Source organism: Papio anubis, chromosome 1, assembly GCF_008728515.1.
Source record: "Papio anubis isolate 15944 chromosome 1, Panubis1.0, whole genome shotgun sequence".
Lineage (NCBI taxonomy): Eukaryota > Metazoa > Chordata > Mammalia > Primates > Cercopithecidae > Papio > Papio anubis.
Window position 1 is genome coordinate 67,262,770 of NC_044976.1, and position 72,089 is coordinate 67,334,858.

Consider the following 72,089-nt stretch of genomic DNA (forward strand, 5'->3'; position numbering starts at 1 on the left):
GTGTGTGTGCCCACTAAGTTCTCTTGGGTTCATACGGCCACAGGATGGGGGCGTGGCCAGCCAGAGTGGTCTTGGAAAATGCAACATTTGGGCATGAATACAGGAGTTCCTGTTCTCACTTAGGTCTGTGGGCACAAGCCTGAGGGTGGAGACCTAGCCAAGGACTCTGCCCTTCTCTACCCAGCACTTTCCTGACCCCTCTCTCATATCATTTCCCGTCTCTGAAGAGGTACGTCTAACTGCCATTAGAGTATGGATGACGACTGGTCTTAGCTACTTTCTGCTGACACGGAGGGGTTGTTCTGGGGAAAATGACAGTCAGATTCCTCCCAGAGGTCTATCTAAGGGTTCCTGGCAAAGGTTGGGGCATTGTCCGAGGCTCTGGTTGCCTACCTGTTTGGAGTTCGATGGCCTCTGAGTGAGAGAGAAAAAAATAAGTTTTATAAGTTAAGTATGTACGGATTAAACATGTGTATTATACAAGGAAAGAATTTAGTGCCAAAGATCACAGAGATTAATAAGTGAAATATACTAACAACAACATTTTACCTCGAGCTGTTTCGCCCTGATGAAAGAAATTAAACCTTGTATGGGAGTGGTTAAAGTGTCAAAGAGAGATAACTGTTCTTGCCATATCTTTAGCAGTTAACTGATGTACCCTGGGAATTCTGGGGTTTGTGGGTCATTAACACTTCTGTCTCTTTCTTGTGCCTCTCCTTCTCCATTGTAAAAGACTCAGGTGACCACTTTCAGGAGGTCCTCTAATGTACTGTCTGGCCCCAGAGCCCGTTTCTGCAACTTCCTTCTGATATCAGGGGCTGCCTGAGTAATAAGTTTATCCTTTAAGATTAGCTGTCCTTTTACTGACTCAGGAGATAGCTGGGTATGCTTTACCAAGGCCTGTCTTAGCCTTTCCAGGAAGTCAGTAGAATTTTCATCAAATCCCTGGTCAATCGTGGACAAGTTAGTATAACTGAGAGACTTGGTCCTAGTTCTGTGTAAGCATTACATATACACACCTCAAAGTGTCTCCGCTTCCAGTCTTCCATCTTGTCATTGGGATCCCATTTAGGGTCATTCACTGGTACTGCTTCTCTTCCAGTTGGATAATATTTGCCCCCTTCCCTAAAACTACATATGATGCAAAGCTTATCCCCAAATCTCTCTGCTGCTTACAGAACGGCCTGCTTTTAAGTGTCTGCCAGGGTCTGATTCAAAAGTAACATACCATCTCTCCAGGAGAGTTCAAATATTTGGGTGAAATTCTGGAAAGCCTCTATATAACTATCAGGGTCATCTGAAAACTTACAAAGATCCCTCTTAATTTGCCTTAAGTTTTGTAGGGAGACGGAAACTTGGACCTTACTAGTCCCAAATTCGCTGGGCATCTGTTGCATGGGCAAGGGTGAGACCGGGGCTTGTTTAGGGTGAAGATTTCTATAGCGGGCAAGTGAGAGGCTGAGGCTGAATAGGGAGGTCGGGGTAGACCCAGAGAAGCAGGGCTGGAGGGAGCTGGTTCCTCTGCCAGTGGTGCCTTTGGGACTCTTATCTTCAATTCCCTGGGCTTGCCCCTTGCAGTCTTCCCTGAGATGGCAAACAAGAGGGCTGGATCAATTCTACACTGTCAGCAAAGGTCTGGATTGCCTTGCAAGGTTTAGAAAGCCTGCACATATGGGATCTAAGGCCATCTGTCCTCATGTTTACAGAAAAGTTCCAACTACTGGATGGTATTGAAATGAATGGCTCCTTCCTGAGACCAAGCCAGTTCTTGCTGTAAATCATAATTTGGGCAAACCTTTGTGCAGAGGGTTATGAGGTGTTTTTCCTCCAGATTCTGAGGGTCAAAGCAGTCCCGATGGTTCAGGATAAACTCCTGAGGAGTACAAACTGGGGGTGGTGAACAGAGCTCGTTGCTCATTCTGAAAGACAGGGAATAAAAGCATCCCCTCACTTCCCTTCCTTCTTTCAGTGAAAACTCAGAGTGTGATGGCGAGAGAACATGAGCGTCCTCCTTTTCCCTGCCATCCTTTTATCCCTGAGTCTTGGCGACCTTGGCAGGTGCTGGCCATAGGTACCAATGCAGTATATATCCATGAAGCAGGAAACCCTAGAGAATAGGAATTAACTGCTCTGACCTATGTCTCCATTTTCCCTGCTTTGACAATCTTTGAGTTCCATGGGCCTGCTTATGCCATGGACCATGGCCTCCTTCTGCGGGGTGGGGGTTCAGTCAGCAGGAATTGGTCCTGTTCTTTTTACATTGTGCCTATTGCCTGGCTTCGGATCCCTCAGACCTGATTTTCCTTTCTAGGGACTTAGCCTGAAGCTTGGAATCGAGCTTGGGATTGAAAAAGTATTTCAGGGGCCGGGCGCCGTGGCTCAAGCCTGTAATCCCAGCACTTTGGGAGGCCGAGACGAGCGAATCACGAGGTCAGGAGATCGAGACCATCCTGGCTAACACGGTGAAACCCCGTCTCTACTAAAAAATACAAAAACTAGCCGGGCGAGGTGGCGGGCGCCTGTAGTCCCAGCTACTCAGGAGCCTGAGGCAGGAGAATGGCGTAAACCCGGGAGGCGGAGCTTGCAGTGGCCACTGCACTCCAGCCTGGACGACAGAGCCAGACTCCGTCTCAAAAAAAAAAAAAAAAAAGAAAAGAAAAGAAAAAGTATTTCAGGGCCTGTTTGTATCTGAGTATCTCAAATGAGCCCTGCTGAATTTGCAGCTATCAGCCAGCAGGGGTTTTCCGTTAGCTTTCCTATCAGAATCAGATTGCTGGGGATGGGGAGCCCTCTCACTTAGAAAAGAATAAATAGAAAAACAAAGGGGCAAAAAGAGGAGGTCCTCGGAGAAGAACCCCTTGCTTAGTGCAAGTGGATCTCTTTAATCTTTGCATCCTTCCCTCCGCTCAGACCAGGTTTAATTCCTTGGCCAGTGCAGAAAAGTTTTGTTGGCACGGTGGGCAAGAAGCACCCACCTTTCAGGCTTGTGGGGTCCCGGTCGTAAACTACAGTTTTCTTTCCCATCCCTTGTGGCTGTTTGGCATGGCTTTTGCAAGCTATGGGCATGCCCAGATGCCTGAGCTGGGAGGGGAGAGCGTAAGGGAAGGTACCCTGAACCATGTGTCTCCAGCTGTCAGTGTGTAGGTGGAGATGGTACTTCTAAGAACAATTGCTCTGATTGCACCTTTGGTGGCTGAGCCAAACGCTCATTTTACTTAGTAACATTGCGCAGCCTATAGCAAAACTCTTAATGTTATAAAGGAAGAGATAAGAGCCATTTGAAACCATGAGAGAGACAGAAAAGATATGAAGTCTGGGGATTTTGACCAGCCCACTTAGGGTGGTTAAGCCTTTGTAAACGGAAACAGAGTTTTTTTTTTTTGTAACCTGCAGGAAAGAGAGGAAGGTGGCAGGGCTTTGGAAAAGAAGCCGATCCTACAGTTTTGCATTTGCAGTCATTTTCCTGTATCCCAGGCTAGGCCCCAGTTGAAACGGGAGGAGTTCCCTTATCCCTCTTGAAGGGCATGCAACAGGAGTATGGCTCACTTCTTGGGTGCCCCACTGCTTAACCCCCTAGGGGCAGTATGCAGATGGGCAGGTTGTGGAAAACGTTTTTGGGTTCCAATCTCACAGCAGCATTTGGAGTTGAGTGTTTACAGCTCCTGAAGCCCCAGTGTGCGTATGTTACTGAAAGACAGGACTAGCTAAATTTCCTAGGCCGACTAAGAATTCCTAAGCCCAGCTGGGGAAGGTGACGGCATCCATCTTTAAACACAGGGCTTGTAACTCAGCTCACACTCAACCAATTAGGTAGTAAAGAGGACTCACTAAAATACAAATTAGGCTAAAAGAAGGAGGTAAAGAAATAGTCAAATCATCTATCATCTGAGAGCACGGGGGGAGGGACAATGACTGGGATATAAACCCCAGGCATTCAAGCCGGGAGTGGCAACCCCCCTTTGGGGGACAGCTGCCTCTGGGTTCCCTTCCATTGTATGGGAGCTCTATTTTCACTCTATTAAATCTTGTAACTGCACACTCTTCTGGTCCATGTTTGTTACAGCTGGAGCTGAGCTTTTGCTCACCGTCTACCACTGCTGTTCGCCACTGTCGCAGACCTGCCACTAACTTCCACCCCTCTGGATCCTGCAGGGTGTCTGCTGCACTCCTGATCCAGTGAGGTGCCCACTGCTGCTCCCAGTTGGGCTAAAGGCTCACCATTGTTCCTGCAGGGCTAAGTGCCCGGGTTCATCCTAATAGAGCAGAACACTAGTCTCTGGGTTCCATGGTTCTCTTCTGTTACCCATGGCTTGTAATAGAGCTGTAACACTCACCACATGGCCCAAGGTTTCATTACTTGGAATCCGTGAGGCCAAGAACCCCAGGTCAGAGAACAAAAGGCTTGCTGCCATCTTGGGAGCAGCTGCCACCATGTTGGGAGCAGCCCACCACCATCTTGGGAGCTCTAAGAACAAAGACCCACACGTAACCTTACAGTGTGCTCTTTCAGTTTTGCCATCTGCAGGCAGTTTGTGCTAATCAGCTCAATTAGACCCTCTGCCTTATTGCAAGGGCAGGGGGCTTTCTGTATCCTGAGTTATTGCCCTAGTGTACCAGAAAAATTGGATCATGCCTGGGCTTGGAGGGTAGGCGCAAGGTTTTATTGAGTGGTGGAAGTTGCTCTCAGTGAGGTGGATGGGGAGCCAGAAGGGGGATGGAGTGGGAAGGTAGTCTTCTTCTGGAGTTGGGCCGCCCAGTATCCAGACTCTCCTCTGATTGCCCTCAACTGAATTCCACATTGTTCCACTGTCGATGGCCTGCCTGCATCTGCTGGTGTCTGCTCTTCTGCTCCTCTCGACATCTAGTCACTTGTGTGTGTGCCTGCTAAGTTCTCTTGGGTTTATCTATGGGCACAGGATGGGGGAATGTAGCAGGCCAGAGTGGTCTTGAAACATACAATATTTGTTCAAAAACTGGAGTGCCTGTTCTCACCCAAGTCCATGAGCACAACCCCAAGGGTGGAGCCCTTGCCAGGGACCCCACCCTTCTCTACCCTTCCCATATCATCAAGGTCAGGATATTCATTTATTCTGTATTTATTTATTCATTAATTCATCCACTCAGCAAATATTAGATATTAAATATACTGGAAACAAAATTAAATTTATTACTGAGCACCACTGTATAACAGGTACTGTTCTAAATATTATAGATTCATTAGTGAGTCAAAAACAAACATGAGGGTCTTTAAGCACTCTTTGAAGACCATCACTCACTTTCATTTATGTCCCCCCAAAATTCTTACATAGATCGATTAGAGGTAGAAAAAAGGATGTTCACCCCAGGTTATTTGTGTCTGCAGAGAGTTGGAGGAACTGCAGAGGATTACAGAGAAATACAGAGGCTTACAACATGGAGAATGGAGAGGTAAAATACAATAGATGAACATTATGACGAACTATGCAAGCGTTATAAACAGCAGATTGGCACACAGAGTAATGTAGGTGGATCACAAAGGCATAGTGCTGAGTGAAAAGAACAAGCTATTTAATAAAATAACTTTTATGTGAAAATTTTTTTTGAGATGGAGTCTCGCTCTGTTGCCCAGGCTTGAGTGCAGTGGTACAATCTTGGCTCACTGCAACCTCCACCTCCTGGGTTCAAGCAATTTTCTTGTCTCAGTCTCCCAAGTAGTTGGAATTACAGGTGTGCATCACCGTGCCTGGCTAATTTTTGTATTTGTAGTAGAGACGAGGTTTCACCATGTTGACCAGGCTGGTCTTGAACTCCTGTGTTCAGGTGATCCTCCTGCCTTGGCCTCCCAAAGTGCTGGGATTGCAGGTGTGAACACTGCGCCTGACCCTTTTATGTGAATTTAAAATATGTGAGGACAAAACACCAATATTTTCTTGAAAAGAATACTTTTTAAAAGATAGACAAATACATTAGAATGCTGCCTTGGTGGGAAGGACATGAAATGGAGAATGAGAAAAAGGCAATGAAATGAAGCAGTGAGTGTGTAAATGAGCAAGTGAAACCTAAAAGGGCAGTGTTCAGTGGACCGATGATGCTAACATTTTATGTTTAACTTAATCAATGACCCAAGTTTTCTCATATCCAGGGTGAGTAGGACTTTTTGAGCAGATTTTTGTGTGTTACAATTTTTAGAATCTGTGGCATCTTAGATCATTTCTTCTGAGTGCATCTAATTCCGTCTCCAGTTTTTCTGATATCCAAATATGTTTTCCTGTAACCATGTGTGGAACAATATAAGCATACCTTGGAGATATTGAGAGTTTGGTTCTAGAGCACTGCAATAAAGTGAATATCACAATGAAGCAATTCAGGTCAATTTTTTGGTTTCCCAGTACATGTAAAAGTTATATTTACACCATATGGTATTCAGTTAAGTGTACAATGAGATTATGTATAAAAAACAAATGTACATATTTGAATTAAAAATACTTCATTGCTGAAAAAAAATGCTAACAATCATCAGAGCCTTCAGTGAGTTGTAACCATTTTACTGGTAGAGGGTCTTGCCTCCATGTTGATGGCTGCTACCTGATTAGGGTGGTGGTAGGTAAAGGCTGGGGTGGCTGTGACAATTTTTTAAAGACAACAATGAGGTTTGCTGCACTGATTGACTCTTCCTTTCACTAAAGGTTTCTCTGTAGCACATAATGCTGTTTGACAGTGTTTTAGCCACAGTACAACTTCTTTCAACATTGGAGTCAATTCTCTCAAATTCTGCTACTGCTTTATCCACTAGTTTATGTAATATTTTAATCCTTTCTTATCATTTCAACAATGTTCACAGCATCTTCAACATGAGTACATTCCCCCTCAAAAAACCACTTTCCTTACTTATGAATAAGAAGCGAATCTATTTGTTCAAGTTTCATCATGAGAGTGCAGCATTTCAGTCATATCTTCAGGCTCTGTTTCTAATTCTAGTTTTCCTTGCTATGTCCGATATATCTGCAGTCAGTTCCTCCACTGTAGTCTTGACTTCCCCAATTCATAAGGGTTGGAATCAGTTGGTTGCAAATTCCCCTTAATATTGATTTTTCTTTTTTTGAGATGGGGTCTCATTCTGTTGCTCAGGCTGGAGTACAGTTGCATGATCTTGACTCATTGCAACCTCCACCTCCCAAGCTCAAACAATTTTTCCACCTGAGACTCCCAAGGAGCTGGGACTACAGATGTGCATCACCACACTTGGCTAATTTTTTATATTTTTGGTAGAGACAGGGTTTCACTATTTTTCCCAGGCTGGTCTTGAACTCCTGAGCTCAAGCGATTCACCTGCCTCGGCCTTATAAAGTGCTGGGATTACAGGCATGAGCCACCATGCCTGGCCTAAAATTGATATTTTGACCTCCACCCATGAATCACAAATATTTTTAATGGCATCTAGAGTGGTGAATTTTTTTTTCAGAAGATTTTCAATGTACTTTGCCCTGATCCATTAGGTGAATAATTACCTATGACAGCTATAGCTTTAAGAAATGTATTTCTGAAATAATAAGACTTAAAAGTCAACATTACTCCTTGATTCATGGACTGCAGAATGGATGTTGTGTTAGCAGGCATGGAAATAACATTCATCTCCTTGTACATCTTCATCAGAGGTCTTGGGTGACAAGGCATATGTCAATGAGCGGTCATATTTGGAAAGGAATCCTTTATTCTGAGCAGTAGGTCTCAACAGTGGGCTTAAAATATCCAGTAAATCATGTTTCAAGCAGATGTGCTGTCATCCAAGCTTTGTTGTTTCATTTCTAAAACACAGGCAGGGAGTATGTGACATAACTCTCAAGGATCCTACCATTTTGGGAATGGTGAATGAACACTGGCCTCAACTTAAAGTCACCAGCTGAGTTCTCCCCTAACAAGAGGATCAGCCTGTACTTTGAAGGTCTGAATCTTGGCAATAGTTTCTCTTCTTTAGCTCTGAGAGTCCTAGGTGGCATCTTTTTCCAATAGAAGGCTGTTTTGTCTGCATTGAAAATTTGTAATTTGGTTTAGCCAGCTTCATCAATGTTCTTAGCTAGATCTTCTTGATAACTGCTGCAGTTTCTCTATTAGCACTTACTGCATCATCTTGCAGTTTTACATTACAGAGATATCCTTTTTCCTCAAACCTCATCAACTAACCTCTGTTAGCTTCCAATTTTTCTTCTGTCACTTCCTCACTTCTCTCAGCCTTCACAGAATTGAAGAGTTAGGGCCTTTCTCTGGATTGTGCTTTGGCTTAAAGGAATGTTGTTGCTAGTTTGATCTATTCAGACCACTCAAACTTTCTCCACATGAAAGTAATAAGACTGTTTTGTTTTCTTGTCATTGTTTGTTCACTGAAGCAGTACTTTTAATTTCCTTCAGGAACTTTCCCTTTGCATTTATAATTTGGCTTAATGTTTGGTGCAAGAGGCCTAGCTTTTGACCTATTTCAGTTCATCATGCCTTCCTCACTTAATCACTTCTAGCTCTTGATTTTAAGTGAGAGATGTAAGACTCTTTCTTTCACTTAAGAGGCCATCGTAGAGTTATTAATTGGCCTAATTTTAATATTGTTGTGTCTCGGGCAATAATGAGGCCTGAAGAGAGACAAAAAACTGCTGGTGGCAGGAGCAGGCAGAACACATGCAACATTTATTGATTAAGTTTGCTGTCTTTTATGGGTGTTGTTTAGGGTGTCCCAAAACAATTACAATAGTAACATCAAAAGTCACTGATAAAAGATCACCACAGCAGATGTAATAATTAAAAAGTTTGAAGTATTGTGAGAACTACCACAACATGACACAGAGACACAATGTGAGCACATACTGTTAGCAAAATAATGCCAATCATGTTGCTTCACACTGAGTTGCCACAAACCTTCAATTTGTAAACAAATCCAATATCTGTGAAGCTCAATAAAATGAGTCATGCCTAGGCTGGATGTGGTGGCTCATGCCTGTAATCCCAGCACTTTGGGAGGCCGAGGAAGGCAGATAACTTGAGGTCAGGATTTTGAGACCACCCTGGCCAACATGGTGAAACCCCATTTCTACTAAAAATATAAAAATTAGCAGGGCATGATGGCACGCACTTGTAATACCAACTACTCAGGAGACTGAGGAAAGATAATCACTTGAACCTGGAAGGTAAATGTTGCAGTGAGCCAAGATCACACCACCGTACTCCAGCTTGGGTGACAGAGAAAGACTCCATCTCCAAAAACAAAACAAAACAAAACAAAAAAAAAGTTATGCCTATATATGTGTATTTGTGTGTGTATGTGTTTGTACACATAAACATTTCTCTATTTTCTTTTATTCAGCTCTTTTGATTAGAAATCCCATGGAGAAAAGCAGGAAATTACCAGGAGGAAAGAATTCACCTTTGATTTCTTCTTCTTTTTTTTCTATAAACAATGATGATACCTATTATTTATTCACTATTTACTATGTGACAATGTGCTAAGCAATTTTATACCCATCACTGCATTAAAGTCTTCAAACTTTTCTACACAAAGCTACCATTGTACCAATTTTATGGATGGAAAGACTAAGAGCAAGATTAAGACTGAGTTTATGTAAGTTAACATTTACTATAACATAGGTCAGCGGGGATTCTGACCCTGGTTGTACATAAAAGTCATTTGGGAAACTTGAAAAAAATGCCATGTCAGCACCTCAAGATACTTTAATTTAAATAACCTACTTATTGCACATACTGGCATTTTCTTTTTCTTTTTTCTTCATTTTTTTTTTCTTTAAGTTCTAGGGTACATGTGCAGAACATGTAGTTTTGCTACACAGGTATACATGTGCCATGGTGGTCGTGCCATGATGGTTTGCTGTACCTGTCAACCCATCACCTACATTAGGTATTTCTCCTAATGTTATCCCTCCCCTAACCTCCCACCACCCGACCCACCCCAGTGTGTGATGTCCCCTTCCCTATGTCTATGTGTTCTCATTGTTCCACTGCTCAAGGAAATAAGAGAGGACACAAACAAATGCAAAAACATTCCATGCTCATGGATAGGAAGAATCAATATTGTGAAAATGGTCATACTGCCCAAAGTAAATTATAGATTCAATGCTATCCCCATCAACTTACCACTGACTTTCTTCACATAATTGGGAAAAACTACTTTAAACTTCATATGGAACCCAAAAAGAGCTCTCATAGCCAAGACAATCCTGGGCAAGAAGAACAAAGCTGGAGGCATCATGCTACCTGACTTCAAACTATACCACAAGGCTACAGTAACCAAAACAGCAGGGTACTGGTACCAAAACATATAAATAGACCAATGGAACAGAACAGAGGCCTCAGAAATAACACCACATATCTACAACCATCTGATCTTTGACATATCTGACACAAACAAGCAATGGGGAAAAGATTCCCTACTTAATAAATGGTGTTGGGAAAACTGGCTAGCCATATGCAGAAAACTGAAACTGGACCCCTTCCTTACGTCTTATACAAAAATCAACTCAAGATGGATTATAGACTTAAATGTAAGATGGATTATAGACTTAAACGTAACACCTAGGACTGTAAAATTCCTAGAAGAAAACCTGGGAAATACCATTCAGGACATAAGCATGGGCAAAGACTTCATGTCTAAAACACCAAAAGCAATGGCAACAAAAGCCAAAATTGACAAATGGGATCTAATTAAACTAAAGAGCTTCTGCACAGCAAAATAAACTATTATTAGAGTGAACAGGCAACCTACAGAATGGGAGAAAATTTTTGCAATCTACCCATCTGACAAAGGGCTAATATCCAGAATCTACAAAGAACTTAAATAAATTTACAAGAAAAAAGCAAACAATCCCATCAAAAAGTGGGCAAAGGATCTGAACAGACACTTCTCACAAGAAGACATTTATGCAGCCAACAGACATATGTAAAAATGCTCATCATCACTGGTTATTAGAGAAATAAAAATCAAAGCCACAATGAGATACCATCTCACACCAGTTAGAATGGTGATCATTAAAAAGTCAGGAAACAACAGATGCTGGAGAAGATGTGGAGAAATAGGGACACTGTTACACTGTTGATGGGAATGTAAATTAGTTCAACTATTGTGGAAGACAGTGTGGTGATTCTTGAAGGATCTAGAACTAGAAATATCATTTGACCCAGCAATTTCCTTACTGGGTATACACCCAAAGGATTATAAATCACCTTTGATTTCTAGCTGTTGGCAAAATAATACCAGTCACCTTGCTTCACACTGAGTTGCCACAAATCAGGAAGGAATCTAGTTTTTGTGAGTCCAGTTGCTTCTGTAAAGTGAGGGATTCTTGTATGAAAATAAAATCACAAAATTATAAACACATAATTATGATAAATTATAAATTTTTTAAAGCTAACAAACACCACACTATAAAAAACAACCCAGACAATTAACATTTTTAATTAATTAATGCCCTGACATAGCTTTTTAATACCTATTTATCTAAATTTTAAGGCTGTAAATTTTTTTATCTTTTTTTTATGTGCAGTTATGTTTAATACTTTCTGTAGATTAACAATGTCATTCTGAATTTTCTCTGGCATTGTTAATCTAGGTTTGTTTCTTGTTGACAGAATAGAATAATTTTTTTTCAGTTTCAAGGCTCAATTTTTGGTAGTATTCATCTGTAATTTTCTTTTTGGTTCTACTCAGATGCATTTCTGGCTCAGCAACAAGCCTACAAAGAACTCCTGTCACTCGCTCTCTCTACGTCCAGCAGAGAATAGAGAGATCTTTGCTTGCCTCAGCACCACCTACCACTCTCATACTATTCCACCATCATGATCCCGGGAATCAGAAGGACCAGTTTGCCATAATCTAGATGGTAGTGGCCCCATGATGATGCACAGCAGCATGTTATTGTTTTGTTGAGATCTAAGATAGGGTTGGGATGGCTGTTGAGGTACACTGGGGGCAGGCTATTGATGGAACTAGACATAGATAGAAGTAGTGATGGAAGCCTGTCAGCCCACCTACAGTATCAACACTGCCACCAGGAGCAAGTCTCCTGTTTTTCTGTTTATTTCTACTGCCTTGGAGAATAACACATGGAGAAATGGAAGATGCATATCTAAGTTGTAGGTTCTCACACTTATGCTTCATCTGCTTCATGGTAGATCTGTCTCTGTATAAACCTTTTTTGGATGGTTCTTTTTCAGGTATTGTTTCTTTTGCCTTGAAGTCTTTCCTCCCTTTAAGGCACATTCCTGCTTATAGTTGTATACACAGCTAAACTGTTAAATCATCTCTGGATACCTCTGCCAGAGTTAAGCATGACACCCTGCAGTATTTTACTCATTTTTAATCAAAATATTCACCATGGCATATTGTAATTTGTGTCACTGTATGTCTATCTCTTTTACTATATTGAGATGTTATTAAGGTTGGGAGCTATCTCTATTAATTTTATATCTTTTGCTTCTACTACAAGTTTTGTCACATGGTAAGATTTTAACAAATAATCATTAAATGAATAATTAAAAGTTTTACCTCTAAGTACCACCATCTCTAAAGGGTTTCTTTAACTCCTTTTTAAAGAATTATTATAGTGTTTTGTAGTATCAAATTCTTAACAAACTGTGCAGCAGAAATTAGTGTATACTTTTTATTGTATTCACTATATTATTAGCATATTATAGAAAAAAGTCTAGTCCTTGATTTTTGTTCTCAGAATCTAACACAGCACCTGCCATGGTTGGATAAAGGAATGATTTACTTTGTTAAGATAGAAAAAGCTAACATTTATTGAGTATGCATTGGGTACTAGGCACTGTTCTAGGTGCTTTACATGAAATATTACACTTAATTCTTACAGTAACCTTGTAAGCAGGGATGTTATCCTTCCTTTCAAAATAAAAATACTGGGGCTTAGTAAAGCTTAGTAAAATGCACGAGTCTCGTTGTCAGCAAGTAGAAAAAACAGAATACAACCACTAGCCGGCTGAATCCAGAAACCCTGATTCTAATCAATTCACTACACTGCCTTTCAAGAAATCAATATTCAGTGGTTTGGGTCACTACATGACTCACTTTTACTGCTGCCAGTGATGGTTACATATGCCTTGTAACTTTATGTAAGTCACATACAGTAAAATATCTGTCAACTGGAAAGCTCAGAGCATCTAGTTAATTGAATTTTTAAATTAAAATTTAGTAACCATTACCTTGCCTTAATAAGTAGAGAAAACATAACATAATTGAATGCTTATTTTCAAATTTAGAATCACTCAGGTTCTCAAGGACAGAATTTTGTATCTTAGTAATTTCAAGTATACCTCATTTTATTGTACTTCATTATATTGTGCATTGCAGATATGTTTTATAAATTGAGAGACTGTGGCAACTCATCAAGGAACAAGTATATTGGCATCATTTTTCCAATGGCCTGTGCTCACTTTGTGTCTCTGTTATATTTTGGTAACTCTCACAATATTTCAAACTTTGTAATATTTGGTTATTAAAAATAAGCTGTTATGATCTGTGATTAGTGATCTTTGATGTTATTAGTGTAATGTTTTGGGACACCCTGGACTGCACCCATAAAAGATGGCAAACTTAATCAACAAAGGTAGTGTGTGTTTTGACTGCTCTGCTGACTGTTCTTCATCTCTTTCCGTCTCCTCAGGCCTCCTTATTCTCTGAGAAACAACAGTATTGAAATTGGGCCAATTAATAATGTTACAATGGTCTGTAAGTGTTTAAGTGAAAGGAAGTTTCCCACATGTCTCATGTTTAATAAAAAATCAGGAATGATTAAACTTAGTGAGAAAGACATGTCTAAAAATCACATAGACCAAAAACTTGGTTTCTTGTGTCAAACAACCAAGTTATGAATGCAAAGGGAAAGTTCTTGAAGGAAATTAAAAGTGCTAATTCAGTGAACACATAAATGATAAGAAAGCAAAATAGCCTTATTGCCAATATGGAGGAAGTTTGAGTGGTATGAATAGAAAATCACACCAGCCACAACATTCCCTTAAGCCAAAGCCTATATCAGAGAAGGGTGCTCTTTAATTCTATGAAGGCCTGAGAGAGGTGAGGATGTGATAAGAAACTTTGGAAGCCAGCAAAAGTTGGTTCATGAGGTTTAAGGAAATGATACAGCTTTGTAATGTAAAAGTGCAAGGTGAAGCAGCAAGTGCTGATGGAGAAGCTGCAGCAACTTATCAAGAAGATCTAGCCAAGAACTTTGATAAAACTGGTTTAACTAAACAATGGATTTTCAATGCAGACAAAACAGCCTTCTATTGGAAGCAGATGCCACTGAGCACTTGCATAGTTAGAGAAGAGAAATCAATGCCTGGCTTCAAAGCTTCAAAGTACAGGCTGACCCCTCTTGCTAGGGGTGAATTCAGCTGGTGACTTTAAGTTAAATCCAACACCCATTTACCATTCTCAAAATCCTAGAGTCCTTAATAATTACGTTAAATCTTCTCTACCTGTGCTGTATAGATAGAAAAACAAAGTTTGGATGACAGCACATCTGTTTGATGCAGGGTTCACTGAATATTGTAAGCCCACTGTTGAGACCTACTGCTCAGAAATAAAGGATTCCTTTCCAAATTTTACTGCTCACTGACAATGGCACTGATCACCCAAGAGCTCTGATAAAGATGTACAGGACATGATGTCATTTTCATGCCTGCTAACATAACATCCACTCTGCAGGACATGGATCAGGAGTAATTTTGATTTTCAAGTTTTATGATTTCAGAAGTACATTTCTTAAAGCTATAGCTGTCATAGGTGGTGACGCTAATTGATCTGGGTAAAGTAGATTTAAAATCTTCTGGAAAAAATTCACCATTCTAGATGCCATTAAAAACATTCATGATTCATGGGAGAAGGTCAAAATATCAACATTAGCAGGAGTTTGTAAGAAGTTGACTGTAAATCTCATAAATGACTTTGAAGAGATAAATACTTCAGTAGAGGAATTACCTGTAAATGTGGTAGAAATAGCAAGAGAACTATAATGAGAAGTGGAGCCTGAAGATGTAAGTGAATTGCTTCAATTGCATGATAAAAATTGAATGGATCAGGAATCACTTTTTTTGGATTATCAAAGAAAATAGTTTTTTTGAGATAGAATCCACTCTTGGTGAAAATGATATGGACATTGTTAGAATGACAACAAAGTATTTGGAGTAATACATAAAACTAATTAATAAAACAGCAGCGGGGTTTGAGAAGATGGACTCCAATTTTTAAGAAATTATACTGTGGCTAAAATGTTGTCAAACAGCATAACATGCTACAGAGAAAACTTTTATGAAAGGAAGAGTCAATAGTTGTAGAAAAAATTTTGTTGTTTAATTTTAAGAAATTATGACAGCCTCCCCAACCTTCAGCAAACACTACCCTGATCAGTCCAGTAGACATCAACACTGAGGTAAGACCGAGCATCAGCTAAAGATTACAGCTTGCTGAAGGCTCTGATGATTGTTAGCATTTTTTGGCAATAAAGTGATTTTAAATTAAGGTGTGTACATTGTTGTTTAGACATAGTGCTATTGCATACTCAATGGACAATGGCATAGTGTAAACACAACTTTAACATGCCCTGGGAAACTAAAAACTATACTGAATTCTTTTTATTGCAATATTTGCTTTATTTTGGTGGTTTGGAACCACACTTGCATATCACTGTGCTATGCCTGTGTTTTTAAAGAAGATAATTTTGGAATCAGTAGATTAGATGAATAGAAGTAAAAGGGAATATTCAGAGAAGTAGTTTCCATATATCAGGAAAATGGCAAAGATCTGGACAGAGACAATTACAGAGAGGATGAGAAAAAGAGTCAGAATGTACAGGCCTTCCTAAGGGACATCTGAAGATAGTAGATGACTAGTTTCTTTCTGGGACTGTACAATGAGGAGGGTTGACATTTTCTTTATGCTTGGGCAGTTGAAAACTTGTGGCATTGTGGAGACAGAATGATCACCCATAAGAATGGGTTTTATGAGAAAAATCATGAGCTCAGTAGGTTGAAAGAAATATAGATTTAGAGCCTTGGTGAGATATCGGGGGTGTAGATAAATATGTAGGTGTTATCAACATATGGATGGTAGTTGCAGCCTTGCAAAAGGAGAAGATATATAAGAAGAATGAAGAACAAAGAGAGGAAATTCTAAAAAAAAAAAAAAAAAAGAAGAGAACAATTAAGGGGGAAAGTAAATAAAGCCAACAAGTAAGTAAGGAAAAGTTGCCATAGAAGTTGAAACCAGAAATATTGTGGCACCTGAAGACTAAGTGGGGAGAGAGTTTCAAGTAGTGGATGGTTAATCTGAAAGGTTTTAAACAAGGATCGAATATAATCAATTTTGCTTTTAGAAACTGACCTAATGAAAAAAAATACAACTTAAAGAAAAGGAGATGGACTCTATCATATGCTAGGAGAAAGGAATTGACCTCCACCAAGCTATAGAATTGAGGATATGATGAAAAAAAGAGACAGAGAGGAAGTCACTTGGCTGGAAACTGATGGTGGCTAGAAATAAAGATTGGAGAAGGCAAGAGTCAAAGCTGATTTTTTTGTTTCTGCTTGGTGAATGGTTTTCTGTTTACTGAGATGGGTAATGGCAGAGAAGCCGGTTTGGGGAAACTTGGGAAGAGATAATGAGGTTTCATTCAAATTCATTGAATGTGACATACATGTCTTAAGACACTCAGGTGGCAACGTCCTGACAAAGACTCAGGAGGGAGTTTTGAGCTGGAGTTATAGCTGAGAGTGGGAAGAACACAGGTTCTAGGTAAACCATGAGAGAAACTGGAGATTGTTTATTAAGAGCACATGAATGCTTGAGAAGAGTGCTTAAGATAGAAAACTGACAGCTGTGTGAAAGAAGCAGAGCCAATGGGTAACTCTGAATAAAAATTTTCCTAAACATTTTTGTAAAAGGCAAACAGCAGGGTCACAGTGAAGCCATCTGGCTTGGAATGTGTGGTGCTTATTAGTAATATATAAACTGAGGTAAAGAGAAGAAAGAATGTGGGCTTAAAAGTGTTCCAAAGTTGAATTCAAATCCTGGATCTTTTCGTTGTATGTTGTGGAACTTAGGGAAATTTACTTAATCTTGTTGACTTACAGTTTCCTTATGTGTAAGGTTATCATAAAAAGTTCTAATAAGGCACAGATCTGCACATTGTAGGTGCTCAGTGAGGCTAACTTCCTCCATCTCTCACTTTCTAATACTTCTCTGGCTTTCTTTTTTCTCTCTTTCTTCCCTGTTGTGCTTTCTTTCTTTCTTTCTTTCTTTTAAATTATACTGTAAGTTCTAGGGTACATGTGCACAATGTGCAGGTTTCTTACATATGTATACATGTGCCATGTTGGTGTGCTGCACCCACTAACTTGTCATTTACATTAGGTATTTCTCTTAATGCCATCCCTCCCCTCTCCCCTCACCCCATAACAGGCCCAGGTATGTGATGTTCCCCGCTCTGTGTCAAAGTGTTCTCATTGTTCAGTTCCCACCTATGAGAGAGAACATGCAGTGTTTGGTTTTCTGTCCTTGTGATAGTTTGCTCAAAATGATGGTTTCCAGCTTCATCCATGTACCTACAAAGGACATGAACTCATCCTTTTTTATGGCTGCATAGTATTCCATGGTGTGTATGTGCCACATTTCCCTTCCTTCCTTCTTTCCTTCCTTCCTTCCTTCCTTCCTTCCTTCCTTCCTTCCTTCCTTCCTTCCTTCCTTCCTTCCTTCCTTTCTTCCCTCCCTCCCTCCCTTCCTCCTTCCTTCCTTCCTTCCTTCCTTCATTCCTTCCCTTCCTTCCCTTTCTTCCTTCCCTCCCTCCCTTCCTTCCTTCCTTCCTTCTTTTTTTTTTTTTTTTTTTTTTTGAGACAGAGTCTTGCTCAGTCACCCAGGCTGGAGTGCAGTGGCATGATCTCAGCTCACTGCAACTTCCGCCTCCCGAGTTGACGCCATTCTCCTGTCTCAGCCTCCCAAGTAGCTGGGACTACAGGTGCCCGCCACTACGCCCGGCTAATTTATTATTATTTTTTTTTTGTATTTTTAGTAGAGACAGGGTTTCACCGTGTTAGCCAGGATGGTCTCGATCTCCTGACCTCATGATCTGCCCATCTTGGCCTCCCAAAGTGCTGGGATTACAGGCATGAACCACCACGCCCGGCCATGCCACATTTTCTTAATCCAGTCTATCATTGATGGTCATTTGGGTTGGTTCCAAGAAGAAAACCTAGGCAATACCATTCAGGACATAGATATGGGCAAGGACTTCATGACTAAAACACCAAAAGCAATGGCAACAGAAGCTGAAATAGACAAATGGGATCTAATTAAACTAAAGAGCTTCTGTGCAGGAAAAGAAACTACCATCAGAGTGAACAGGCAACCTACAGAATGGGAGAAAATTTTTGCAATCTAGCCATCTGACAAAGGGCTAATATCTAGAATCTACAAAAAAACCCTGTTGTGTTTTCAGTCATTTGCAATGAACACTGCTTTAGCTTATAATCTCAAATTGAAACACACTTTTTCTGTTGTTAAGGAATTATACCTTAGGATTGCAACCATAAATTAAAATAACTGTTTGGATACTCACATTAGCAGCACACATTTGAGAACATCGATTGAATAGGCTCTGATGCTAAGATGGGTCACCTAAAACACAAGAGAATAATGAGAGAGCGAGAGAGAGAGAGAAAGGAGAGAGAGAGAGAAGAAAGGGAGAGAAAAATGTTGAAACAGGCTAATACGGTTTGGCTGTGTCCACATAACAAAGACTGTTTTTACATTTTCAGAAAATAAATCTTCTGTTTCTTGCCAGAGGAAGGAAGAAGTAGTTACCTGACTGTATGGATTGTATGGAGAGAGAGAGAGAGAGAGAGAGAGAGAAGAAAGGGAGAGAAAAATGTTGAAACAGGCTAATATGGTTTGGCTGTGTCCCCATCCAAATATCATCTGGAATTCCCATGTGTTATGGGAGGGACCAGGTGGGGGGTGATTGAATCATGGGGACAAGTCTTTCTTATACGGTTCTTGTGATAGTGAATAAGTTTCATGAGACCTGATGGTTTTAAGAAGAGGAGTTCCCCTGCACAAGTTCTCTCTTTTTCCTGCCGCCATTCACATAAGATGTGACTTGCTCTTCCTCGTCTTCCACCCTGATTGTGAGACTTCCCCAGCCACATGAACCTGTAAGTCCAATTAAACCTCTTTCTTTTGCAAACTGCCCAGTCTCAGTTATGTTTTTATGAGCAGCATGAAAACAGACTAACACACAAGCTAAATAAGTTGTTTTTTAATTTCTGAATAAGGACAATTTTTAAATGCTGTGAATACTATGTCCATGGACATATTATAGAATCATTGAAAAAACTAGTAAGGATCTTAGAGATTATGGAATCTGATATTTCTCATTTTGCTTTCTTTTGCAGCAGGACCTTCTTCTGGCAGATAAAACCTTATGCAAATTTTTTTATTATAATAATAATAATAATTATACTTTAAGTTCTAGGGTACATGTGCATCACGTGCAGGTTTGTTACATATGTATACTTGTGCCATGTTGGCATCCTGCACCCATCAACTCGTCAGCACCCATCAACTCGTCATTTACATCAGATATAACTCCCAATGCAATCCCTCCCCCCTCCCCCCTCCCCATGATAGGCCCCGGTGTATGATGTTCCCCTTCCCGAGTCCAAGTGTTCTCATTGTTCAGTTCCCACCTACGAGTGAGAACATGTGGTGTTTGGTTTTCTGTTCTTGCGATAGTTTGCTGAGAATGATGGTTTCCAGCTCCATCCATGTCCCTACAAAGGACACAAACTCATCCTTTTTTATGGCTGCATAGTATTCCATGGTGTATATGTGCCACATTTTCTTAATCCAATCTGTCACTGATGGACATTTGGGTTGATTCCAAGTCTTTGCTATTGTGAATAGTGCCGCAATAAACATACGTGTGCATGTGTCTTTATAGCAGCATGATTTATAATCCTTTGGGTATATACCCAGTAATGGGATGGCTGGGTCATATGGTACTTCTAGTTCTAGATCCTTGAGGAATCGCGTTATGCAGATTTTTAACAGAATTTCTCATATTGATGCAGAGATGAGCCTTACTTTCTCAGCCTCCTTCAGTCCTCTACTTTGGATGATCACTGAGGTACCATAGTGAAACCCTAGGGCTCTGAAGCATGAAGCATGAAGTAAAATCATGCTTTTAGTCCAACTGCCTTATTTAAGGAAGGGGAAACTGAATCATATGAAGGTAAGTAGCTTGCACTAGATCCTGGCAGAGCAGTCTTCACTTTCCCCCGGGGCTTTTGTTGGAGTGGCCTTTTAAAGCCTGCATTTTGAGCAAATCACCACCTTACCACTTTATTTTTGCAACCAGTGTTCCACAAAAATAAGAAAATATTCATAATGGAACTGCAGCCCCTCCATCCACAGCAGAGTCCCAGGAGGATGACAATCACATGGGAAAAATACATAAAAGTTCCATTCAGGGGATTAACTAGCCACCTGCCAAGTTCAATTAAGTAGGAGTGGTAGCTGGCAAGGGAGGTGGGCCTGAATGAGTAGATTCCTTGAGGGCAGGCAAGAAGCAGAAGTCTCTCATGTGAAAATGTAGCACAGAATCCAACTGGGACTAAACTGTGTGTCTGGGAGCCAGGACTTCATGGGCACACATTCATTTCTGGTGCTTAGATGAGGAGACCTCTGTTGTTGGGCTTTCCAAAAGCCATCTGTGTGTGTATGTGGGTGGGTGAGTGGCAAGGGAATAAGAGGTCTGAGCTCTGCATGGTCAGGAAGCACCAAAGAGACATCGGGGGCTTTGAGGATGAGGTTTGCTGGTTTTAGGAGGAAGGAAATGATGTCATAACTAATCTTTTCTGGGTTAAAATCTCAGATTTTATCCCAGTGGAATATTCAACTGATTTAAAGTAATTTTCTGAGCATCTACTATGTCCAAAAAGTTGTATGGTGAGCTTCGGATGATCAAAATAAGTTATTTTATTTAAGAATTAGATACAGTGAGAGAAGTAAGCATGCAAGTAAAAACAGAAGTAGTGGCTTATTCATTTGTTCTTCATTGTCTCATATGGTGCTTAGCTCAGTGTATTTACTTACTGAATGCATTTATAGCCCATCTACATCTGAAAAAGATTTGAAGCAGTCACAAAACACTTTTCAAAGGTATATTAATAGAAAGAGAAATCAGGAGCAGAACAGAAAGAGTAATATAATTTTGGACTGCAAAAGAGGATTGCATTAAATTGGTTTCAGATCATGAGTCTACCACTCATTACCTGTGTGAGCACTTGAAAGTTATTTAAACCTTCTGTCCTTCAGTCTCTTCAGCTATAAAGTGGTGATAATGTCTACCTTATGGATTGTTGCGAGGATTAAATGACAACACATCTATGTTGTGATCAATAAGGTTTAATTATTTTGCTTTGCTTTCTGGGAAATTTCCTCTATATTTCCTTCCTCCTGTTTTATGAAGTTCTAAATTGCTATTGAATCTTGATGTTTCTGCTTAACTTCCAAGGACGATTTTGGGTATTATAAGTGTTCCTTTTTTGTGTGTAATGTACTTCATTAATGCAATTATGATTTTTCTGAATATAGTAAGGGTCTTTCATTCATAATTCATTTTAGTTTTCTTCTACCTTCATAGACTCTGATTTTTCCAGGATTTTACAATCAATTTTTTTGTGGTTATTATCAGTGAAATTACAGCATGGACTTTCAAACACATTTGACTGTACAGTAAAAAGTATTTTTTATTTCTGTACTCACTACCCATCTCACTCATACACACACACACACGAAAAGAGAGGGCAGGAGAGAGAGAAATACACATTTGCACATCACTGGGGATTAGAACTTCATGTAACAGTATTTCCCTTACTATATGAACTATCAGACATCTGATCATCCATGACTAAAAATCCTAATTGAAGGCTCTAAGTGTGCTGATAGGCATTATTGACTGTGAGTTTCACTAAATTGACCTGGCTTGGTCATGCAGTTGATGATACATCAATATTAATATTCTTAAGACTTTTCTATTAGGCTCAGCAGATTCTCAGGGAGGTTGCTACTAATTTCCTGTCTAGATGGTCAAGGACTGGTTGCCAGAAGTTTGGAAGCACAGTGGGGGAAAATGCTCCGGATTTCAGCATCCAAATGCACTTCCTTTATTCAATTCAATGTATCAAGTCTCAATTCTATCTGGTGAGCCACATCACAAAGACTGTTTTTACATTTTCAGAAAATAAATCTTCTGTTTCTTGCCAGAGGAAGGAAGAAGTAGTTACCTGATTGTATGGATTGTATGGAGTACTGTCTGATCTTTTTTCTTTTTTTATTTTTGAGGCAGAGTTTCACTCTGTTGTCCAGGCTGAAGTGCAGTGGAGCTATCTTGGCTCACTGCAACCTGCTTCCTGGGCTCAAGCTCTCCTCCCACATTAGCCTCCCGAATAACTGGGACTACAGACAAGTGCCTCCATGCCTAGTTAACTTTTGTGGTTTTTATAGAGATGGAGTTTCGTCATGTTGCCTAGGTTGGTCTGAAACTTCTAGGCTTAAGTAATCTACCCACCTCGACCTCCCAAAGTGCTGGGATTACAGGAATGAGCCACCATGCGTGGACATAATCTGATTTTTATAGTTGATTCCTACACAGATATTCAACTAATCTTTGTAATTTTAGCCCTATTCATCCCCTCTTTCAGAATACTGATGTTACCAATTCCTGAACCTACTGGGAATTCTGCAGCCTCAAAATGATTTGGTTTTTAACTTTCACCCCATCAACCTGTGGTTTAGTATTCTCAAATCTCCCAAATATTGACTTCTCATCCATTTGTTGTTTAGACTTTATGAGTTTGCTGCTGATGTCCTCTCTGCCTGTCTCCCTATCCTTTGTGATTAAGCCTAAAATCTTCTTTACCGTCAGTTTAATGGAGTTTTGGAATGGGTAAATATAGACATTACTTTTGAAAGTAAACATGTACATTCAGTGCACCACGTTTAACTGAAAATTCTTTTCCATCTGTATACCTAAGTAGCTATGTGCCTTTGAGCAAAAATATGACAATAGTAAAATCTTGTAAAATGATAAGATACTTTCCTTGGGTATGAAAAATACCTTGCAAAGTTTCTGCAACATTAAAAGCAGAGGTGACATTCAAAATATTTCACAAGCATTGCAGCATGAGCACTGGCCACCTAGATTCATCAGGATTTTTGTTCCATTTCAAGACTATTTGAGTCTCGGGAGAAAGAAACCCATTTCATGTTTCTTATTTCTTCTCCTTTTCCACAGCCTGTTATTAGGAGTCAATCATTGTTTCTACTATTTGCAGATATAGGAAGTGGCTTTTCATTACACTTACTAATAATTCCTATAGATTTATACTTTAAAAATTATTATTCTAATTTAATTTGGGCTCTATATCACTGTAGATATGACTTTTTGAAAATTTCATCCTCTTATCCTGCTACCTGGTTAGGATGGGATAATTCATGCAGAAAAACAGGCAAGGGGGCCGGGCGCAGTGGCTCACACCTGTAATCCCAGCACTTTTGGAGGCTGAGGCAGGTGGATCACCTGAGGTCAGGAGTTCGAGACCAGTCTGACCAACAAGGTAAAATCCTATCTCTACTAAAAATACAAAAATTAGCTGGCTGTGGTGGTAGGCACCTGTAGTCCCAGTTACTAGGGAGGCTGAGGCAGGAGAATTGCTTGAACCGGGAGGCAGAGGTTGCAATGAGCCGAGATCACACCTCTGCACTCCAGTCTGGGCAACAGAGAGAGACTCTGTATCAGTAAAACAAAAAAGCAAAGGGAACATTCATTTGGGGATCACTGAGCTATTGTCTCCCCAACCAGAGCCTTGAGAGTGAGAATCTCCATTGGTTGGAGTATACGGCGGTTACTCTTTCTCCAAATGGAGTGAAGAACTGAGTGAATTTGAGGACCAAGAATAAATGTGAGTGTTTGGTAACCACTTCACTACTTCTCCAAAGTGTAAGCTCTGAAAGAGTGTTAAGGAGAAATAAGAAAAGGAGAAACATCCATACAGTGTAATTTACACAACAGTATTGGGGTTTTCCTCACATTTTCTGGGTAGAACAGAATGCTACATCCCCTTCAAGAGATATTTTCTCTCTGGCCTAGTTCTGTGTTTCTTTTTCTTCACTACATTAACAGTTGTACAAGTACCTTATGCAATTTCAGTGAATTGTTGCTCAGATCAATCAATAAAGTTCCAGTACTGACAATTTCTCAAAGCGCATACCCCTTAAAAGCCACCTTGTGAACAATTCTGTATAAGCCTCATTTAAGGCTCCCTTGGAATTTAAGTACTCTGCAGGAACGATGATGCCTAATCGATTTTCCACAGCAAATTGACCCCCTCAGACCTTGGGCAAGCATTGGAGCTCGCCATAATAAACTGAAATGGGAGCCTTTAGGATAAATGGTTGTGGGGGTGGGGGAGAAGATTCAGAGGTGCCGACCTGCATTGGAGAATGCTGACTCATTCATCCTCCCAAATAGCCAGTTAGCGTAGAAACTCTTACAGTGGTAAAAGAGATAACCAAAATGCCTGTATTCCTTCTTTTGCTGAAAACTACAGGCCCTTTTAATTCATATTTTCTTGATATTTTGCCCTCAAGATGGAGAATACAACTAGGTATGCTTATCATATTTTTAAACAAAACGTAAGATTTTTTTTTCCCCATTACAAGAGGAACATACTCATCTAAAAAATTATACTATACAGAAAGGCCAAAAGAAGCAGGGAACATTCTGCCATGTTCTTAACACACAGAAATAATTATTGTTTCTGTATATTTTGGGGAGTCCTTTTTCTCCCTAGAAGTAAATTTTTGAATATATGAAAAAATACAGTTTTAAGCCTATTGTTTCTAGAATTTGATTGCTTGCTTTCCTCCAGCATAAGATCAAGGTATTGAAAATTCATTGTAAACATTATATTTAATTACAGCCCAATATTTTATTGAAGAGTTTGATTTAATTATCTTTTGCTATGTGATATTCAAGTTATTTCCAGTTATTTCAAATTTAGAATCTGATAAAGATAGTATTTCAAAGTAGTGGGCAAATGAAAATAATATTCTGAACACCATCACCCCAAAATAACCACAAATTAGATTACCTTTCTTAACTTTTTTCTAAATAAATTCCAGATGAATTGATCATTTAATCTTTAAAATGGTATCAAAAAAGGGTTAGCAGAATATAAGGGTGAATTATTACATAATCTTGGTATAGAAGGGAATTTCTAAGAAACAAAGCAGAATTCACACAAAAATATTTAGTATATTCAACTGCACAGAATTTAAAAGCTGCTTTTAACTGTGGATACATACATACATAACATTGAAGGAAATATAACAAACCAAACTTCCTAAAATACTCTTAGAAATCAATAATTAAAAATACAAAAAAAGACATAAAATGGTCTAAAATTGATGCATAGATGATACACTGCAGAAAGGATGACAAACATTTAAAATGTTCATATATTATAGTAACAAAAGACATGTAATTAAAATATGTTGTTTTATCTAAACACTAGTAACATCCTGTGCTGTCATAACTGTGGGGAAATAGGCATTTCCAAGCACTTATAGGAGTTGATATAACTTCCCTACAAGATATTTTAACAATATATATCAAAGACCCTAAATATTGGGTACTTTAAAGAAATCGGGCCAGGCACAGTAACTAACACCTATAATCCTAGCACTCGGGGAGGCTAAGATGAAAGGGTTGCTTGAGGCCAGGAGTTGGAAACCAGTCTGGTCAGCATAGTGAACCCTGTCTCCACAAAAGAAAAATTTCAAAATTAGCTGGGTCTGGTAGTGCACTCATGTAGTCCTAGCTACTCAGGAGGCTGAAGCAGGAGGATTGCTTGAGTCTAGGAGGTCAAGGCTGCAGTGAGCCATGATCATGCCACTGTACTCCAGCCTGGTGACAGAGCAAGACCCTGTCTCAAAAAAAATGAAAATAAAAAAAGAAAGAAGAAAGAAATTGAACTCTTAGTATTTATTCTAAGCATGCAATTAAAGAAGTATTCATAGGTATGTACACATAGATATTCATCTCCATGTTGTATATAAACCGTGAATAGTTGAAAGGAACCTAAATGTCTAGCAATGCTAGATTGTTAAAAAGCATATTGGCATGGTCTCATAATAGAAAGTCATGTGGTTCCTAAGTAAAACGTTGTATATTTATATATTATAGTATTACAGAATTGAGGAGAATTATTATTTTTAAATGAGAAAAAAACATTATTAAAGAAAATTTTATTTTATGGTAATCAATTTTTTGCATATATTTATGCTTCTGATCACTTGGAAAACATCTGGAAGAATCAGCCAGAAAATGTTAACAATGATAATTTCTGGGGAATGAGATTTTGGCTGATGTAACTTTACGTACCTCCTCTAATCTATATTTTCTATTTTTTGTTTTATTAGAATCATGTATTTCTTAGTCTGTACTTGTTCAAGTAATAAAAATATGTAAGTAGTATTTCAACAAATACTGAAATCCATATATTCTGAAGTATAATTATATTTATTATTTTTTACCTTAGGATACATAATTAGAATTGGGAAGTTCAGTTCAAAAGGTGGGAACATTTTTGAAATTCTTGACATACGTTGCAAATTGTCCTGTATCAACATAGCAACTCCAGAAAAAGCAACATAAAAGTGCCCATTTTTACCATACTCTTGTCATCACTGGTGAAGTGATTATTAGTAAGAGTACATTTTCACATTTTAAAATATTTGTTAACCCGTAGAATTTTCACTGTGGAAAATTGTTTCTTGGAAGGCATATTTTAAAAACCATAAGAAGAGAGCTTATATTGTAGACAGTAGGTCTTCAGATCATCATAAAAGGCCACATTAATTCCTTGGCCTATGGGGTAATAGTTATTCTAGGAGGGAAAGCAAATTGGAAGCCTCTGGAACTCCCTCACTCCAAGAAAGATAAAACAAAACAACAACCGCTTCATCCTAAGGAAGAGTTCCTGAGTGCAGTGGGGTGATCTCGTCTCAGTGCAACCTCCACCTCCCGGGTTCATGCCATTCTCCTGCCTCAGCCTCCCAAGTAGCTGGGATTACAGGCACCTGCCACCACGCTCAGCTAACTTTTTGTATTTTTAGTAGAGACAGGGTTTCACTATGTTGGCCAGGCTGGTCTCAAACTCCTGACCTCATGATCCGCCTGCCTTGGCCTCCCAAAGTGCTGGTATTAGAGGCGTGAGCCACCGTGCCCGGCCAGGGCTGATCCCTGTTAATCTACCACACACCACGATTGCACTGGAAAAGCAGACAGGTCTTGGAGGGTGACAGTGGACTCTCATAGACTTGAACAAGTACTTGTTTTGATTGCAGCTGTTGTGCCAGATGTGGTATCTTTGCTAGAGCAGGTTCACGCTGCCTCGGAACATGAAATGTGTCCCCTGATCTTGCGAATACATTCTTTTCCATTTCTATCGGGAGGAAGAAACAGAAGCAAATTTCATTCACATGGGATGGAAAACATTTTACATTTATGATTTTGCCCCAGGGCTATGCTAACTCACTGGGCCTGTCACAATATAATCCAAAGGGATCTGGATTGTCTGAACATTGCACAGAATATCAATGTAGTTCAGTGAATCAGAGGCATCACGTTCATGGGATCAAATAAGAAAGAAGTAGAAAGCACCTTAGAGGTACTTCAGAGAGTGGAAGAGAAATCTTAGGAAGCGTCCTGCCAAATTAATGATGTTTTTAGAGGTTCAGGATTCGAGGGCATGCCGCAATATCCCCTCACATTAAAGAACAGATTCTTTTATTCTGAATTTTTCACAACTAAGAGGGAAGCACAACATTGGGTAGACATTTCTGGGTTCTAGAAGCACATATTCCACACTCGAGAATATGTCTCTATTAATGATCCCAGAGCAATAAAGCCCTCAGCACCTGATACAGGCTACAATGTAGGCAGCCCTGACGTTGGGCCATATGCCTGGATAGTTCATACAGCATTATAGATATCTATGATGAGAAAAAATGGTATGTGGAGTTTATAGCAATCTGTGGTTGAAAAACTACAATACAGACCTTGAGTGTTCTAAAGAAAAAAGTCATGTCATCTGCTGCAATGGATTACAAACCATTCGACAGACCACTCATAACATGCTACTGCATCCTGGTAAAGACAAAGCTTGCCACCATGAGCCATTAAACACTGTTTGAACAGAACAGCTCATCAGAAGCTGGATTCTATCAGGCCCACAAGTCATATAGCTGGGCAGGTCCAGCCAGAATAAGGTCACTGTGAGGAGCACCAGGCAAGACCTCAGGAGTCGTATTGGAATGGAGGACCGAGACCGACCAGAACTGGCCAGCCTACTGATTAAGAACACTTTTTAGTCATAATCCAAGACCCTGTCATCTATCATTAAAGACAGAATTCTATCATTAAATGAGCCAGTACATCATCCTGAAAATTCTTATGAATTAACTGTCAAACTTCTACTATTCAAATGAGTGGAGTCATTTTTGTAAGGCTTGATATATTAATTGTTTATATCATGAGAATGACTCTCAGTTAAATCTCAAGAGCTTTCATAAACTCTAGGGTGACACTGGCATTTACTAAGACGTTGGTTATACTCCCTACCTTTAATATTCTTTGTATACCTTCTTGCTTCATTCCTCCACCATAGTTATCAATAACATATTATCTATTATTCATCTTGTTTATCGCCTCTTTCTCCCATCAGAATGTAAAATCAACGAGAGGAGTGATTTCTGTCTGTTTTGGTAACTCAAACTAAGACTATACTTAACATACAGCAGTTGCTCAATAAATATTTTCTGAATGAATGAAAGATATATAGGAGTCTAGTGCAGTATCCTACTTCTGTCTGGTTAATAGGGTTATATTAGTACACTGAACTTGGAGGGAAATAAAATGGATACTCCAGTTGTAGCAATAACTGTGAGTTACAGGAAAAACTGGGAGAAGTGGAGAAGCTGCTTTATGGAGGTGTTAACTATCTTCTGACTCTTTTATTTATTTATTTTTTCTTAGAGACAGGAACTCTTTCTGTTGCCAAAGTTGGATGGCAGTGGCATGATCATAGCTCACTGCAGCCTCCAACTCCTGGGCTTAAGTGATCCTCCCACCTCAGTCTCCCGAGTAGCTGGGACTATAGGCATGCCACCATGCCCAGATTTTTAAAAAGTTTTTTGTAGAGATGGGGTTTCTCTATGTTGCCCAGTCTGGTCTCAAACTCCTGGGCTTATCCAATCCTTCCACCTTGGCCTCCCAAAGTGCTGGGATTACAGGTGTGAGCCACTGTGTCCAGCTGGCTTTCTGGCTATTTGTTTATGTCCTTTCTTGAGGGGGACAGCAGTAGTCCTGGTTAACCATAGACCCAGCTCTACGCTACTTTATTTAATAACAGGAAAACCAAAAGTAGGAAAATTCTGACCTGTCAGGTGATTTTGAAGTTCTCCATTTGGTGAAGGAACACAGGTGTGGAGGTCGTTCCTACTAATTTGAGGTTGCAACCTGTGAAAGCCATGGATGTGAAGCCCAGACTAGCTTCACTCTGGATATTAGGAAATGCTCTTTCACTTTTGCTTTTCTTCTTCTCTGGTGTCTCTCTCTTCTTTGAACAGGTATACCTTTGCCCTCAGAGTGAGAGATAAGTATTTAGTAGCAGAGAGATAGGTAGTGAGAGATAGGCTCAGGGATGAACAAACGGGAAGTTATAGTTTGGTCAGCATATGAACATGCCAAAAATGGTGTGTGGATTCAGCTCAACTCGTTAACAGATGCAAGGCAGAATGGCAAAAAGGAAATTATTTATTATGTCCAACAGCATGCCTAAAGGTAAAATAATTTATGGTGATGAAGAGACTATATATGTCTCAAACAATAGGAAATTAATAATGATGCTTCTGTACTCTTGGAATCAGGCTTGAATTCAGTGGTTCTTGGGAATTCCAACAGCTACTTCTTATCCACATTCAAACTAAATTTATATCAGCATTAAGCTAAGAGAAACTGTATCTGTCAATTTATTCTTACAAAGGGTCACATATCTACTATCTACCTTAGGAAATTCCTTGCCATGAGAAAGCAGTGGAAACATATTTAGGCGAGAATATTTTATGTAAGATTTTAAGAACTTGTTGAGGCTTGTTTTATTGATCCAGTCTGGAAAAATCTTAGGCCATGGCTCTGGAATGGCTCTTTTTAATTATATATATATACACACACACACACACACACACACACATATATGATATATACATACATACACATACATATATACATGCACATATATTTTTAAAAATTAAATCATGTTAAATTAAATTAAATTTAATTATATTAAATTCTATTAGATTAAATTAAATTCTATTAAATTCTATTAAATTAAATTATATTTAATTCAATTTTAAGTTCTTAGATACATGTACAGGATGTGCAGGCTTGTTACGTAGGTGAATGTGTGCTATGGTGGTTTGCTGCCCCTATCAACCTATCACCTAGGTATTAAACCTCATGTGCATTAGCCATTTATCCTGAGGCTCTCCCTCCCCACCGACACCCTGAGAGTGTGTGTTGTTCCCTTCCCTATCCTTGTGTTCTGATTGTTCAGCTCCCACTTATAAGTGAGTGCATGCAGTGTTTGGTTTTCTGTTTCTGTGTTAGTTTGCTGAGGATAATGGCTTCCAGCTCCATCCATGTCCCTGCAAAGCACATTATCTTATTACTTTTTATGGCTGCATAGGTTTTCCTGGTGTATATGTACCACATTTTCTTTATCTAGTCTATCATTTATGGGCATTTGGGTTGATACCATGTCTTTGCTATTGTGAATAGTGCTGCAATGAACATATGCATGCATGTATCTTTATAACAGAATAATTTATATTCCTTTGGGTATATACCCAGTAATGGGATTGCTGGGTCAAATGGAATTTCTGGTTTTAAGCCTTTGAGGAACCACCACACTGTCTTCCACAATGGTTGAACCAATTTACATTCCCTTGGTGAGAATTTTTAGATAATATTACATTCCATTTCCAAATAAAAAATAGCAAAATAAATTTAATTGATCCAAGTTCTTGACAACCTCTTCAATATGGTTATATAAACTGCCATGTTATTCCATTAAAATATAATCACTTTAAATTCATTTTCTACTGAGGATTCATTACAAATGATGAAATTATTCCCAAGTACTATCACTAAGTGAATATTTGAACCTTCATTGTCTAAAATAAGTATTTTTTTCAAATTTGTCAAAATGCAAGAATTTGTAGCATGACACTTGAGGGAGTTGATCTAGCACAAAAATACAGACTTTTGGATCCTGTAAATTTTACCTTGAAGGAAGTGTGGGATGTTCTGAACTGCATGCTATTGTATTCAAATTCTAGCTGTCTTTTCACACTGAAATACATGACACCTACAGTATGCCACTGATTGACCACTTGTAAACTCAGGAACTTAATGAGGTGACTTTACATATATATATATATATGAATAAATTAAAATTATCTATATATTTATGATATATAGTTTAATTTATTCCTCATCAATTCCACTAAGAATGCAACTATGAACGGCTGGTGCTATTATTTCTATTTTATGGATGAGGAAACTGAGGATCAAATAATTTACATAATTGTGTCCCAAGATTATGCAATCAGTAAGTGTGATCGGTCACATATTCCAAAACCAGTTTGCCAACAGTAAAGCCTGTCCTCACCAATATTATGCTTGGCTGCTTGTTACTATAGTAGTGTCATTTTCTGACATCCCTATCATTGTTTAATGTTTACCTGGCAGTATCTGGAAAGGTGCCAGCAAGGTATCCCATCACTTTTCTGTTTCCTTTTTAACACAGTCTCTTCATCTTATGAGCTAAATAGTTTTTAAAAAGTAGAAACAGGAAAAAATTAAGATATACTACATACAAAAAAACCAGTTATGTTCACTTGAAGGACACCATAGCATTTTAAAAAGTCAAGATGTACATGTGTCTTCTGAGTATAAAGACTTGAGTTTCAATCAAAGGTTTGCCAGTTATTGACTGTGAATCCTTGTTTGATATTCTGGTCACTAGTCTATTTGCTCTTTGATTTTTTTCCTTGTACTTTCTCTGCTGTATTCTGTATTGCAGGGCACTGACTTCATCAAATTGCTTTTCACAAGCTCTTTTGCCAATTGGATTCTAGCTAGGATCAGCCAATGGAGGGCACTGGACGAGAACTGAAAGGTGAAACAAGAAGAAAGCTGGTTTCTTTCTCTCCCACTCTCTTCTACAGGGAGTCCTTGGGCAGCAGAGTCCATCTTCTTTGTAGTTTATAGTTCTTGCATTGTAGTGATTGTAGCTTACACTGGGCCACTTTAGCACTTAGAGTCTGGTAATACCACCTACTCCTTGGCCCTTCAGTCCCAGGGCTGATGATGGCTTTTTGCTATTCCTGAGTTCTGAGTTGCTTCACTACTTCTTATTTGCTTTTTCAGCTCTGCCAACCCCTTTGAGAATAGTTCTCCATATTAAATATTTTCTACTGAGCTACTCACTGTGGATTCCATTTTGCTAACTGAAAGTGACATAGCATGGCCAGATATTCAACTTTACTGAGACTCAGTTTCCTTGTTTACAAAATAAGAATGATAATAACTACTTGCAAGTTACTTTAATCCTCAGCTAGAATAACTAAGAAAAAAAAGACATATTAGTAAAATCAAAAATGAAAAAGAATATATTTCAGCAGATGCCTCAGACATAAAAAGGATCATAAGAGACTACTATAAATTATTATATGCCATAAATTATATAATCACAAAGAAATGGATAAATTCCTAGAAACATACAATTTATCAAGACTGCATCAAGAAGAAATAGGAGCCCTGAACAGACTAATAACTTATTTGTTATTAAGATTTAAGCTGCAAACAAAACCTCTCAACAAAGAAAAACCCAGAACTCGATAGTTTTAACAGGTGAATCCTGTAAAACATTAATAATAATTCTTCTTAAACTCTTCTATAATATAGTAAAAGAGGAAGCACATCCAAACCCATTTTATGAGGCCAACATCACTCTAATAACGAAGCCAAAGACACCACAAGAGAACCATATATCTGATGAACATAGATGCACAATTTCTCAACAAAATACTGCTAGCAAATTAAATTCAACAGCACATGAAAAAAATTATGCTCCATGACCAATTGTGATTTATCTCTGGGATTCAAGTTTGTTTTAACATATGGAAATTAATCAATATGATATACCACATTAACAAAATGAAAAATAAAAACCGTGTGACCATCTCGATACAGAAAAAGCATTAACAAAGCTCAATATTTATTCATGATAAAAACCCTCAACAAAAGGGGTATATAAAGAACATACCCGAACATAATGAGGGCCATTTATGGAAAACCCACAGCTAACATAATCAATGGGTAAACACTGAAAGCTCTTCTTTTAATTAGTAACAAGGCAAGGATGCCCTCTCCTACCACTTCTATTTGACATTGTACTGGAAGTCCTAGCCAGAGCGATTAGACAAAAAAAATAAATAAAAGCCATCCAAAAAAGAAAGGAAAAAGTAAAATTATCTGTTTATAGATTATAAGACTTTATACAGAGAAAACGCTAAAGACACCATTAAAAATTATTAGAACTAATACATAAATTGAGTAAAGTTGCAAGAAATAAAATCAACATGCAGACATCAATAGCATTTTTTACATAATATCAAACTATTCAAAAAAGGAAATTAAAACAAACCTCATTTACAATAGTATCATAAAGAATAACATACTTATAAATAAATTTAACCAAAGACACAAAAGATACGTTCAACAAAAACTAGAAAACATTAATGAAAGAAATAGAAGAAGACACCAATTAATGGAAAGGTATCTTTTGTTCATGGATTGGAAGAAATAATATTATTAAAATACCCTTATTATCCAAGGAAATCTACAGAATAGATTCAGTTAAATCCGTATCAAAAATCCAATGGCATTTTTCACAGAAATGGGGGAAACAATTTTTGAATCCTAACTCAAATTCTGGGTCAGCGAGACCAATCACTTCTGTTATTAGGGGCAGAAGACACGAAAAGGTTTCACCCCAGGTGAGTCCCTTGGCAAGACTCTTTTCAGCATCTGGAGAATAGCAAAGCTAAGTCAACAGGGCATGCGTGGTGTGGCTAGCACATGAAGTTTGAGAAAAGTACATTAGAGAAAAAAGAAATAGTATATGGAGGAATTTTTCTGGAAACCTGCCTGTATATTGAGCTGAAGAGAATCCTGACTTGAATTCTCCAGATGACCTGTACCAACCAGAATTTTATATAAAGTAGGAAGATGGGGAAAGAATGACAATGACTATATAACTCATACAGTATTCTAGTAAAAGTCACATAGCAAGAATGAACTGTGCCCTTGTTCCAACTTTATTACTGGTACTTGGTGATGTTCTATTTCTCCATCTTCAAGTACTTCCTGACCCACAGAGCTAGACTTTGGTAAGGTGAAATTTAATAAATATTTATTAACCTTTATTATGTGTCTGGTAGTGGTATACATCTAGGGATGCAGCAAAGTGATTTCATTCCAGAGAGAGAGTCAGACAATTAAAATAAAAACATACTTGAGTAGCAGGGATAGTATGCTAGATGATGGTAAATTACAGAAAGAATAAAGTAGGGAGTGTGAGGAAAGGGGCCTACTTTAAATAAGATGATCAGGGAAGGCCTCAATAAAGAATATTAAATATGGATAAAGACTAAGCAAATGAAGAAACAAGCAATTGTCTTTCTAAGGATAGATCACTTAAACAGAGGAGAGACGAAGAAAATGTTCTGACACAGGAATGCTCAATGGGTTTATGAACTAACAAGAAAGCCAGCATGTGGACAAAAGAAAGATGACAGAAGATTCAGAGAAGTAACGGCACGGGGTAGGGTGTAATAGATCTATAGGATCTTGGAGGCTACTTTGGCTTTAGTCAGAATGAACAGCAAAGCCATTCAAGTCTTTTGAACAGAGAAGTTATATTATCTAATTTATGTTTTAACATGATGCCTGCAGTTTCTGGTTGTTGGCAGGAGGAAGCAGGGCAAGAGTGGGAGAGGGGAGACTGGTTAAGAAAACCCACCTTCCACCTGCTTCTTTCTGTGTCCTTAGCCTCTCCTTGCAGGTTGTATACTTCCTTCTCAACCCCCGCTCCCACGGCTCTTTTACTGCAAGTCCTCTTATAATGCTCTTTCTAATTTTCTCAGGAAAAGAGATAATAAACTCATTCACTTTGAATTATAAGTGATATATAAGCTTTGCTGAATAAGCAGAGTGTGTAGCTTAAACAAAAATAATGGAGCTCTAATTATAGAATTTCAGATATAAGTGGACAATATTTTATTTGGGACAGAGGGTCTTCTGAAAATACCTAAATGACTTTATACAGATACCCAGATACTATAAGTAATGAAGATAACTTCAGTTCAAATCTTTTGTAATAAAAGGCAAGTTGTACACACAGAAATGCAACCAGAAGAGCAGGCTTCCTTGCAAATCTCACAAGATAATAGAATATTACATTTACACTGTCAACCTTAATCCAATTACTTACTATGTCTTTTACGGGTTCTTCCTCCTTAATCTGTCTCCAATAAATCTCTTCCTATTGTTAGGACACTCAACTGCGATTCTGAAAACTGATTTAGTCTCCTAATTTGCTTCCAGTCCTCCAGGCTTTATCCCCAACCAAACCAATTTTCACACCAGAATGATCTTCCTAAAATTCAATAAATAAATAAACAAATAAATAAATAAATAAAAATTAAAAGTTGCAATGGCTCTCCCTTGCCTTAGGATAGTCCAGTCTCTTTGTCTGATGTATGAGTTCCATTAGGAACCTAACCATCCCAACGCCATATTAATACCTCCCACACACATTTTCTGCTCCAGCCACACTCCCTGCTATCTCTTTCCTCTGGGGTTTGGTGCTCTCTATTTTCTTTTCCTGGTAAACATTCTTATTCTCTTTATCTCCCTACTTTCCGCCAACTTCTCTAACAGCTCATTTCTATTCATTCTTCAGGGTTTGGTATAGACATCTACTCCTACGAAAAGCCTTCCCTGATGCCTATGACTCAGATTCCTCTTCCAAGGGTTCCCATAGCAACCTTCTCTGGCATTCTCACACTTACATAGCAAAGGGATTTTCTGTTAGTTACTGGTTTGTCCTCCGCATTAGATTTTGAGTGCTTAAGGACAGGGATCTTGCTTTATTTGAGTGTCTATGGTGCCTAAGAGGATGTCTAATATATAATAAAACTCAATAGATGATTGGGTATATAAATGAAATGATTGGGTATATAAATGAAAGCTGTATATGGAACTTCTTATGGAAGTTCCAAATATGAAAGAAGACAAAATGATATTACTATTCTCCAAACAAACCAGTTGCTCAGGAGAAATATAACTATCCCTGATGCTGAGACCAAAGGGAAGTTTCTCCCTTGGATCTTCAAAGAGAATGCACTAACAGTATATAATAGGCTTAAATAATATGTAAAAAGAAGTAAACGATTACCCCAGTAGTTACTACAAATTGGTGCCACTAATCTTTAATTTACTGAAGTTAGTGAGGCTAGACATGATGACGACTTTAGTCTTTTTCCAGTTTTAAGGAGTGTTTAAATAGCGATGATCATTGCAGTGTAATTCTCTGCAAAAAGTTCACATATTCATTTGTAGGTGATTTTCTAAAACCCAAACATATGCTAAAAACCTTTTTAAACAGAACATTTGTCTAATTCAACACTACTTTAGGTAAATAATTCTTCAGTGTAAAACAGAGAATTATTATATGTGAGTCTAAAGAAATCTTATGATTATGAAAATACAGTATAAAAAGCCCAATTAACAATAAGCATAAATTAAATTGCAATTTTTTTCGAGGCCATTAAACAATGAAATTGTGTTTTTCTTTCCATTAAGCTACAAATTCTGTAGTTCTAAAAATAAAAATTACAATGAATATGAACCTCTTTTTTCATTTTTAGAAACTTTATTGGAAAATGGCAATCATTGGCCAATTGATTATTTCCTTTTGGGTTAACAGTAGGTTATTTAAGTCACTTCCAGTTTCCATTAGGTTCTAAGGATTAATTATAGTTTTCCAAACCCTGAAATTTCTTATCCACCTTGTGACCCCAGCCTGCCTGCTTTGAAGATCTATTATCATGTTCTCAAGGCTCTAGAGGGAAACTTTCTGAACTCATGACAGCTCCCTCCTGAGATCCCTGCCTTAGCAATAAGACACATTGAACTAAGTACTTCATCTGTATTTTCTCAATAAACTAAAAGAAGAAACTGAAGAAAAATTAATATAAGTAGAGTTTATTTGGACCATGCTTTGGACAGCAATCTGGGAGGATAGAGTCAAGTTGTCCTAAATATATACTCCAATTAACAGCAATTATCAATGGATTTTCTTTTCTTTTCTTTTCCATATATCGAATGGATTTCTAATGAAAAAGAAGAGGCAATTCCTGAATTGTTTACCAATAATTTACATTAAAATAGCATAATCTATTGATGAGCTAAACATTATTCTTTGTATGACAAATTCCATGGCCAGGCACAGTTGCTCATGCCTATAATCCCAGCATTTTGGGAGGCTAAAGCAGGAGGATCACTTGAGCCCAGAAGTTTGAGATCAGCCTGGCAACAGAGCAAGACCTCATCTCTACTGAAAATAAAAAAATAAAATAAATTAGCCTGGTGAGATGGTGCACGCCTGTAGTCCCAGCTACTCGGGAGGCTGAGGTGGAAAGATTGCATAAGCCTGGGAGCTTAAGGCTGCAGTGAGTCATGATCGTGTCACTGCACTCCAGCCTGGGCAATGGAGCAAGACTCTGTCTCAAAAAACAAAAAAGGAAAGGAAAGAAAATAAAAGAAAAAACAAACTAAAATTCCAGAAATACGAAGATAATGAGTGAGACAGCTAGTCAGGAACAAAATTACTTTAAACAATTGCCCTCAGGCATGGAGGAGGAGGTGACATGACTGAAGTCCCACACTCCTGTCTCTCTGGGCCTGATACATTTTACGTACTTCACACAGCTCAGATTGCTCTGAATGATTTTTCTTTTCTCAAATTTTTAGTCCAAATCATCCTCTAAATTGCTGTGTAAATCTGGTCAATGAAAATCATGCCTGTAGTTCTATTAAAGGAGGTATTTGAATAAAAGGTTCCCTAAATTTCATTTCATCTTTAGTGTCCTAAGTTTTGGGACTATCATTGTACAGGGAATTTTAATTGTTTCTATAAATTTTCCAGCCAGACAAGTGCTGAACTGGATGCCTCAGGCAAGGTGTACCTTTTTGAACCCCTAGACTGATATTATCAGTACTTGGACCTCCTTTTTAGGATTTAGCCCTTTGGGGGTCCTAGGATGCTATAAAAGAACACACACACTTTTTTGGCCATAAAAATGTGTCCTGCCACATTGTCACCCACCTTACCATGGAAGTTGGGTAACGTCTCAGTCCAATCTTGTTCAGACAGAGATACTTCCATGAAGAAATCAGCTCAATAATGACAGCATTGTCTATATCTGGTCATCATAGCAATCTTCACTACAAAGGTGATAAAAGGAGACATCTGCTGAGATTTCAAGTGCCTCATAGACTAGATTCCAAGTTTAGAACAATTTAGAACATTAAAGATTCCAGGGTATTTTACATTTCATTGGAGCTAGTAAGAACAAAAATCAAAGGAAGGAAAAAACGTGAAAGTCAGTATGCAATTCAATTGCTATTTAAATCTCTTTGGCTTTGAAGGCACGAGACAGAGTAAATGCAGGAAGGAGAAATGTGAATTATCTAACCTCAAGGGTCCTGCAAACCCTGGTTCCAGCTGTATCTGAAATCAGTAAAGCAAAACCATGACTGAAAGAACTTACATGGAGATTTAAGTGGTAATTGGTGATGACATCATTTGTGGTTGGACTAGATGTGAAGTGCGAAAGAAAGAGAAAAGTCAAGAATTACTCTGTTTCTGACCAGAGCAACTAGGACAGAGTTACCATCAATTATAATGAGGAAGACTATTGACACAGTGTGCATTTGTCCTAAGCTTGTTTTGTGAGATAAATTGTTCATGTTTCCATCTCCATTGATGGCCCAGAATAGTTGCAGAATCATCAAATTTATATTCTTAAATGTTCCCTCCAACTTGGCTTTTTCAAACCATTGTCATTGTTGCTGTTTATAAAGGACAAAGCACTCTTGGAGATGCAGAACTAGCCAAACCACCTGAAGTAAGGGACTGTCATCACAAGAAAAATATTCAAATGCTAGTGTTTGATTAGAAATTTCAGAATAATGGCAAGGCTGTTCCTATGAAAATCCAACATATCTTCTCCCTTAAAATATAACTCAATATGATTAATTCTCCAAAAGAACCATGACATTTTGCAGACATTTATGCATAAAGTAAGACAACAGTTTGGTTCTGTGAAATCAGGCTGCAACCTCTTCCAGAGACAGTGTTGGTGCCCTCAGAATACACTATTTACATGGATTACAGTGCTCACCAAAGTTGTGCAATGCACTGGCCTTGACGTCATCATTCTAATTCCACTGAGAAGAGTTATGGAGAGGGCGAATTATAAATTTGTACAGGTGCTGATTGTAATAAGGAGCCACAGTGTGTACACTGTACTTAAAACCGAGTGAATTATGGAGTGAATAAATAAAAGTTTCCAAAATAACATTTCCAGAAATATCTAGCATGTTTCCATTCATTTCTTTTCTTTTTAAGTGGGCCAAAACTATGTAACATGGACACCTCTAATTGCAAGGAAGGCTGGGACTTCGTTTGTTGTTTGTTTGTTTTGTAGCCTGGGAACACCGATGCTCCAAAAGCGTAGGTCTCTTAGTAACACAGAGGAGAATGAATAATTTGGTACACAGCCAGCACTAGTAGTGTCTGCCATATATACCCCTTTCTTTGTTTATATAAATTAACTTGGTTAACCATTTCTTTTCTTTGCAAAAAATTTGCTCTTGGATACCCGCAAAAAATTCCTGATAGCATTTGAGAAATTGCCCAATGATAGCATTTTATATAAAATGCACTTTGTCACAATAAGAAGTAACAAAGAGAAAGACCAGTGAATTTGTGTTTCTTTGTTTTCTTTTTAATATAGAATGGGTTATAACATTATTTTGAAAACTAATGTCTTATCCCAATCTTTGATTTTACTAGTTTACTTATTAACTTATGGAAAATAAACTCAAAGACACTCAGAAAACACATTTATTCTTTATTAATGCAAAAAAATTAGTGGCCAGAATTGCTATTTTCTAAGTACCCTTAGACACGGTAGTGCAAACAAAATACTTAGAACAACATTTTGATATTTGTTAAGCAATAAATCATGCCACTTGAACTTTTTCATTCTCACCATATCCTGGAATACTTGAAAAGCCAAATTCAAAATATGAATGTTCTGGGCAACATAGTAAGACTTTGTCTCTACAAAAAAAAATAATTAAAAATTAGCAAAGCTTGGTGGTGCGGGCCTGTAGTCCTAGTTACTTAAGAGGCTGAAGGTGGGTGGATCACTTGAGACCAGAAGGTTGAGATTTCAGTGAGTCATGACTGCACCGCCACATTCCAGCCTGCACGACAGAGCAACAGCCTGTCTCTAAATAAATAAACAAATAAATAGAAATACAACAAGTTTTTGGAAAATATGAAATCAAAGTAAAATAAACTAGTTAGACATGAATAAAATAGGCCATGTGGAACTCAGAAAACTGTCATTATTCCAGAGTACACCACTTTGATGAGCAAAATGCTTATTTTCCACATAATCTCTGCCTCTTTTTCTGTTTCTATGCTTCCCACCTGCCTCTCCTTCTCTGTCTGTTTCTTCCTCTCTTTCCATGTGAGGATAAGATTTGATAAATGATGCATCCTGGTCTCTGGTGTATCATTTCTAAAATCACATTGATAAGGACAGGAGGCAGGAAAATACTGGGTAGAAGAGGACAGTACCCTGCAAAGGCCCCACCCTCAAGCCTGGAAACACACAGCCCTAAATAGAAACATGCATTGCTAGTTTTCCTGTCCAAATATCACCTTTTCCAAGGCCACTCTGGCCTGCCATGCCCCTATCCTCTGCTCATATAGATCGCAAGCTCCACAAGCAGAGAAACAGAGGAACAGAAGAGTGGCAGAGTGGCAGAGCATTGCAGCAGAAAAGGAGAGAAGAGAAAGAGCATCCGAATGTTGAGAGGAGTTTGGCTGGGGACGGTTGGAGGGGAATTTACCATAGACGGCCAAACCCCAGTGGAAAGTCATCTTCCCACTCCATCCCCTTTCCAGCTCCCCATCCATCTCACTGAGACCACCTCCACCACTCAATGAAAGCCCCTCAGTCACCATCCTTCAAGTCCAGGTGACCTGATTCTTCTTGGACACTGGACAAGGACCTGGGTACCAAGCAGTCAGGGTGTAAAAGGCTGTTACCCCGACTCTCCACTGAGCTGGTTAAACACTTAGCCATCCATGGATGGCAACTGTTAAAAGGGCATTAGTTGTAACACATCCCTAGATGCTACCGTGGGGCTGGAGCCCAAAAGCGCTTGCGTCAGCTCCTGTACTTGCCCATCTGCATGCTCCCCCTCCCGTAAGGGGCTTGAGTGAGTGGTGGTGAGCAAATGAGTCACACCCCTGTCACAAGTCCTACGATGGGGTCAGGGAACTCTCCCATTTCAACATGCTAATCAACAACTTATATCTATGTACAACATTTCTTTAAGACAGTCATTTGAAGGTTTTTATATTTGTTTCTTTTTAGATGGATGCTTTCCATTTTAGGGGCACTCCTTTTTCTCCTTGCCAAACTGATGAAAATATCCCAACCTGTTAGAATACTATTTTATCTTACTTCTCTGAAAGCCATCAATTTTTCTTGCATTATATTTGCTTACATTCAGAAAATGACATTTCTATCTTTTCTTTTGATTCTAGGAGTTTTTTTTATTACAGTCCTGCCACCCTATATTCCCTGCCTAAAATACTCTATTCTTTGGAAACCATCTAATGTAAATCTCAAGAAAGGGCCACTAATGAGCTAAAGATTGACATAGTAATTGTTGTTTCAATGAGAACAACATTCAGAGAGTGAGGAGTGTGCATTTCTCTTACTTCGTTTCAATAGTAGCAATCAAACTTCTAATTAAAATTAGGCCCGCAATTATTTCTAAATGATTTTGATGACTTCATTAATCTGCAGTGATGAGTTACCTCTCTAATATTTAATATCCTAACAAGGCAAGCCACATATTATCAAGCTCAAGTCAAATTTCAGTGAGACCTCTATTTCTGGACACTAAGAATCCATTGCTTCTCTTGTATGGTGAGGGGCATATTTTCAGAAACAGTTCATGTCCTAAATAGACTGAACATTTGTCTCACATTGTAAACTTCCAGAGGGCAGACAACAGTGGCAGTTGTAATGCATTTTAGCTCCCTCAAAGGAGCACTAAGGGGAGGTGAAGAAGCTGCTCATCAACTCTCCCAGCCACTCGGCTGGAACTCCTTGGTTTTGAGGTTGAAGTAGCTGCTCTCAGAGGCTAGTGGGACCTCTTTTATTCCTGAGGGGAGAGTTGCCCTTTTGTAAGAATCACATCTTTAAAGAACAATTTTATTGTAACATGCTCAGAGGTTGCTTTTATCATAGTCCTGTCCTTGGGGATTCTCATCCGTGATCTCATGATGCTCCTAATCTTTACCTCCAATCCTATCTTCTCTTTTGTGATCTGGACTCAACTGAAACTGTCCTTATAAATTTTATAAAATTTATCATAGAAGAAGGGAGGGGAAGAAACCAAAATAAACCAAGCTTCCAGCACATTCAGCATTAATCATTAGGTCAGCTTGCTCTCTGACGTGCTTCCTCATGGTTGTTCACAGCCTACTGCCACAGAATCACATAAGCCCTGTCACAGATTATGGCTCCCCTTAACTGCTTTATAGTCAACAACTTAAACACTATGAAATATTAAATTTACCCATTTGAGGTATTCTTTCAAGGCCTGCATACCAGTGAAATTACTGACATCAGCTGGTCTGAAGGACCCCAAGGGAAGCTGACTTGCCCAAACAATGCAGTTTCCACATCCTGATGATTTCATCCTTCTTGCCCCAACCAACGAATGGCCCCAATTTTTCATCCCCTTGCCCTCCAAAAATCCCTTTAAAACCCCGGCCCCAAACTCCTTGGAGAGATGGATTTGAGGGTCTCCTTCCATCTCCTCAGCTACCCTGAGATCATTAAACACTTTCTCTGATGTAAACCCAGCTGCCTCAGTGTATAGGTCTGTTATTATGCAGCGGGCATATGAACTTGGTCCTCTAACAGAACCATCCAACTCATTTCTAAACCTCACTTGAATGACAAAGAATCAGGGCTTTGTCAACCCATTTTCTTTACTTTAAAATATGTTCATTATTGAGGAATCCCAGTTACCTATGTGAGAAAGTTGAGGCTCCGGGCTTCGCAGAAAGTCTCCGGCCAGCAGGTAGCAGGTTAAGCAAGCACCGGCTGCACGAATTTGCTCTTGCTCACCGTTTCTAAAGACTGGGAGCACGCCGCATTCTCGCTGGCGACCGGGGGTCGCGCATGCTCTGTGAGAGAGAGTGGGTCGCGGCTCCCACCAGAAGTGTTCTCTCTCAGGCTGCATTTTCTTCCTGTGCGAGGCCGGCTGAGGGTATTTCTCCGGCTGCTTCTGCTCCTGGGTTAACAATCAAGATGGTACATGCTGAAGCCTTTTCTCGTCCTTTGAGTCGAAATGAAGTTGTTGGTTTAATTTTCCGTTTGACAATATTTGATGCAGTGACATACTTTACTATCAAATGGATGGTAGATGCAATTGATCCAACCAGAAAGCAAAAAGTAGAAGCTCAGAAACAGGCAGAAAAACTAATGAAGCAAATCGGTATGAAAAATGTGAAGGTCTCAGAATATGAAATGAGTATTGCTGCTCATCTAGTAGACCCTCTTAATATGCATGTTACTTGGAGTGATATAGCAGGTTTCGATGAGGTCATTACAGATCTGAAAGACACAGTCATCTTACCTATCAAAAAGAAACATTTGTTTGAGAATTCCAGGCTTCTGCAACCTCCAAAAGGTGTTCTTCTCTATGGGCCTCCAGGCTGTGGTCAAACGTTGATTGCCAAGGCCACTGCCAAAGAAGCAGGCTGTCGATTTATTAACCTTCAGCCTTCGACACTGACTAACAAGTGGTATGGTGAATCTCAAAAATTGGCTGCTGCTACCTTCTCCCTTGCCATAAAGCTACAACCATCCATCATCTCTATAGATGAAATAGACTCTTTTCTTTGAAACCGTTCAAGTTCTGACCATGAAGCTACAGCCATGATGAAAGCTAAGTTTATGAGTCTCTGGGATGGATGGGATACTGATCACAGTTGCCAGGTCATAGTAATGGGAGCTACCAGTCGTCCTCAGGACCTTTACTCTGCTATAATGAGAAGAATGCCTACAAGATTTCACATCAACCAGCCTGCTTTAAAACAGAGAGAAGCAATCCTGAAACTCATCTTGAAAAATGAAAATGTGGATAGGCATGTAGACCTGCTAGAAGTTGCCCAGGAAACTGACGGTTTTTCAGGAAGTGACCTAAAAGAGATGTGTCGAGATGCTGCCCTCCTCTGTGTTAGAGAATATGTTAATTCTACATCAGAAGAAAGCCATGATGAAGATGAAATTCGGCCTGTTCAACAGCAGGACCTGCATCGGGCAATTGAAAAGATGAAGACATCAAAGGATGCAGCATTTCAGAATGTTTTAACACATGTTTGTTTAGATTAAGAGTAAAGATTATTTGTACAGTTCAGTGATCTAGTTTGGTGTGTCCTCTTATCAGTCAGTGGAAATAGAATGGAAAGAGTGTTCTTTAAACAATGAGGGAGCTTAATGTTTATGGTTTTATTCTCTGAATTCTAAGTTATTGAGATATAGTTGTTACATAAGTGGTATTACTGTTTGTCAAAAATCATGAGGAGGAACAGTTGAATCCAGCCTGAACATGGGTGCTTGTGTTTGACCTCTTTAGCCATATATTGTACAGCCTTATAGAATCTAAGCTGGTCTTAAAGTCATAAATGATTCATTGGGTCATTAGTGAGAAACAGGAATGTGGTTAGGTGCTGGTTCCTAGACATGCGAGTATGCGTTTGTGTGTATGCGCATATGTGTGTGTATATTAAATGTATATATCCACACATTTTATATTGACATTCTGTAGATATGTTTGAATACAGAAACCTTTTTTACCCCAACTACTGAATCCAGGAGTACCAAATAATATATAGTAAAACTAAGATTTAAGGTTGTGTCAAAAAGGTACAGTGATTCAGCTATTTCCATTTGTCATTTGTTTCAACCTTTTTTAAGTTGAGTGTTTTTCTTTCTGCAGTTGATTAGTTGGATCCTCCACATCTTGCATATATACATGGGCTCAATTATTATGTTTGTCAGGATAATCAAATAAAAATATTAGTTCGTGATCAGCATTGAATGGTTGTTAGGCAGTCATGTGCTCAATACTGATTTCACCTCTTTCTGTAAGTACACTGAGTATAAACTTTTTAAGTTTAAATTAATTTACATGAAAGTGGATTAAAAGACTTTTCAAAAGCAAAGGTTTGAAAAACCTCAGTACCCTTTAATACATGTACATTTATTTACTTTCTTCATTTAATGTAACATATGTCTGTTGTAACTATGTTTCTTAAATATTATTTTAAGGTTATGTGTTCTTTAATTATGGTCAAATATAATTTGGACACCAAAAATGAAATAATAGTTTAAAACAAGTAGCTGTTACTAAGTGTGCTAAAAATACTCATTTTGTAATTAATTTTACTTTTCTTAGTATATTATAAATTGTACCCTGGTCAAGTACAAATGTACACATCAAAATGCCCATATTGTATCTATCTGTAGTCATTTAATGTTAATTATATGTCAAATTTTTTTCAATATTTTACTAACCAGAATTCTGTTATAGGCACCTAAACATGCAGCATGAGGAAAATGGCACAACACAATCTTGAGGTGCCTTCTGAATCATCAGATTAAATTATGCTTCATATGTTTTTGCTTTTACTATACTTACTTTAAAACTCTCAATCTTTATTCATGTGTTACTGGATTAATTTATCTGATAATGTCTCTCACAACAATCTGTAAGATCATTTATTCTTTGGTTGTACTTTGAATGGTGGGGTAGAAGTTTCAGGTGAACACTGGATAACAAAAAGCAAGTTAATGGAAGATTGTGAAGAGGATGGAAAAATTGAATACGAGATACCAAAAATGGAAAAAAGTGTCCCATTTTTAATAACTATATTATTATAGTTTTATAATTATATAAATGTGTAATAAAGGGGTCCCTCTATAAAAAAAAAAAAAGAAAGTTGAGGCCTCTTTCTCAATTTCTTTTTTTTTTTAACCTCTCATAATTAATCAATGATCAACTCTCAATCCTTCCATCCTTTTAACATTTCTCTGTCCTCTCCATTACTTCATTCCTGACATTAAAAAAAAAAACTTAGACCATTATCATTCAAAGTACCTCTTGATAGCTGTCTCCCAAGCACTGCTTTCCTGTTCCCGATAGTAATCTAAATGTTGTTCCCATATACACCTTTCCTGTATATGACCTGGATAATTCAGAAAAACCTATTCCAACCCCCAACTTCAGGGACAGGTCTGATTGATTGAATGGCAATTCTACCATCGTTATCCCAAAGAGTGGTTCCTAAACCTAGCTTTTCATATTCCCATGAACAAAAGATTAGATGAAGAGCACATAATCCATTTTGCCAATGAGATGCAAGGGGACAACTGTTGGAAATTTTCTGAAGACTTAAAACCTGAATTAATTCACCACATGAGGAAAACCAGCCAGAAGATAAAGTATAGCCCAGGAACGAAAGGGAAATGGATCTGAGACAGGTGCTTTAATCCATCTTCAAAGCCCACCCTACTTCACTACTTTCATTGCATGAGCCAATAAGTTTACTTATTTATTAACAGAATTGGACTTGGAATATCTCTCATTTGCAACATAGAAATCTTAACTATTGATTCTCTGTCACTATGGTTATCACAACAGTCTCCCAAGTTATTTGTCTATCTATGGTATAAGCCCCTAATGCTGACCACTCATTCTCTTGACAGTGATCTTTTGAAAAACGTTTCAAATCTAGTCATGTGCTCCCTGCTTAATCTGCTGCCATGATACCCTATCATCTTTAGAATGAATTAAACCTCATCAACCTGACACACAAGGTCTCAATTATTGAATTTTTTTCTGTCTCCCCAGTCTCATATCTCCCTTCTTCTGAATGTAAATTCTATGCTCTAACCCTGGTCAAATGATTAGGGCTCCCAGAACACAAGGTTATCATTCACCTCTTTGCCTCTGACATGCAGGTTTCTCATTCTAGAATTCAATTTATCTCCATTCTCTTCAGCAATCACCTATTTTGAACCTACATTGTATCCAAATGTCTGCAATGCGCTGGCAAAGTTATTTTCTCCTTGCTTACCTGATGCCACCCTGCTGTAAAGCCTGTCTCCTCCTTAGAGAACTGTCCTTTCTCCTTTGTTTCATGCTTCCTTTCTTGTTAACACATATACTACTGTTTTAATGGTTTGTTATAATTGGCCTCTCTTTAATGTCTGTCTTAAAGTCAAGATATATTTATTATTTATCTCCATATTATGAACTTCCTAAGGTCGAGGTTAGTGTATTGATTTATTCACACAATTGAGCAAACAGAAAACCAGATCATTAAAACTAGGAGTCACATTAAGTATGAGCTAATACTAAGAATGAGTGAGGCGACCTACTGCCTGCTGAAAAATGGCCCCTGATACTTGGCTTCTACGTAAGACGTGCCATAGCAAGTGAAGTGGCTGATGGTGATTGGAGAGCATGTACAGATGCCAGAGACATGCACATCTCAGCTCAGATCATTGCTGGGAGGTAAATAGGCTCTATGTTGCCAGCACATCTAATGGTCGTTCAAAAAAAGAAGAAAAACCCACCACAGAGGGCCAATATGATTGGCCTCACCTTTATGGACTAAATATGTTCAGGGCCCGATAGCATCCTCCAATTTATTCCAGTCTCATTTTGCAAGTGAGGAAACCAAAACAAGAACCAAAACACAGTTTCCCCTAAGAGATCACTTGATTGACAGTACATGCCTCTCCTGCACACTCTAATGGACGCTGCACATTTAAAGATTTAGAGGAGCTTCTTTATCTGTATCCCTCCTCCATCACAGTGCATGTTCTATGAATGTAGAGAGTTCCCTTGTCTTTCACCTTCCACAGGACCAGGAACGCAGTGCTCTGGAAATACTCCTTGAATGGATATTAAATGGAAATCATGCTGCTGTCAGACAGTATTTGACCCTTGGCATCATTACCACCTTTAACATGTAGATTTGTAGATCCACTCAATAGGACATTTCATAAAACTTTCCTTGCTGAACTCTTGGAAGTTTGGAGTGGAATGGATGGTACATCTTAAGGTACTGGGAGAGTTATGTAGATTAGTCTCTGCTACAAAGCATAAAGATGACATAGAAGAATAACGACTTGTGTTAGGCAAAGAGGAAGAAGCGTCAGTTATAGAGGTGGATATGGAGAGCTTCCTTAACTGAGTAACCAAGTGTATGTAGGGTTCTGACAAATAGAGAATGAACTGTTGGCCTGAGGAGTTTGTGTGCCATCTCAGCAAATGTTGGGCATATATTCACAGTGTCTTGCTGCACTCATTTTTGCCTCCATGAGCATCTCTGTACTAAGTAAATGTGTAGGGGAGATTTTCCTAGCTGTCAAAGGCAGAATAATGGCCTGCTACATATCCATACCCCAATCTTCAGAACCTGTGACTATGTTACGTTACATGGCAAAGAGTAATTAAGATAATGCATGGAATTATTGTGGCTAATCAGCTGACCTTAAAATAGGGAGATTATTCTGGATTATCCAGATAAAACCAATGTAACAATAGAGTCCTTATAAGTGGAAGACAGAGACAAAAGAACCAGAGTCAGGTGTAAACTAAAAATAAAACTCTAAGCCCCAACCAACTGTACAAACCCCCTCTTGGCTAAGAAGACACCATTTAAAAACTTGAAAACTGACAGGCTAGAAGGTCAAACACACCTGGTTATACTGCCTTCCTTTTGGAGTTTAGCGAAAACAGTGTTAAACCGGAGATCATAAGACTGACAGGACAGACTATGTGCCAGTCAGATATCAAACTACAAATAGGACTTAAGGCCATGCCAGGCAAGGGTTAAGTCATCCACCCTTACACTTAAAAAATAAATTATGTTCTAATTGTCACAAATATTTCCTTTTTCTCTAGCAAGTGGCTACACATACTGGCCTTCAAATAAGCAATGTTGAAACTTTCCACTTTACTAATCATTAGACACTGAGTAACTGAGGGCCCCCATTTCACCAGCCCTAACTAAAGCTTTGATTGGACAAGAGACTGATTTCAGCAACTTTCTCCCTATTAGAAGACCACTGACCGTGGATAAGTTTTGGTCAGTTTACAGAGGCTGCACACTTGAGTGCCTTTGTGTCCCGAGAAGACTTTTAGACATACAGGGTCTAGTTGTCATATATCTAAGTGTTAAGTCTCCACCTCAGAGTGAACATAGATTGTATGTTACATGCATGTTTATTCAGTGCGCATGTGTCAGGACCATCTTCCTGAATATTCAGAGCTTCTTCTACATCCTGTTAAATATGTATGTGTAGCCAATCTGTTCATCATAAAGCTCCTAGCCTAACCCCTCCTTCTTTGAAGTGCCACCCCTTGTCTTTGCCAGACTATGCTTCTGACTCTGTGAAATGGCCACGTGCAGGCTGTAACCCTTTACAAGAAATAAAATATCTTTTTCTAAATGTGTGGATCTTGTGTTTTTAAATTAACAGACTATGATGTGTGACCATGAATGCAGAGGTTAGAGTGATGAAGTTGTGAGCTTTGAAGACTGAGGAAGAGATCCATGAGCCAGGCTATGTAGGCAGCCTCTAGTAGATGGGAAAGGCAAGGAAACAGAGTCTCTAGAGCCTCCAGAAACACACCCTTATTTTTGACCCAGTGAGACTCATTTTGGACTTCTGATCTCCAGAATTGTAAGAAAATTAATTAGCATTGTTTTAAGCTGCTGTTTATGGAAATTTGTTACAACAGCCATAGGAAGCTCATACATTAGCTGTTTGACCTTGACAAATCACCACACCTTTTGGAGCCTTGCCTGTGTGAGACAGTATATAAAATCAACCCTAAAAACTAGCTTTACTCTTATGATTAATATTACATAGACGATACTACTGAGCTAACAATAGTTTTAATGGGGTGTAGGCCTCTGTCTTTATCATAATTGTGGTCAACCTACATGCTTGATTTTTCTGTTTACATGGTGCTATCAACCCTGAACAGCTCTGGGCAGAGAATTCTGGCTGACTCATTGCAAGCATCACTGAATTCCCACTGCATATTGCCATGTTCACTGACTGAGGTTTCTGCTGGAAATATCTGTTGCCTAGTTAAGGGAGTGTTCCCTGCTTTGAGAGCCTAGGCAACTGCATATGTGAAAGTTTCTGGTTTTCTGGGATTACAAATTAAATGTCAGGGAAGATAAAAAATGCTGTGAAAGGATTCCAAAAAGCAGTGCAATGAATTAGATAAGGAGAAGAATCCCTGTTTGGCTTGGGAAGCACTTTCATTGAAGCCACTAATAGATAAGTCTTAGATGATGGCATTCCCCTCATCCACAGCTCCTCACCTATTACAATAAAATTAGATGTTGTGCTGGTTGAAAATCATGCACTCTCTCTCCTGAGTAAGATCAGGAATCAGAATAGGTTGTGTTTTTACCATTAGCAAGTTATATTTACATTCTCTTTGATTCTATTTCTTTATCTGTAATATGACACTAGAAGAGTAACAAAAGACACTGCAAAATTTAAACATGATATGGCTAACATTTTTGACTGCTTACTATGTGCTAGGAATTGTTCCAAGTACTTTTAATGTAATATTTAGTCTTCACAACACTATGAAACATTCCAGTTTTACAAATGAGAAAATTGAGGCATAGGGAGATACATTTCTCTAGGACTCAGAGGTACTAAGTGCGGAAAATTTTACTAATATGCTTAAATGCCTCTCTAAGATTTGGTACTTGGCATGGTAAAGGTTCAATACTGTGAACTGATGTTGTTATATGGCTGCCTTGCAGTATAGTGTAGTTGTTAGGATTAAGAAAAAAGTCTTTTGAAAATAAAATAATAGCATGTAAGGAGCATTTCTATAAGGGAAATGCTATCACTCATTCCTCTTTGTGCACTCTTAGCTTGCCTGGTGTTTGCAACCACATCCTAATTCTTCTTCCTCTAGTATGTTCCCTGACCTCACAATGCTGTGAGAATGATATTCTAAAATGCAAACCAGAAGGTGGCATTCCATGACTGAAAGCAAATATGCAATACATTCAACTCCTATAATGTACTATAAAGGTCTTTCAACATCCTGTGGTTAACACCCACTTCTCCAGTCCCTCTGGGGCTCCATGTTCACTAACATACTTTATTCAAGCTCTGTTAAAATACTTACTTCATTATCTATGGCATCACAGATGCCATAACTGTATCACATTACTTTTTGGCTGGACACATTTGCACATGTTATTTCTTGGACGTAGAATATCCTTGCACCATTTTCACGCCAGGTCAAGCCATGCTCACCTTCAAAACTACGTGCCTGGTGTGGTACAATATTTTTAATGAACATTAGATAATATGCAAAGTGACTGGTCTACAAATAACATTTTTGCAAAAGGAAATAACTCATCTTTTGTTCAGTATTTTTATTTCCTGGGTCAAATTCTCTCACTCCATTCTTTGTTCCTTGTTTTATTCACACAAGCCCCCTGGTTATTTTCTACTTGACTTTTATCCTTCTGTTTGGTACACAGTTCAGGTTCTCCTAAATCCAGGATTCAGCTTCCTTCCCAGCTACATCATTGTTCCCCTTATTCACAGACAACCATCATGGTAATACCTCTTTGGGCTCCTGCTACTTTCAGGACCTCCCCTCACCAAAGTCTGGAGGTTAAGGCCTGGCATTTTAGATCGAAGGTCAACTTCTTTTGAGAAGTCTTTTCTGATCTCTCTAGGAAAAGCTGTGCTCTCCTCCTATGGAGTTGGTTCATTGTTTTACTATAGCATCCATCTTGTTGGGTGACTAATATGTACTGATTCTGTATCCAGAGTAGAGTGGGCCTCTAGAAAGCCGCAATAATGTTCTAACTATTCCTGTTCCAGTCCTTGCCACTTAGGTTTGGAGGAACCACTTAACCTTCTTTTAGTTTCACTTTCCTAAACTATGAATTGTTATAATAATATTCTGCAGAGCTATAACAATTAGGTACTATGTAAAAAGAACATAGAATAGTGTCTGCACATAGTAAGAACTAATATTTGTTAGCCAATACTATTATCTAAATTCAAAGAGACACTGGATAATTTCCTCAAGACTGAAGGTGAAGAGGAGGAAGAGGGTTGACTTTGCCTTCTCAGCTTATTCAGAAGCCACTACTGATCAAACATTAACTATGGCATCAGCCTTAACCATCAGAGTGAAAGATAAGGATAAAGAATCAGGGTTATGAATTTGTTTCATTGCCATTGTATCAGTACCTAGTGCGTCTGGAGTACATCCTGGGCACCTATGACACCCGTGATGTCCAGCCTTCTGTAGCCCATCTTTGTGGTGTTGGCTGTTTACTTTGCTGTTTGATTGTCTCCATAGGCCTTCCACGAGGGTTGCCTAAGTCCTTGTTAAAGGGTATACCCCTTTTGACCAATGACCTGGACTTTGCCAAATCTCTTCTCTGAAGGCCAGATCTGGTCTTTTCTACATCATGGGTGAATGCTCCAAAAAGCCTGTTTATTCTACCATTTGAGTGCTATCAATTGGACTACTATCTGGGGAGGACTATCAATTGGACTACTATCTGGGGAGGACACAGTCCTATAGCCCAATTTGTGTCCTCAGCCCTGGCTTGTCCTCCTTACTCCCCTAGTGACACTTCTAAGTTTCCAGAATTTCTTGCTACTCAGAGTTCATATGAGTTATGTGAGAGGATGACTCATATTTTTGTAAGAGTTGAAAGACTGATGACAAGCAACTAGATTCTGATATTCCATCCCTTCCTTCCCAAGTCAATGTATAAATTCTGATGGTGCATTTATTGGCAAAGGCTCTCCCTTCACTCTCTATTTCTATGTGCTTAGAGACCATCACTACATCTCGCAATAAAGGAAGTTATTTGATCAAGCTCCTCACATTGTTTGGTTCGTTCAACTGCCTTTAAAAAAAAAAAAAGGAAAAGAAAGTGTGTTTTCTCTTAAACCTGGATATCGATACAGGCTATCGGTTTGAAAATAACTCATAGCAAGTACTGCTTATTAGTGTCATACATAAAGTCTACCTGGTACCCAAATTCCTATCGTAAAATGAGATTTTATGGCAGGAACGTTTAGAAAAGAGCCTTTGTGTAATGCAAAGGGGTGTAACTATTAAATCAAAACGAATGACTGTTCACCCAGGCCCATCTTTCATATTCTTTCTAAAGATACTTTTGAACGCAGTGGGATGTATTCCTCTTTTGGCATAACTTCTAATACCTAGATTGCCTCTTTGCACTGTGCCAAATAGAAAACCTTCAGCCAGGGACAAAATCTCATCTGTAGAAATTATATTTTTGTGAGTTTGTTGAAAACTCAAAGGAAAATTTTCTCTAAGCACTGGTTTACCAAAAGATCTTAAAAGGTAGCTTTTTGGAATTTTTCCTGGTGAATTAAATTGTGAACTGGACTATGTGACTTACTGCTTGAACAATTCAGCTTGTGCTCTTCTTGATAAGAACTGAAGAAAAATATGAATCATAAAAAAATGACTTCAGAATTAAGTAACCAAATATAAGGATTGAGATGGGTAATAATGGAGTCCTATAATGGACTTATGAAATGACATGACAAAGCTCTCCTATATATGTGTCTATTTACTTTTATTCTGGGCTTTAGAAATTATCAGATGCTATTTTACACATGAAACTCACCTTTTTGGACTTTGAATCATGTTATTATTCTTGACTTTTAAACTAATTTGTCTTCTTTGGTTTTACAAAATCAGGATTAGCTTCAGCTATTCCTTTTCTCATTCTTCGTAGTTTGTCAGTCAACAAGTCCTGCCAGGTTTGTCATTGAAATGTTTCTCTAGTTCTCACTCACTTCCACCACAGCACAACATACAGACTCTCAAAACACATACCCTCCAGTTACATTAGCAATATTCTATTTCAGGGTCAGCAAATAACTGCCCATGGGGGAGTATGCCAATTGTTTTGCTAATAAAGTTTTATTGGAACACATCCATGTTCATATGTTTATGCATTGTCTGTGGTTTCTTTGGCATTACAGTGACTGAGTTGAGTAGTTGCAAAGTCTAAAATATTTGCTATCAGGCTTTCCACAAAAAATGTTTGATGACCCCTGTTCTAGTTAATGCTTGCATCACTTGGGTAATTGTAGACAGTCATCCCATTGGTTTCCTTGCTGCTACTCACTCTAAAACTAATCAATTAATCATACTAATGTCAAAACCACTTTCTCTCTCAAATTATAGCAAATTCCATCTAAGTCTTCAAGGTCCAGATTACCTTTAATCACGAATTTAGGAACTAAAGATACAAAGGTGAACAAAATAAGCCAGATTATTTTTCTCACAGCTTTTGTTCTCTATTTTAGAACAGATAATAGGCAATCAATCAGCAATGATATAACTGTGTAATCTGTACCTTGACAGGTATGATAATCTAGACAAACTGCCTAGATTTAAATACTGGCTCCATTCTATGCCAACTGTGTAACTATTGAGACATTTACTAACTTTTAACCTCAGTTTTCTTATCTCTACTATGGTTTTGGTCATCAAATGAGATCATTCATGTCAAGCATGTGATATTATGTCTGATGCATACAAAATAGATTTAAGCAATAATTATAGAGAAATTATAACTTTGGAAATAGTGAGCAGAAATATTTAGGTTTGCCTTCAGTGTTGTGGAATAACTGGTATGACTGATGTTTACACGGAAATCCAAGGGTAGGTTAGCAATAAGAAAAGGAACAGTGTTCTGGGAACTGGGATTGGTACGTGCAAAAATTTGGAGGAAGAAAATTTTCTAATTTCCTGAATGCTAAATAATTGCTGTCATCTCTGTGCTCCCTATAGTACTATATTTATATTGCTAATATACCTGTTGCCACATCATGTTACAGTTGTGTTTTTGAGGATATAGCCTAGTCTTAAATTTTAATCTTTACATTCCCAGCACTTATAAGCGGCTTAACACATAACACAAATGCTCAAAAAAACTTTGTTTTGTAAAAACCCGCAAAAGTCAAACAGCATGATCTTTTGAATAATAATAAAAAAAAAAGCCTAGGCTTAATTTCAGGTCTGCCATTAAAAGGTGGATGACTTTGAACACATTGAATGACTTCTCTGACCCATGGGTGACTTAGCTCTCAAATGTGGAAAGGAACACCTGCTACACAGATTTGTAAGACTTAATTACAGAGCACAGGAAAAGCTTTTGTTGTGTCTGCACATAGTAGGTATTATCGATAATGAAGCTTTCATTAATTTGGACTCGGGGTAATAGCACAAACTCTTTTAGAGGTTAACTGAGCAACTGAGAGATACCAGCTAACTTCACAAACATGCAGTCCAGGTAAACGGACTAAATATCCAGGTTTTTGGCCTATTTCTTTTCATTGTATCCAACAAATATTTATGGAGTGTGTACTCTGTGGTGGGTACCTGACAAGGTGCCCAGCAATTTGTATTGAACAAGACATGTCCAAGCCCTGCCTTCTTGGAGCATACAGTTTAACACAACATGATTGTCAAACATATCATGCATTTTGTCTGAGATCATTTTTTTAAGCAATGTGTAAGTAGCCTGTGTAGTCCCTTACTTCGGGTAAGTGAACTCTGAGTGTCTTTAATTGAGTGGATACTGAGTAGAGCCGGAAGTGGCATATTTAATTAAACTGGGCCAACAAGAATGAGTTTGTTTCGTTTTTGTTTTTGTTTTTCTGCTTATATTCCCAGAGAGTAGCCAATACAAATACAGTGATTTCTCACTCTGGCATCAATCCCACCACGTAAGGCCTTGACCTCATTGAAACCACCTTCCCTTCTAATATGCAGGTTTCTCTGTACCTCCTTCTCACTATTCTCTACACATGATAATCTGATAACAAACTAATTAATAAATATCATTTGAATAATATATGTCATAACAAAGTAAAGATCAAATAAAAATAGGTAAGAATGAAAATGACCACTCTTAACTTTCTTTTTACCACAATCCAGGCATTTTATATTACTCCTAGTCCTCAAAAACTATCACAATTTAGAAATTATTAAATTCATTTTGCAAATAGAAAACTAAGTCTCAGAGAGGTTAGCTGGCTAAACTCATTTACTGGGCGAGAGAGCACACTTGGATTGTAGTATAGATTCACCTGAGCCTGAAAGCCATGTACTCTCCATGGTGCAACATCTCCTGTGAGAGGCAGAATAATGGTCTCCAATGTTCTCATGCCAATTTCCAGAACCTGTGAATATGTTAGTGTACATGGCAAAGGGGAATTAAGTTTTCATATGGAATTATATTGGATGATCTGGGTAGCCTAATGTAATTACAGAGGCCCTTAAAAGTGGGTGAGAAAAGTAAAAGAGTAGGTAAGAGTACACTTCCACCAATGGTATCCAAGAGTATTATTTTACCATAGTCTTTTTAATGTGATGGATAGGATCAACCTTGTTTATCATTGTTAATCTGTCAGGAATAGAATGGATGCTAGTTACTTCAACATGTGTTTATTTAATTAGACATTAATTCTTTCAACAAGTTCTTGTCAACAAATATATTTTTCAATAAAAGCAGCTTTTATGAGATAAGATATGATGTGGGGATTCAACCCACTTTTGCTAGCTTTGAAGTTGGAGAAAAAGGCCACAGGCTAAGGAATGCAGGAAACCTCCAGAAGCTGGAAAAAGAAAATAAATAGATTCTTCCCTAGAGTTTTCTGAAAGGAGCATGGCCCTACTGACATGATGATTTTAGCCCAGTGTGAAGGTTAATTTTATTTGTGTCTCTAGACAATATAGACTAACACACACTGTGAGACCCATGTCAGGCTTCTGGTCTATAGGTATTAGAAGATAATAAATTTATATGGTTTAAGTAGCTAAGTTTAAGGTAATCTGTTATGGCAGCAGTAGAAAACTAGTATCCCACCTTTGTAGGTGCAAAATGATTAAAAAACATATACCAGAAAATGATAGAGTTACATCTTATCATCCTGTTGGAAAGGAATTTAGAGGATCAAAACTTAGAAAAAAGATGCATTCAGTGTCAATTTTGGTATATGAGTAAGACTTCATGTAGAAATAAAGAATTTCAAGGATGAATTTAAATCAAGGCTTATTAAAATAGAATGTGATTACATATTATAGCTGGGAGTTATAACTGAAAGGAGAGAAGAGAAGGAAGGAGAAAGAAACTAAAAACAGGAAAGGAAAGGAAAAAAACTTTCAACTGTGTTTCTTAAAAAAAGAAAACAGATTCGTGTAACTTTTTTAATTATTGAGAAGGAAACAGCATGAAAACAAAAATAATAGAGCAAGAAATATCTTTTATCATTGCTTTCAGTTCTGGATCTTTGCATTACATTAATTCAATAGAGAAGTTTTTCTTCCCTCTATGCCTTATTCAAGCAATCATTTTAGCTTTTTGAAAAATAAATAATACAAATAGGCTTTGTGGAGATCTTGCATTTACTCATGAAAATAATAGACAATACAAATAGGCTTTGTGGAGATCTTGCATTTACTCATGAAAATAATAGACAGATCTGAATTATTTATAAAGCCAATTAATTTTACAAAGACACTGAATGGCAGGTAATGGCAAAGGAGGGATTTGCTGGTAATTTAATTTAAAAAAAATTGTGAAGAAATCTGTGCCAGGTTTTAAAACTTAATTAGCCTGTGGTGCATTAATAGAAATGCTTGAAAAGAAGCCCGTTTGGTGGTAACTTTGATTAAAGTGGGAAAGCTACAGGCAAATCTAGTATCACAATGCTGCCTGCAAGTCCTTTTGGGATTTTGCTTGCAAACAAATGTAAAGATGTGTGATTATGTGAACATTATTCTGAATTATATTCCAGGAAAAAAAAAAAAAAACTGAGTCACTAAAGTTAAGAGCTAGAAGGCTTGAAATAAGGTTGAAAAACTCTTAAGGTTTGCTAATTTTCCTGAATTCCAGAGAAAAATTGTTTCTTCTCCCTTGAAACATTCCTTAGCTTGTCTATTCTTTGCTAGGGATGACTGTTGTAAGTTTAAGAAAACATCTAGCATGTTGTCTTTGCAATAACAGCTTTTTCTACTCATGTTTCAGTTGGAAATTTTGATTAATAAGGTGCTGGAGTCTTTTTCTAGATTGAAACAGTAAAACAAGCATATGTGGAAAAAGAACTAACAGTACCAATGTGCGCTCAGTGAAAAGTAAATTTTCCACCATATCAGACCCCTGCTTCACCTCCCAATGGCTATCAATGTCACCAGTTTCTTGATCAGCTTTCTAAAAATAGTGCGCTTATACACAAACCACTTATCCATTTATTTGACACATATTTTTACAATGAGCAGTATTCTGCATCTTGCTTTTCTCATTTAACAATGCATTTCAGAGATAATTTGATATCAGTACTTACAGGTTTTACTTCACACTTATCAATAAAGGGAAGTTGTTCCATTTAATAGATATATCATAATCTATGTAACTAGTCTTCTATTGATAGGCATTTATATTATTTCCAGGGTTTTACCATCACAAAAAAACTCCATAGGAAATGTACTTGAGCATACGTTTCTGTACTCATATAAGTATGTCTGTGGGATACCTTCTTAGAAGTAGACTATCTTGACTAAAGCAAATAGGTGTTTAGCCTTCTAACAGGGATTTCTAAATTGTTCTCCAAGAGATTGTTCCAATTTACATTTCTGCCAGTGATATCTAAGAATATTATTTTGCAGGGCCGGGCGCGGTGGCTCAAGCCTGTAATCCCAGCACTTTGGGAGGCCGAGACGGGCGGATCACGAGGTCGGGAGATCGAGACCATCCTGGCTAACACGGTGAAACCCCGTCTCTACTGAAAAAATACAAAAAACTAGCCGGGCGAGGTGGCGGGCGCCTGTAGTCCCAGCTACTCGGGAGGCTGAGGCAGGAGAATGGCGTGAACCCGGGAGGCGGAGCTTGCAGTGAGCTGAGATCCGGCCACTGCACTCCAGCCTGGGCGACAGAGCAAGACTCCATCTCAAAAAAAAAAAAAAAAAAAAAAAAAGAATATTATTTTGCTGTAGTCTTTTTAATGTGATAGATATGATCAACCTTGCCTATCATTGCTAATCTGTCAGGAATAGAATGGACACTCATTACTTCAATATGTATCTATTTAATTGGAAATTCATTTATTCAACCAGTGCTTGTCAACAAATAAATGTTTCAATAAAAACAATTATTATGAGGTTTTTTCCAGTTATCTATTGCTATAGACAACTATCCCAAAACTTAGTAGCTTCAAATATTTTATTACTATTTTATCTCATGATTCTGTGGGTTGGGATTTCAGAAAGAATGCAATGCACAGTTGGTAACTGTACACAAAGTACAAATACAAACTGTGTTAAGTGCTATAAAATGTATACAAGTAGATCTTCATCTGGTCTCTGGGATTAGGGCAAGGTTTCCTTGAGGAATTGAAATTTGAAATGAGATCAGAAAAAAAAAAAAAAAAGAGGAATGAAGTATGTAAAGAGCACCAAGGCAGACAGCAGGGCTTTAGGGAAAAGGTGGAGTGGGAAGAGAGGAGAGTGATAAGTAAGGCATGTATTTCAGGGAAAGTCTAGAGCATTTACAAATTCTTTAAAATGAGAGAAGACATGATGGTTCAAGGACCCAAAACAAAGTCAAGTGGCTACAGAGCACAGAGCTGGGAAAGAAGGCACAAAAGCCTTTCTTATGGACCATCTTAAGGATTTGAGTCTTTATCCAAAAATCAGTAGGTAATAAATAACCAGGAATTGCTTTCCCAGTCCAGGCTCTTGGTTTATTACTGTGTCCTCTCTCAACAACCCAGACTCTGACCATGGTTCAGGCTCCTGAGACAATGTCTTCCTCCCACCCTTTCTAGTCTCCTGGTTGATTTATGGAAATAAATCAGGCAAAGGATTTGAGATGCTGGAAGGTTTCTCTTTCCAATGGTTATCTTATTAGGAGTTAGTGCAGGGAAGAGAAACAATTCCATGTCTTTCTAGAAGTAAGGGATTTAATGTAAGGAATTAGGTGCTTATAAAATGATTGGAAGGGCTATGGAGAAGAAAAGTCAGGAGGTTTACTAGTGAACTACTGATTGCAAGATCTATCTCCTGTAGGTGAAAACCATCAAGACTCTACTGTTGCTACAGTCACAGTCAGAGCTGCCTCACACCCATGGAACACCAGAGCAAAGAGTGCAGTCATCTCCATCATGGACATTTGTTGGAACTTTGGGGAAATGACCCCCGCATGCTTTCCGCCTCCCAAATCTTGAATGAGCACATTTCATTGACAGAAACCTAATTGCATACACAATGCTATTTGCAAGACAGCCAGTGCTAAGTGGTTTTCTAGCTTGTAATTGCTGAACTATATGAAAGGAAGTGGGAATAAATGCTGAGAACCAACAAACAAGGTCCAATACATTCACCGAACCTCCCTTTCCTGAGAGAAACAAGCAAGAAGGGAAATGAAGAATGAACCATAGTAAATGCTCAATGATTTTCAGTAATAATTGAGGCTGTGGTCCAGGGAGATAAAAATTCAAAATGCGTGATACTGTGTTGCGCATTGTATGTACTTTTTGGATGGATGTCCCCAACAGATAGCACCTTGTTTCTCTAATCTGTTTGCAAAGAAGTTGGAAAATATTACAAAAAGTAAAAACATGGAGATCAAAATGTTTCATTCACAATTCACTAAAAGGTAAACTTTTATGTGTAGGATTATGTTACAGTTGTGTTGTGTATGAGAGTCTTTTCATTATATCCAGAACTTTGATTCTTTTTCTAGTATGTGTAATTATTAAAGTAATCTAATTACCTTACCAGGTTTTGAGATATAGTGTAATTGCCCCTGTAAATGAATATATCATAGTGGAGCAAACATGGTAATTAGAATGAGAAAATGTGAGTTATCGTTCTTGTCACTTTCTTGAAAAGTCACAACCTTCTGGCACTTCAACTTCCTCATACGTGAAATTAGAATTTGGGGGTTAAAAAATTTCCCAGATACATCCTCTAAAAGTCTACTTTATTATTTTGTAATTTTATGGATTCAGTAACTTGAGTTGGATGCAGGCATAACCATACTGAATCTTCCATTTTAGTTCGAAGTCTAGAAGTTTAGAAACTTTGAACTACTCTTCTCTTGTTGCTTTAAAGAAAACAAACCTTTATAGGGCTACTTTTCTCTCCACATCTCACTACATAGATTCTTTTTCATCCCTGAGGTAAAAAAAATAATCAGTACATTATACTTATTTTTCAAGAGGAAAGTTTGCAGTATTGGAAACATCCCTTTAAATCACCCTATGTAAACTTTCCCAGTGAGCAGAATGTCCAGTAATTCAGCATCCATAGCATAGACTTCTTAAAATCTGTCACTGGGAATTGAACAATGAGATCACTTGGACACAGGAAAGGGAACATCACACACCGGGACCTATTGTGGGGTGGCGGGAGCGGGGAGGGATAGCATTAGGAGATATACCTAATGTAAATGACGAATTAATAGGTGCAGCACACTAACATGGCACATGTAAACAAATGTAACAAACCTGCACGTTGTGCACATGTACCCTAGAACATAAAGTACAAAAAAAAAAAATCTGTCACTGGTAGTTTGCAAATACCATGCGAGCAGTTGAGGGCCAAGTCCTCATTCAGGGCAGTGTAACAATTTGACCTACAAGGACTCCATCCGCATACATTCATTCAACTTTCTCTGAAGACGCTTGTGTCACAAACAAGAGATCTCTCTGCAGCGTAAGGCTTCTTATTTGAAAAACCAATTTCATGAACAATAAAATTTCACAATTTTTGTTCTTACCAATTACAATTGCTTGAAACGGATGCTGGGTTTTCATGAGCTGCTTTTTTAAAATACAAAGAACGAAGGCTTCCCAGGCATTGCTGGAGGTACCAGCTGTGGTCCTGCTATGAGGACTTGTATAGGGCTGTCTTGTTCTATAAAAAAAAACAGTAAAAAAATTTGAATTTGTATTGGACTTTTTTCCCTTCCAGCTGCAGAGTTAACTTATTTTTTTTCTTAATGCAAATTTTTATGTTGATGCTTTTTCTATCTTTATATCCTTATTTGACCATTGGAGCAATTTATTGAATGTCATCTTTCTGGAAAGATTTTTGTCTTTCTAGAATTAACATGCTGAGTCAGAAGCTGTCCTATATATCCACAAAGCATAAACATCAAGATGCCTGACTATGTCAAGCTTACTCTGTAAGAGGAAGCTATGAGTCCAAATGCCTATCAATATTCTTACCTCTTTTCTCATGGGATATCTTATTTTTCTGCTGTATTAATTTTCCTTTTCAGATGTCTGAGGTTGTGCAACATTACTAATTCTGCCTACTTTAACTCAGCGTGTCTGTTTATCTGTAATGTCATTGCAAGTTTACCTGTAATGTCACCCAATAAGATGGTATTTGAAGATGGGGCTTTTAGGAGATAACTAGGTTATGATGGTGGAACCTCATTAAGGGGATTAATGTCCTTACAAGAAGAGGCAAGGAACTACCTCAGTCTCCTTCCACCGTGCGATGATACAAGAAGTCAGCTATCTGCAACCTGAAAGAGATTCCTTACCAGAACCTGACCATGGTATCACCATGATCTCTTACTTCCAGCCTCCAGAACTGTAAAAAATACATTTCTGTTGTTGATCAGCCACCTATGCTATGGTATTTTGTTATAGCTGCCCAAGCTGACTAAGATACTGACTTTAAAAAACGTTCAAAAGTAACTGGAAGGTTGAAGGAGAACCTGAAGGAGTCATGCAGACTGATGGCTGCTGAAAATATTTCCTGGGGACTGTTCATTTATTGAGCCTGTGCTCCATGTCATGCACTGTGCCACAAGCTGGGACACAACAATTAAGTCTGTGACCTCAAAAAGCTCATGCCTAATGGGCAAATGAACAAACTGCTTCAGTAGAGTGAGGTGAGTGCTGCATTGGTGAGGGATATATGCCAGGTGTTTGGAATAAGCAATAGTTGCCTTGTATGTCACCAAGTAATTGGTAACATTTATGCTGAATATTCAAATAGGATGTGGTGGCTTATCAAGAGGTCCAAAGCACAACAAAGGAAATATTCAATCAATGGGAACAGGGATGCAGAATTCTGCTCAGGAGAATAGCATATGCAAAACTGTGGAGAAACTTATCCTTAGAAAGCTATTAGTGATTTGGCATCATTGGATAGCAAGTTGAAGAACTAGTTAAAGAGTTATAGGACTAAATAGATACATATCAGAACAGTGAGATTTATCCTCATTACTTTAGGAGCCACACTGGTTCTTTTCTAATTGAGGGTTTTCCCTTTCTTCCATTTATTTTCCTTCTCAAATCACTGATGTAATCATTAGGTTCTTAGAATTCTTCATGTTAAACTTTAATTTTCAAGTAAATGTTCAAAACCCTGGCTTAATAAGGTGGGTACAGAAATGACAGTTGCTTTTTTGGGAAAGACAACACATGTCATTGTGACAGTGTGAGGAGAGAGGCCTGGGGAGGGGTGAGGAATATTGAGAAAGAGTGGCTCAGAGGCAGTCAGAAATGACTCTTCATGGAGAGAATGGAAGCGTCCCCAAATTGCCCAAAATGAGTGTAAGAACTAAGAGGAAAACAAACTGAGATCTCATTTTTCTAATGGAATGGTGGTGTTCTGCTGTTGGAGCTGAAGAGACAGAATAAGAAATATTGCAAGTTGATAGATTCATGGAGTGAAATAGTATTCCATGCCTTCATGGAATCAAGGAAACGGAGAAAAGAGGTAACATTAGGAATAGAGTAATGAGGAAGACTCAAGGAAATGTTGAGGCTGAGGAACAGGTAAAGGTTGAGGTAAAGCTCAAAGTTGGCTCAATGGTCAGATACAGAATGAGGTATTGCCATAATAATTAGAGATAATGTTTTAGCACTAATGTGGCTATTATGACTCCAAAGAAAAAATACTACCTTCACATATTGCATCTGAATATTCCTTGAGCTAAGAAATCAGTAAAGCAGAGATCAGTGAGGGTTTTCTGCCCAGAATCAAAATTCAGTGTATGTTCTTTTGTGAGAAAGGGACACATTAAGTAAAATATTCCAAAAGATTTTCTCATTCAGAAATCTAGCAAAAGAAAGAATTTAGCATCTGTACCGGAGTCCTGGGAACCACAGCAGGTAGATCCCAAAATTCCAGCCAGGAAAGCACAAGCATTTGCAGGTCAAGTGATTAGTTTTACAGAGTAGAGATTATCAAGAGTTTTCAACATATAAACACAGTCTATATACTGAGTGTTAATAAATGTGCTTTGTAGTATTTCTGTTAACTATACTCCTTAATATAAATTTATGTTCAGAGTGCTTATCTAATATTTCAGGTTTTCCAAGGAATGCTGGCAAACTATGGGGTAGATTTCCAACCCCATTTTTTTTTTCATGAAACTAATTACATAAGAATTCATGAACAATTTCATTGTTGAAACTACTAGATAGTTTTGTTTCCATTGTGAGCAAGTATACTATACTGGTATAGATGTGAATAGGCAAGCATTTTGAAGAACGAGGAAATCATGTAATAAGAATTGCAGAAAATTTATGTTTAATCCTAAGAGATTTAGCAGAGCTCTAGGGCGATGAGTCAGTAATGGAAATTCTGAAGAGGAGTTAGCACAATGGTTTACGAGAGGTAGTATGAAAACCAGAGTTCTGGACAGGACTGTTTATAACCCAATAGGGCAAGAGAATGTCTGAAGTCAGGAAAAGAAGTTGGTTAAAAATCTGAAAGTGATTGTCATGGTTTTGAGCAGATTTAAGATCCAAAGTTATTAATAATAAAATTGGAGTCATAAACCAACAGTCCTTGTAGAGAACAGAACAAGAAAAGGATGAGCTCAGATGCATTCCTGAAAATTTGCTATTATGATTCTAGCTTGATGTTAATGCCTTTGAGGGAAACTGAGATGCAGCACAGAGCTTTGTAACCAAAACTATTCACTCCTTTAAGCAGCCTTCTCAAAAGGTTTATTCAACTGTATTTTTACCAAAAAGAAGTAGCCTCAGACAGCGTCTTCATGGGTACTCCTCAAGATGTCTCCATGGATAATATGAAGCCAAGGTAAAAGATCTCTTTGTTAGAAGGCTATGGGTGACTAGTCACATGGGCAAGGTGGCATAGGGCATGGAGCAGGACTAGGGAGAATGGGTACCTCCTTTGATTCTTGCTGCAACTGGTCAATAACAGATGAGACAGATGAACCAAGAACTTCCATTTAACATTTCATGGAGGTCATTATGGGAATGAAATAAGCCAGGCACAGAAAGACAAACATCACATGTTCTCATTCATATATGGGAGCTAAAAAAGTGGATCTCATGGAGGTAGAGAGTAGAATGGTGGTTACCTAAGGCTGAGAATGGGAGTGGGGAGGGAAGAATGAAGAGAAGTTGGTTAAGGGTTACAAAGATACAATTAGAGAGAAAAAATATTGATAGTACAGTAGGGAAATCATAGTTAACAATAACTTATTGTATACTTTAAAATATCTAGAAGAAAAGAATTGTAATGTTCCCAATACACACAAAAAAGATAAATATTTGAGGTAATAGATACCTCAGTTACCCTGATTTGCTCATTACACATTGTATCAAAATAGCACCTGTATCTCAAAAGTATGTACAACTATTATATATCAATTTTAATTTTTAAAAAATTCACAGAACATAATGTGCAGCGATTCACATTTTATTTATTTTTGAAATGTTGTGCCATCACGTATTTATAAGGAGGAAAAATATCTTAAATGTAGTAAGCAGTAAAAGCCGGACAGGCTCTTGAAGACATTAGCCAGAGTCACATAGTAATGGATCTTCCATGTTAACACTGAAAATGCCTGGCCAGAAAGCACTTCATCACTGAGAGGAGGATTTTAAACTCGGCATCGCCACCAACACTTTACTTTGATTAGAGATTCTGTCAATAGGTTTGATCAATGTTCTGCTTGCCTGGTGGTACCTCCTAAATTCTCATTTGCAGCTGTCACTTTTTAGGGAATTGCAAACTCTCAGATCATTAAAATGGCATGCCATGTGACTCAGATTTGACAGACAATCGCTTACTAAAAATATCTGTCCTGATCAGTGCTGATGTTCTAAAAGGATATTTTCAGCTTCTTGTTCTCTCTGCCTTTCTGTGATGACACTGTGCCCGGTGAGTTAAAAGCAACAGAAGAAAGAGCATTATTAAAGGCAGCAGGTTATTGTAGAACATGGCCTGCCAATGGGGATTTGGGTCGGAAGCAGGAGCTCATGCAGCCCTGTAAAGGTAATATCTCTGCTGATCCTTGTAGCCCATGGACCTGTCACTGCATACTCCCACGCTTCTCAGACAGCCATAACTCTTCTCTCCAAATGGCCTTTAATTGGAACTGCTGTCGCTGTTGCTTGGTTGGGTAGGTTTGATCTTACTTTGTTCAAGGCCATTATAATCTCTTCAGGTTCATGCTCAATTGGTGTGTCAGAGATCAGGGCCTTGCATGATTTCTCAAATTGACAAGTAGTGATGGTTATGGGCTGGGATGGCTAGATACATTGTGAGAAGGTGGTCTCAAGATATCATTACAAGGTTAATCTATGGTGTTCTCAACTCTCCTATTACATATGTCCTGGGTTTTAATCAGGATGGGTAGCAAATGGCAGGGTAGAAATTGGCTTTATAAACTGCCTTCTTTTGTGAATTCTTCTTACATGATCTGCCCACTCCGGGATTTGGAATTTTAACTGTAGTTGTCATTGTGACTTACCCATTCCAGTATCTACCTTTAGCTATTGCTGAAAGAGTTGCTTTACAGACATTCTTGATATTTCTGTTGAGAAATATCTATTTCCAAACTGAATACCATACCAATGAAGACTACCCACTGAATAGAAATACGTTGTTATTGCTCCTTATGTCATATTTTCAAAGATCATTTCTTTACTCTAAATCTAGAAGCCCAAGATTGTGCTGTTTAAATATTTCACCCTCATCATATACATGCTATTTTTGCTGACACTTTGTTCTGCTACTTTGTTGTAAGTGAATGCAGTGAAAATGTAATTGACATTTTTTCCTTCTGCCATGACTGTTCAGTCCTCTAGAATTGCATTGAACGATGAACCCAATCGATAAGTCAGGGCCCAGTGTCTACCCAGATTTCTGAGCTAACTGAGGCAGGGACAGAGAACATGGTTCTCCATTATGGTTAGTACTGGATTGAAGATTTGTTTTTAACTCTCTGATGAGTTAAAGGTAAGGCCTATGGTTCTGTGTAATCTCTTGAGTTATAAAATCCTATTTGCATTTCCTCTCTTCTGGTCAATTTCATATGAGTGTATTTTTAAATTGGATTCTTTGCCCAGCACTCCACATGAACTGGGACTCTTCCTGAAATCTCACATCTTCTCGTGGGAACTCTGACCACTGGGTTGCTCCCATATACTTCCTCTCTTAAGGATCTGTATTCCACTCTAAGTTACTCTGTAATCGGTCAGAATCTTTCTGCAGTCTGGAATTTCTCCCCACAATATTCTCTTAGAAAATTAAGTTCTTCTAACTATCTTCTCCCATTGATGAGGGCCCCCAACACTTGGCTTTGTAAAACTGCCATTTCTCTCACCAGTCTCAGCCTGATTTTTCCAGCCCATGCAATAATCTGGAGGGACTGAGACTACATCTAATCCTAGAATGCTCTGCTCCCCATTGGTGAGTTTTGCTAAGGTTCTAGAACACTTCATACCCAAACCTCCTCTCAGTATAATTCATTACTGATACCACCACCAATGCTATAGGACTGGGGAAAGAGGGAAGGATAATTTAGCTACATTCTGTAAAGACTTCTTAAAATTTTTCTGCAGAGCTATATTAAATCACAATTTCTTTTTCTTTTTGTTTGTTGAAATTTTTAACTTAATTTTAATTTTTATTTCAGTAATACATGTATATTGTTCAAAATGTTAGTTAATGCTTCGAGGCTGACCATGGAAAAGCAGGAGTTTCTTTCTGTAAATATCCTTTCATCTGATTCTCACTGCATGAGGACAATCTTTTTAAGCACATTTCGCTGTTTCTTCTGGTATTTAATACCATATTTCTAAAATTAACTATCTATTGCCGTTTCTTGCTTTTTCCAGTTTTGAGGTTATTTATGCATTTTGAACTCATGGAAGATGAGGCTTAAGGAGTTCTCACTTCCTTCTAGTCACCGTAGTCTCACCCAAGTTTTATTCCACCCCCCTCTGTGTATATTTCTGTCACCATTTAGACTGAACAAAAATGTAGTATGTTTATTATTCTGACTCTCAACTCTGTTCACACCTCAACCTAAGGGGTATACTATGATTATATTTTCTTTCTTCAACTTTTAATTTTTCCTGAAGTGGCTAATTGTTCCTTTTCTTTGTTTGTTCAGTTTCCTTTTTACGTACCATGAATTCATGTCCATACTCTCCAATACAACGATGAAACACCTCTCAATTATGTCAAAGTGGTAGGGTAATCTATTGTCCTATTTCTTTTAATATTAATATCCCCCTGGAGCCCTGTCTTTTTCTTTTCTAATCTGTACTCTAGTTTTACTGCACAGCTGCCACCCTGGGATTTCCTTTCACTTTCCTTCTAGGATTCCTCTAACTTGTACACTGCTTCCTGGATCCTATATCTTCATCTTCTTGGTTTACTCCATTCATTTTGGTAGAACATATCCATGGTAGAGAGATTCTAAGTTACTGCCATTATTCCTACATCCTGATATTCATGCCATTGCATTGGTGGGGATGTAGAAACTTGCTTTTATCCAATATAATATGGCAAAGAAGACAGGTTGTCAGTTCCATGATTATATTACATAAGACTGTAATGCATAATGCTCGTCTTACTAGAAGGCTCTCTTTCTTACTGGCTTTAAAAAAAAAAAAAAAAAGGCTTCCATATTTTAAGGTGTACTGTGAAGAGGGTCACATAGTGAGGGTGGTGAGGACAGCCTCTGGCTGACAGTCAGCAAGAAACTGAGGTCCTCAGTTTGACATCCTGCAGGAACTGAATGCTGCCAACAAACATGAGAATGTGGGAGCAAATCCTTCCCAGTCAGACCTTCAGATGAGAACAAAGTCCGAGCTATCATCTTGGCTATAGCCTTGCAGCTAAGTCATGCCCAAGCTTCAGCCCCAAAGAAAGTATTGAATAGTTAAAATATGCAGTTTTAAGTCACTAAGTTTGTGTTGATATTATTACACAGCAATAGAAATGAATATAGATTTCAGAACCTGGAAATGGGGTATTGTTATAATAAATATTAAAAATTGTGGAAAGGACTTTGGAACTCGGCAGTGGATGGAGGCTGGAAGAATTTTGAGAGGAATATCAGAAAAATATTGATAGACTGTTATAAATTTAGACTTTAAGGATTCTGCCAGTGAGGTCTCAGAGCCAGTGAGTAACGCATTATTGGAAACTGGATAAAGGAGCATCCCTTTTATGGAGTGGCAGAAAGCTTAGTGAAATTGTAACTTGTAGTCGTGTGGGAAGGAGAGCATGAAAGTAATAGATTTATTTAACTAAGAAGATTTCCAAACAAAGTGCTGAAGTTTCTTTCAACCTAGTATCTTCATGCCACTTCTGGTAAAATGTGAGAAGAGAGACATACTTTGAGGGAAGACAGTAAACAAAAAGGAAACAGAAATTGATTATTCTGGAAAATTTTAGCCTCTCCGTATGTCAAAAGACACTAAAATTAAGAGATGGCTTCCAAGCACTGTTAGAAAAGTATAGTCTAGACAAAAATTCAAGGGTATGCCTATACAATTTTTTATTAAAACTTCAGATCAAAAGATCATAGTAATGCTCAATCACACAAGGAGCCCTTGAAAGAGACTAAGAGTATGCTTTTTGGAATCTCTCAATCAAACCATATGGCACTTAGAAATATTAAGGGTATTGTCCCTCACCTATCTCAGAAGGAATCCAAAGTGCAGAAGAACTTGAAACAAAATGTGGCTTTTGCCTGATGGAGTGGACCTTAGAGGATTTAAACATTTTTGAAAATGTTATTTTAGCAAAACCACTGCCAGCTTGAACTGAAAGGTAGAGGGACAGTGTCAAAAACAAAGAGGCTATCAAACACTTAAATTACATGGCAAGAGGCAGGCTAATATAACTGCTGAGTAACAAATGCTTGTTATACTTTCTTGACTTAGAGGGTAGAACTAAAAGTCCAGAACCAGGGAAAATAATTCCTAGATCTTAAAAGCTAATCAAGAAACTCCCAACATTTGTGAAGCTGGCTTTTAGAATTGCTGTGATTCAGTGATTCTTGCATACTATTTATCCTCCTTTTAAAAATGAAAATGTCTATAGCTGTTATCCTATGCCTGTCCCATCACCATAATTGGAGTGTGTTGGAGGGAAGGTAACTTGTCTGTTTAGTTTTTGCAGATCCATGCATCAAGAGGAACTATACTCAAGGAAACTCATCCATGCCTGAACTTAATTTATATAATGAAATTCTGAACTTTCAATAGATGCTCTGATAGGTTGAGAGTTTTGGAGATCTTGGGAAGGAATGAATGTATTTTGCATGGGGAAGGGACATGAATCACTGAGGGCCAGATGATGGACAATGGCAGACAGACTCTAAAAATGGCCCCACGATCTCCACTCCTGGTATCCACACCTTCTATAATCCCTTCCCCTTATTCAATAAAGTATATAAGAAGGACAGGTTTTCACTTCTGTTATTACATTACATACAATTGTAGTACCTGTCTTGCTGGAAGACTTCTCCATTCCTGGCTTTAAAGAAAAAAGTTACAAATTGTGAACAGCTGCCCCATGAAGAAGCCATGTTACAATGAACTGGGGAAAGCCACTGGCCAACATCCAGCAAGAATCTGAGGCCCTCAGTCTGCATTCCTCAAGAGACTGAATGCTGCTGACAAAAATACAGGAGGAAGTGGATCCATCCCCAATCAAGCCTCTAGATAAGAACCCAGTCTTGGCCAAAACCTTGATGGTAACTTTGGAGAAGACTCAGCTAAGCTGTGCCTGGACTCCTGACTCACCGAAACTATGGGATAACAAATGTGTGTTGTTTTAAGCCAATTAATTTGCAGTAACATTATTATGCAGCAAAAGTTAACAATTTATTATCTCTCAGTACCTTATCCTTGATTGATGTTTGTTCTGCATAAAATTGCACACTTAAAATATGTATATTTTACTCAAATTTTTGAAAAATAATATTGTCTTCTAACCCATATTGTTGCTATTTAGAAATCTGATACATTATAATTTTTGAACCCTTGTATCTGTTCTCTCTCTTTTTTTTTTCCT

At 38.2% G+C, this 72,089-nt stretch overlaps 1 long non-coding RNA gene and 1 pseudogene across 2 annotated transcripts; one reads left to right on the plus strand and one right to left on the minus strand.

Annotated features, from left to right (window-relative positions):
* Window positions 1-27,245: 27,245 nt before the first annotated feature.
* LOC103885945 lies at window positions 27,246-33,874 on the minus strand. The gene is made up of 3 exons (XR_002524080.2): window positions 31,916-33,874; window positions 29,551-29,753; window positions 27,246-27,555 (listed from the first exon to the last, which is right to left on the minus strand). It is a non-coding gene; the product is annotated as an uncharacterized LOC103885945 (long non-coding RNA).
* Window positions 33,875-43,792: 9,918 nt separating this feature from the next.
* On the plus strand, window positions 43,793-46,534 carry LOC101020615 (annotated as a pseudogene). Its single transcript, XR_001892084.3, has one exon. The product of XR_001892084.3 is annotated as an ATPase family AAA domain-containing protein 1 pseudogene (transcript).
* Window positions 46,535-72,089: the final 25,555 nt, after the last annotated feature.